Source organism: Triturus cristatus, chromosome 4_2 (genome assembly GCF_964204655.1).
Source record: "Triturus cristatus chromosome 4_2, aTriCri1.1, whole genome shotgun sequence".
Lineage (NCBI taxonomy): Eukaryota > Metazoa > Chordata > Amphibia > Caudata > Salamandridae > Triturus > Triturus cristatus.
In genome coordinates this window covers 296,585,204-296,657,292 of record NC_140586.1, presented here as the reverse complement: position 1 = coordinate 296,657,292, position 72,089 = coordinate 296,585,204, and positions in this window count along the sequence as shown.

The following is a 72,089-nucleotide window of genomic DNA, read 5'->3' as shown; positions in this document are numbered from 1 at the left end:
AGAGCGTGCAAATGTGCAGGTGTAGATCTAGAAATATATTTGTGACTCGGGCACAGTTTTCTTGAAAGTATGTCTTATGAAAGACCATTTTGATGCTGCTCAAGACGGATATGCGGGATTCCATTGTACATACGGCAAACGAGTATGACACCTTTGCTCAGTTGCAAAGTTGTCCAAAGACACTTGCGAGGGTTTGAAAGAAACATATTTGAAATTTAGCACAAACCTTTCTCGTACAGGGCAAAACACGTATGTGATTGTTTAACATGCTTGAGAGGGATCTCACTAGCTAGCTTTTAATTCAGGACCTTGTTTTGAGTTTCTACATGGAATATTCTGACCTTAAAAGTGTTTGTTCCCTAATAACACCTTTTACTCACCCAATTAGAATTAACAGGGAACTCTCGCACCAAGGGGCATATTATCAAGGTCGGCGTTAAAATTATCGCCGCTTTAGAGGCAGAAAACTGCCGCTAAAGCGGCGATAATGGGCTTGATAATATGCCGCAGAGAATTCCAATAGAAGCCCATGTTCTGGTGTTAACATGGGCTTCTATTGGAATTCTCCAGGGCATATTATCAAGCCTATTATCGCCGCTTTAGCGGCAGTTTTCTGCCGCGAAAGCAGCGATCATTTTAACGCAGTTCCTTGATAATATGCCCCTATGTGAGTTTACCTTACTTGGCTGTTTTATAAGCTAGCCTCGCTTTTCCTACGTTTTATGGCTTGAATATATTTACAGTGGTCTTGGCTTTGCCTCAACCCAGGGCCACTTCGAACGCAACCCCCTAAGGTTTGGTCTGCATTCCAGCCCAATGTAATGCCCCCTCGCCCCCCCCCCCTCCCTTTTACACAGACACACACAACTCTCCTGCTTCTCCGACGTCTTGGCATCTTGTCAATAAGTAGGCGTGGCTACAATTGGCGGGAGATGCCCTGTTTATCTGTGAAACAGTCTGAAAGGGGAGCGTGGGACCGGCCCGCCTCGGCTGCACCTCCCAGGAGGCTTCTATTAATGAGGAGAAATATCCAATATTTACAGAGCCGCAAAAACATTTACATACCTCACAGAGCTCTGACTAAAGATAGCGCGGCCTCGGATTAGAAGCAGGGAGACAAATCTGGAGTGAAGAACTCGGTGGTAGGGAGCAGGCACTGAATGACGCGAACAACAAACCGATTTACGAATGAATGAACGAATGAATAGGATGAAGAATGAACAAAACGAAAATTGAATACACAAACCAATAAATGTGTAATTGAACTAATAACCAAATAGATAAACGAATGTTCAAGGACCTCGCTCTGCCTTGTTCTGGGATGGGAGGCCGCGTATAGCCTTGGCAAAGTTGACGCTCCCGTGGTACGACGGAGGGATTGCCCTCCCGGATATTAAACGGTATTACTGGGCCTCCCAGTTAGCTGCAATTAATCAGGGCCTCTATGGGCCCGCCCTAAACCCGGCATTTGAAATGGACAAGATGCTCCTACCCGGTGGCGACTACAATCGAGCGCTCTACGCTAGTGTGCCCGATTCCCGCTTGACGGGACCCACGCGTGTCATGGTGCGAGTATGGCACGCGGCTAATGCAGCTATGGGCTGGAAGGACCGTTTGACCCGGGCGTCACCGCTGTATGCGTCTGAGAGGTTGGGCTCTCTGTGGACCTCGAAGGGCTTTGAGCAGTGGGACACTATAGGCATCAGTACAGTGGGGGATCTCTGGACGAGGGGAGGATTTAAAACATTCGAGACGTTGCAGGCGGAGTTTCAGCTGCGGGGCAGTGAATACTTTCGGTACCTGCAGGTCCGTCACGCGCTGGGCTCCGTCTTCCCAGACGTGGCCTCCATCCCGGAGTCCTCCCCCCTGGAGGATCGAGTGCTAGATGGCCATGTTCCGGACAGCACGATCTCCCTCATTTACAAGAAATTGATAAATGATCGTTTGGGCTTACTGACTGGCCTCCGCGAGGCCTGGGTTGCCGATGGGCTGGAGTTGGACGACGAGGACTGGATTTCCGCGGTGGCCTCTCCGAAGGAGGTGGCCATCCCGGCTCGCCTTCGTTTCGTCCAGCTTAAGATACTCCACCGGGTGTACATGACGGGGCCAAGGCTTCTGCGTATGGGCTATGCCGAGGACGGATTGTGTAAGCGTGGGTGTGGTGCTTCAGCGACCTTTTTGCACATTTTGTGGGAATGCCCGAGGGTGGAGCGATTCTGGCGTGGTGTGCATGAGGTCCTGCGAGCGGTTACGCATGTCGCGCTGTTGCCTGAAGCGAGGAGATGTTTGCTGAATGTGTGGGAACCGACCGATTACTCGGTTCCGCAGACGCGATGGGTGACTCTGGGCTATATGGTGGCTAAACGGGACGTTGCACAGCTGTGGGGATCCCAGAGGTCCCCGGCGGTGTCGGCCTGGAAAGAACACATGGATTGGTGCATGTTCCGAGAAAAGGTGGTGTATGTGGCGCGGGGTAAGCCTGGGGCATGGGTGAAGATATGGGGCCCCTGGAACGCCTACCGCGGGGATATCTGCGAGCCGCCGTTGTTGCCTCCCGCTTCACCAGCTCCATCCCCCTAGTTTGCTCCCTCCCTCAGTTCCGAGCACAGTATTCTCCCGGTCCCAGACCTGTTTCCCTTCCCCTCTCGGGGGTTTTCAGTGGATGGTTTGGGGTCCCCCATTTGAGGAGCACGTGCTGCCACTTTCGATCGTGGGTTGCCTTGCGGGTGTGTGTTTATTTATGTTGTTGTGTTGTATAAAATGAAACCGTATTGTGGGCTCAGAGCCATATGGCCCGCGTTGTGGATACCTCCTGCCTTAGTGTCTATGTAAAGCTAAGTGCCTCATTGTATGTATGTCATTTGTTATCGTCACTTTAGCGGCCGGCCAGAAGGTTGTAGGCCCCTACCTGTATATATTTGAGATTGCAATAAACGGTTTCAAAAAAAAAAAAAAAAAAAAAGGACCTCGCTCTGCCAGCGCATTGTACCTCAGCTGGCAGCACTTATTGCTGTTTTGGATTCATTCACTGCTCTGTCATTCCACCTCAATCCTTATGGCAACACTACCTCTTGCGGTAATGCCAAGGACCACAAAAGTTCAATGCTTTTCAATCCTGACTTCTGCATCCTCGGCCACTCAAGCACTATTCTGAGAATTACAAACATCTGTCAGTGCACCTCTATCGTCGCCTCAGTACTCGGGCTGAATCGCCTCAGCACTCGGGTTTACTACTGAACACAGACTTGCGCTCTCTAGAGACAGGAGTAGGCCTGGGTGGAGTTCGCTGAGTTTTACTCCGCAGAACTCTGAGAAGTGCCGGAAAAACTCCACTGCGCTCTGCGGAGTTCCACCAGCGACGGAGTCTGTTAAGTTACGCTGCTCGCGCTGATTTTAGCCCCAGTAAATCAGCGCGAACGGCACCACACGTTGAGCCAGAGGGCGCGACTGCTTTCTGCCACTAGACATTCTACTCGAGTGGCAGCTTCCTGAACTCGAGCAGCAGATTAATCAGCGTGATCGGTTGCTACCTGCCACGATTGCCCGCATTGAGAAATCTCTCCGGGAGAAGGTCTAGCGTGCAACTTTTTTTCCGCGCCTGCTCACCAACTTACGCTGGCGAGCCGCTTGAGAGAAAAAACTCCACTCCACATCACTTTGCAGAGTTTTCAGAACTGGGCAAAACTCTGTGAACTCCGCCAGCGCAACAGAATTGTTTGCCTACTGCTAAACAGGAGTCCTTGCATGGCAAGGAGTGCTGGGCCTAATTCCGGCTTTTTTCTGGGCTGCCTTTCGTTTTCTCCTTAGTGTGCTTGACAATTTTCCCCTCCACTGAGGAGTCTATATTTTCTTTCGAAGCTCTGCTAGCCGTGGGGCTCATCCGAATGCAACCCCACCCAAAGTGCAAGGTGGTCACTGTCCCCTCAAACCTGCTTATGGAGAGTCTGGCAATAGGCGGAAGATGAGTTTCTAATGAGAAGCACAGGCCTTTTTACCTGTAACCCTGGAAAAGATGCCTATGGGCCTTCGTCCAAATATCACTCAGCTCCCTATACACAGTGTCCTTTGGTCCCCAATGCATGTCTGTAACGTGTGTGTGTGTGTATTTGGGCTTACATGTGATGTTCACTGAGACCACATGCACAGTGAATGTGTCCTCAATAAGGATGTCTTGTTCAGCAGAGGATGGTAGTAGCTAGATTGGGATAGTGGGCCTCAAAGGCCCACAGGGTTTCATCCTTGTATGATTTTGCGCTGTGGTATTTATTCAATACTGATGCCTCCCTGAACACCAAGGGCTGTCCTAAGACTGCACCCCCATCTAGTTCACTCACACTCAGGGTGCCTGGCCTGTGTGATGCCCAATCTAAATGCCCCCCACCCTTGTGCTCTTCTGAGGACTGTTTGGAAATCACTCAAACGCACTCAGGAAGCCTGAACTGTCCCTCTATGAATGCACATTTCTGTAAACATTTAGTTGCTGCCCTTGTTTGCCTTCTTCAACTGAAGGAAAGCAAGATGCTCTCTACTTTGGTTTATTGGGGTAATGATTCTTGAGACCTAGCACTCCAACTTGATCAGGCCTTTTTCCATCCAATTCCAGTCTGAGAAGGGCAGTGGATATTTTACCTTTAGCCCAGGACATGTGACAATTGTAAGAAAATACCCCCTTTTGCATTGCCACCTGTAGTTTGGGCTGAATTGTATTGCTGTTTTTAAGACTCTGCACTTTGGGGTGCTACTGTTTGGTATCCAGTGGGTGTGCTCTCACCCTAAAACATGTAAACATTGTCTAATCCCTGATTGGCATATTTAAATCTCTGGTGAGATCACAGTATATGGTGCAGAAACTAAACCCATGGAATGGAAAGTTAAATATCACCTGTGGACTGCAGCGCTTACTGTTCCATCCACTAGTATGACAAGGAAAACGTGGCTTCATGCCTATCAATGTAGCCTGTTGCAAAAACAACAATTGATGGACAGAATGCAGAACAATGTCGCACATTCACCCCAGTACAGAGATCTGGGCCTAAATCCATCGTTTTTTTGCTCACCACTGTGGTGTAGCTAGGGCGGGGCGGTGGGGGCGGTACGCCCCAGGCGGCACTATTTTGGGGGAGGACAAAGGCATTCCGATAAGGCTCGCCTTGCTTTCGTGGACGTTCGGGCACGGGCAGAGAAGGAATAGGACTCGGGCAATGTCCTCTTCTTTTTCGTGCTGACAGCTGTCCCCCCTCTCTTCCTATTATTCCCTCTCTTTCTGTCTTGCTCCTCACTTACTGAAAACCGTGACTTGAAGAACGGTTCACAACCTCTCTTTCCTTCTTTCATTTAGTTGCTTCCCTGTGAAATGGATCTAAAAAAGAAAAACACTCCTGCGAGAAATGCTCTTTTTCAGACATTTTTCTATTCCAAAGTGCAGCGGGATGGAGAGAAATAGAAGGTTTTAAATATGAAAAATAAATACATAACTAAATAAAGCAAGACAGAGTGGTTGCAAAGTGTCCAGATTGGTTTTATTTACATCCAAATACATCAGCATCACTTTACAGAGTTTTCCAGTGAAGTGCTACTTTTGTTTTCTCGTCTTGCTTTGAACAGCATTGTTGTTCCCAGGTGGGAAAGTGTACCATTCGTGGAGGTACTGCAATACCTGGTTGATGGGTGGATTGGAAAACAAAATGTGTACCATGGCTCTGTGTTTATGGATGTGGTCTTTTTAAACCATACTGCTTACGTTTTGTAATGATATAAGCAATGAACATTGAAACGGTTCCCTTCAAGGCCCTCTAGTCATGTCCTTAACTTTTCAGGTAAAACCACTCGCTGATTTCTGAATAGTGAGTGAGAGATCGTTAAGGTAACCATGTTGTTTCTGCTTACATTTCACATGCTTTACTTAATCTTGCATTCCCTATGAGTGGCTGCTTTTACTTTTTTTATTAGGCAGCATATTACTTTTATCAAGTGCATAATATGAATTGAGCCACATCCAAGTGTTTATAGCGGGCACAATTAGGTTATAGCTGAAGGCAGTGCGAGTTTCTCTCAGTGGGGAGGTATGGTGTTCAGTGGGGGAGAGGATGTGGCACTATGGCCAGAGCTGTCGAATTTGGAACTGGGGAACTGGGTTCAGCCTTCATGGCCAGTCCACCAGACCACTCTACTGAGGGAGCACATTCCCATGCTAGACCTTAGAAGGCCCCACTAGACGTTAGAAGGCTTGATGTCTTAGCACAAGCAGGTGTACCCTAGTGGTGTCAATTGTGGGTTAACCTTGCGGGCTTGTCCACCACAATCCATACTGAAGTTCTTCTCCAGTCTTGCGGGCAGGCCTACGAAGCAGCACACCCTAGAGCAACAGTGATCCAGTCGCTGTGACTCTGTCACTGAGGTCACATGAACCTTGAGCAGGTTAGGGCCATGCGAACGGTGTGACCGCACCGGGCACCTATTTCGGGTGAGTGCGTAGTGTTTGCAAGTATATTATGTATTAAAAATAACTTGCTGCCTCCTTCCTGGCCTCCAGCAATTTTCAGAAACAATAAAAATGTCATGATAACTTCGGTGATTAATGTTCTTCCTAGAGAGAGATCGGAGTTTTGTCTAGTGGAAGGGTTGACTCCTGGAAAGGTAGCACAGAGGGTTAATGTGCCTGCTGCAAAGAACACGTACCATGCAGATCACAAAGTGTACTGCTTTAATGGGGGGACCATGATCAATGGTCATTTAATGTCAGCTGTAGATGATGGATCACTGAACAGTGTCATGTATGTGCATGTTTGCATTGTGCTGAGGGGATTACCAGGTAATTATTCACGCAGCTCTCTGATGGATGTCACATGCGGTTTTTCTGAGTCCCCATATAGATCATGCAGTCTGTGTGTTCTCTTTTGTACTGCCAGTCACGGCCAGTCACCGGTGTATTCAACTGTATAGCCTTGGACCGTGTCATGTATGTGCATGTAACTTGCATGATCGAGGTAACTATTAGCGGCGCTTCTACGTGTCTCTCGGACCTCTTTCAAGTGCTCGCCATCCTTTTTCCCCAGCAACCCCCCTCCCCAGGGGCGGCAATCTGAGGAATAGCCCCGGGCGCCACAAGCTCTAGCTACGCCTATGGCTCACCATGCAATTCCAGTTTGTGATTCAACCCAGATCTGTGACTGGGGGTGAGTGTCTGAAAAGTTTCAGCACTCCGTCCATTATCTTCTTGTGTTTGCTTTGTTTGCCGTAAGTTGGCAGGGTATGCCCAGACGTGGGTCCCTTGCTCACTTTGCTACTGGATTCAAGCTAGCCTGGCTGATGAAGGGTGTTACCCAGAAACCAGTCCCAGGATGCTTGTTTCTGATTCAGGGAAGACCTGGCTTGGCAGTTCGGCTGGACTGTTCCCATGAGGCACAGGGTCAAGATTGATTTGCATATAGCTATGTCTGAACTGGGGTGGCAAAGTGAGCTAAAGAATGATGATGGATTCAACCCAGATCTGTGACTGGGGGTGAGTGTCTGAAAAGTTTCAGCTCTCCGTCCATTATCTCCTTGTGTTTGCCTTATCAAGGTAGCCTGACAGCTGCATTTTAAGCCCGCAGCCGGATATGCAGAATGAACCTTTTGAAGAGGGGACAAAAAAACGTCTTTTTTTAAACATTAAAAAATCACCCCTAAGTAGGCTTTGTAGCCCAAGGTGTAGGGTATCCAGTATTTAAAAGTGTGACCTGTACACATTTATTGTTACCATGTTCCTACAGTGACAAGCACCCAAAAGCTATTTTCACTCTGGAAGGCCCTGGCAGTCCTATGAGGAAAACTAGAGTTCAGAATAATGTATTCATTGTGCTAACTCAGGCTTGGGACAAGTTCGAAAAATGGTTCAACCACTTATTTTAATATTTATCAAACAATTAATTCAATGGTGAAGTTAGACTTTTGATAAATATTTAGGAAAAAATAATTTTTAGAAAGTTACCTTTTCGCTACCTGATGCACAAGGTGCATAATTTATTTTAGCCTGCCAGCAGCAGTCCCTGCCAGTAATAGACATTTAAAAAGGTGGAAACATGTATCCCACTGCAGAGACAATAGCTTAGGGCTGGTGACAGGATGGGATGGGGGGTGAGGTATATGACACCTGCCAGTCCAGGAAGAGCAACTGGAAGGGTTCAGGATTTTAATTTACTTCAAAGGAACAATGGTGAGAGCTGTCCATTCACAGCCAAGTGTAAGAGGAAGCATGAGGAAGGAAATCCTTTGAACAAATGAGGAGATGATTTCCAATTTCCCCAAAAACACCCCTGCCCTTCAGTGAATTTCCCTTAGATTGGTGCAATGTGGGGTAGTTTTCAGTAAAGCAAACAGGATGTGCTGCAAAGTGGCTTTCCCGGGAACTTCTTCCTCACTGGTTAGAGAGTGTACAGGAGTCACCTCCACCCACTGGATAGTAACACTTACAAAAGCTGCATCTCACCCACAGCTCAGCCAAACACGCGAACCGTAGAGGGGGCAGTCAAGGGGACAGATGGATTCAAAACATCATTAATTCGCCAATCACCTGCCTCGCTGCTCTCGTCATCGTCTTCGGACCAAACCTTATCTGGCCCCTCGTCATCGGCAGAGGACCCCATATGATCTGACAATGAAAACAAATTATCCCCGTCAGTATCAGCATCGTTATTCAGAGACCCAAGGGGTAGGGAAGCTGATGGAATAGTTATTTGGGGGGAATGAACTGCATCTGCTGGCTGTATAATGGATACAGAGCCTAAAAGGACTACATCTCCCAGGATTCCCTTTGGTTGCACTTCAGGAGGCAACACAGATTTTGAGCGCTGGAAGCTGCCCGTCGTGCCCCCCAAAAAGAGCGCTGTCACATCGAGATCAGGATCCACAGTATTTCCAAGCACTACGGGAATGGAGGGAAGAGAGGAAGATTCGGTGATGACAGAACCCTGTAAGTTTTTATTTGCAATTCCGGCTGTCCGCATTTTGAACATTGCCGGCAGCGAGGGTGATGTGGGTTTCGGTGTTTTCCCAACTTTGCAGCCTGCCTGGCCTCGCTTGAGTGAGTGGACATGTATGTAGACCTAAAAATCAATGAGTTGGTGTGTAGTTATTGGTATTGGAGTATCTATGGTTGTCAAAATGGCCGTTTGAAATTTTGAGTCGTGTATCAAAGGTTATATTAGGGTGTGAGAAGATGCACTAATTATTTATCACATGGATGACGTCATCAGTGATGTCATCAGTGATGTCATTTGAGATGTCATCAGTGATGTCACAGACCATGTCATGAGTGATGTAATATGTGACGTCATCAGCAGTGCATTGCGGGGGCGCGAGTTATAGTTAGCTGAACTAACTATAACAGGAGAATTTCTAGGGTTTTGTACGAGGGAAATGTCCAGCTAACTATAACACCCCTGAAACCTATGGTTTTTTCAGTGAATTTCTAAGGTTTTTTAAATGCCAATTCCTAACTATAACGTGCATGAAACCTATGTTTTTTTCAGTGAATTTCAAAGGTTTTTTAAATGCTAATTCCTATCTATAACTTATCTCTAAAGATATCATGAAAAGCATTCTTTTTTAAAAGTAGGGTGCACATTAGTTTTGTGGAAAAGCATCTTTGTGATTGGTTAAGAAAAAGTAGTTTCAACGTGGAGTACATATCATAGGAGAAAATTTGCTAAGCTCAAACACACCTGCTACTTGCATTTGGAAGGCACTGTTCGAACTTAAAACAATCATCAACTTTTAACCTGCACATGTCGTTAAATGTTCAAGAAAATGTTACAAAAAAATATCGTAAAGTTTTAAAAAATTGATGAACGTTTAACCTGCACGTATTGTAGAATGTTCTAGAAAGTGTGTTGATAGAATACGTTGCACTTCTGACTTCTATGTGTTGTTGAATATAAAAAAAAACGGTTCATATAGAAAATTAAAAAGAAACCAATAGAGAAGTTATGAAACCTAAAAGAATCAAGGAACTATTCTAATTTATTCTTTACATGTATTTATGTGTGCAGCAACAAAATTATAGACACAACAGCACTAGGAAGAGGAAGAAGCAGGGAGTGGGGGGACAGGGGGAGATGGGCAGAATGGCACACATGCAAAATTAAGTACAGCACAAGTATAGACAAACAATGGCCAAAATGAAACACACTAACAAGGAGCACAAGTCACACAACCCGCCAACATCACACCACTGAACAAGCATAGAAGTGAAAACCACGCTGTATTCATACAGGATGTGTACAAAGGCCAGTCGTTGGTGTTATGGGATGTCTGCGACCGTGGTCATCATGGATGAGATGCCCAGCATGCGGCACATGGTCGAGTTCACTGTGTGTTATGCTGCCAAACGGCTGCTCCTGCCTCCCACGAGCCCCCACACTTTTGTACAGTGCGCTGCTGTATCTCGTGCACTCGTACGGCACACCATTGTAATGCCTATTTGCGCATGTCCTGCTACATTCCAACTACAACATCACAGTGCCGTTTGGAGGTGGTGCATGCCGCTTTACAACATCGACTTGAAACAGGCCACACCAGAACACAGAGACACACTTACCGCACTTCCTGTACATGGACATGTCCGAGACACCCCGTTCACCTTGCTGGATAGGCACACCCCTCCACTGACCTGTGAACCCCAGACCACCACACGCCAGTTGTGCATGCAGGAGGATGTGTGCGTAGCTACACATCCAGGCTCACTGCCAACGCTGAGGTGACAGCACACTGTGATGTTGCAGGGCTCGTGCCTATCATGCTAAGACAATGACCACAGGGACACACTTACTAAGATGTGGGTTTGGGGGGCATTGGCGGTCCTGGAGTTGTTGAGATAAGTCTTCTGGCCCTCATGGGTATCCCTGTATCATGCTCATTGACTCTATGGCACCTGTGGGTGTTCTGGTGTGGCTCTTGGCTGTGTTCGCTTGCATTGTGCAGGTAGTTGTCCTGCTTAGCACCAGCAGAAAGCAGGTGTAAAATCCCTGGTGCTAACGTGTCTTATCGCCGGAATTTGTTTTGCATTGCAATTGGTGTGAAAGTTGTGATGTGATTTTTTTCGTGTGCAGAACAATATACGAATTGAGCAGTGTATCTCGTTAAGATCCAGCACCTGACCCACTATTCCCAATCAATATAAATACAATGAGATTTCTTAATAGATTTTGTGTGTACACTGTAAGTGCAGCCAATACCTCAGTGCAATACAATACAGGATTTTAGTATTTAGAATAAATCGGAAAGGTGCACCTCGTGTCTTTTTGCATGGGAACGGCTACTCTCCATTTCATTATCAGCACTTTAACGGAAGTAAAGTTGAGATAAATCTAACACACTATTCAGAAGTTGGTGCAAACTGCAGATATCACCAGTATTCCAGCGATAAGTGCCCCAAAATTTAACACCATGGTGGACTCCATCAAATAACAGTAATAAGAACAAGAAAGAGTCACACAGCAGTTAAGAGAACAACCAAAAACATTATTACTTTTTTTTCAAACTTTATTTTTTATAATAATAAATATATAAACGATAAACTATTTTCAAACTTTATTTTTTTATTAACATAAATATAAGCAATAAACTAATAAACAAAATGTAACAACAATAATACAAAACAACAAGGCGGAACACTCCTGTAGGAACCACGGATGTCGACGACAGACCTGGAAAATCAGAAAGATTGTTAAAAAAACAACAACATGGTATTCTCAACAAAATACCACAAGAAACAAATCACAGATATATAAAATGCATACAGCTAACAAAATATTATAAGTTTAACTTACAAAAACTGTAAATGTTGCCGCTTTAAAATATTTACCGAATCTGAGGACATTTTTTTGCAGAAGGCACCATGCCCACAACGTTTTTCTTCAGTGGTGAGGAAATGTTTTACTTTTTCCAAGGGGCAAACAAAGACCAATGCCACCTTCGTCACTCGCAAGATTTGCCAAAGAGTTCTTTTACGAGGGGATCCGAACAAAAAATACTCGTGCGGCACAGCAAGTGTGATGAAACACCTAAGGACCCTTCATCCAAACAATCTTGCACGAGAAGAGTGCAAACAGATGAGAAACACTCCTGTTCTGTATCTGTAAAAAAGAATCACAAATAAATGTATATTAATAACTTTCAAATGTATACTATTCCATTACTGTACAAACACATTTTATATAAAAACTGACTAAGAAACTATAGCCCTGAACCACAAGTGTGACGATCGTTAAAACACTACATGCATAGTGCATACTACTTTGAAGCAGTTCATGCCCTAAAGCCTACCTCACTAAAAGACTACATGCTAACTGACTAAATGATTACAGTACTATAAGGAGACACACTGGGTGAGTGACAGGGTGTTTGCTAGAAGAGTATGAATACTAACTAGGGAACTGAAGGTGTGAAACACAACTGTGTAGGTGATTAGAGGACTGCATCCATACTGCATAGGCATTTAAAGCAGTCCATGTGCTAAGGCCTGGCTCACTGCATGACTGCTTGGGTACTGACTGAATGATTAGAGTACAGCAAGGAGAGTGCCTAGGTGAATTTATAAGTGCTAGGCTTTTTGCACAAGGAATGGATTAGTACTTGGTACTGAATGGGTCACTAGAGGAGTGCAAAGGCAGTGACAAGTGCTGGACTGTATGGATACTGACTAGGAAATTGAAAGTGTGAAAGACAAGTGTCTAGGTGGTTAGAAGACTGCATGCATAGTGCATAGGGGTTTGAAGCAGTCCATGTGCTAAGGCCTGGCTCAGTGTATGAATACTTAGACACTGACTGAATGATTAGAGTACTGCAAAGATAGTATCTTGGTGAATTTATAAGTGTTCGGGTTTTAGCACAGTGAATGGATTAGTACATGGTGCTGAATGGGTCACTAGAGGACTGCAAAGGGAGTGACAGGGTATTTCGTGGAAGTGTATGGATACTGACTAGGGAATTGAAGGTGAGAAAGACAATTGTGTAGGTGGTTAGAGGACTGCATGCATAGTGGATAAGGGTTTGAAGCAGTCCATATACTAAGGCCTGGGTCACTGGATGAGTACTTGGGGACTGACTGAATGATAGGGGTGGGCGGAATTTGCGAAATTCACTTTCGCAAATTATCGCAAAAATGTTAAAAATCTCCGCAAACACGCGGAAATATCGCAAAGATGCGGAAGTTTTTTTCCCGCCCGTTTGCGGTATTTTCTGTGTGGTCGCGGCTCGCCAACTTACCCATGCGGTTGCTTGCGGGCGCGGCCATCTTGTTTTCACTTGCCTCGCGGTGCATGATCGCGAGAAGAAAGACGAGATCGCGCGACGCATGACGTTACTGCGGGCGAGAACTGTCGCGAGACAGCGCAAATGGCTACCAACAATCCAACATCTCGTGGAGAACGCAACCTGATCGGGAAAACGTGTCGGCGAACGCGGGGATTCAGGCAAGGCGATGGCGCGCACGGGAGAATGTATTATTTTAGAGCGCGAGCAAGAAACAAATTATCGCTAAGCTGCGGAATGCGGAAATTTTGACATTTTCGCGCCTTCCGCGGAACGCGAAAATGCCAAATTATCGCAATTTCCGCGAACGGAACGGAATTTTGGCCCAGGCCTACTGAATGATTAGAGTACTGCAAGGAGAGTGCCTGGGTGAATTTATTAGGGTTTGGCGCAGTGAATGGATTAGTACATGATGCTGAATGGGTCACTAGAGGAGTGCAAGGGGAGTGGCAGGGTGTTTGCTGAAAGTGAACGGATACTGACTGGGGAATTGAAGGTGTGAAAGACAAGTGTGTAGATGTTTAGAGGACTGCATGCATAGTGGATAGGGGTTTGAAGAAGTCCATGTGCTAAGACCTGGCTCAGTGCATGAATACTTAGGCAGTGACTGAATCATTAGAGTAGTGGAAAGAGAGTGTCTTGGTGAATTTATAAGTGTTTGGCTTTTAGCACAGTGAATGGATTAGTACATGCTGTTGAATGGGTCTCTAGAGAACTGCAAAGGAAGTGACAGGATGTTTCCTGGAAGTGTATGGATACTGACTAGGGAATTGAAGGTGTAAAAGACAAGTGTATAGTATGTTAGAACACTACATGCATACTGCATAGACATTTGAAGCAATCTATTTGGTACTTAGAAACTAACTAAATAATCAGACTACTTCTAGGACAGTGCTTAGGTAAAACTTTTACATTTTCAGTTCTGCCACAGTGAACAGAATAGTACATGGTACTGCACCTTAGTGTCAAACCCTGACTCATTTTATTAATGCATAAGCAAAGACTAGCTTCTAATGCTACTAAAACTTGACCACATGAGAAGTTTTAAATTAGTTATCTGTCAGCAAATACACAATGTTACCAAATGCTTCTCTCACAGTGGTTCTCAAATGCACACAGACTCACAGTGTGATTCTAGACAACAACCACTATACCTAGGAGTTTACCAAAAATCATTCACTACTGTGGAAGTGGTAAAGGAACTGCACACAATCTTCATATTTCAGGACTGCACTTTTATGTCAAAGCCTGACTCATATAATCAAAGCATAAGCAAAGACTGTCTTCTAATGCTACTAAAACTTCACAACATGACCGGTTTTAAAACAGGTATCTGTCAGCAAATACACAATGTTACCAAATGCTTCTCTCACAATCCTTACCCAAATGCACACAGACTCACAGTGTGATTTTAGACAAGCAACACTATCCTAGGAGTTTACCAAAACTCATTCACTAGTCTGGAAGAGTTAATGGTACTGCACACAATCTACATATTTAAGTACACCACATCAGTGTCAAAGCATGACTCATTTAATCAACGCATAAGCAAAGACTGGATTCTAATCCTACTAAAACTTCACAACATGACAGGTTTTAAACAGTTTTCTGTCAGCAAATACATCATGTTACCAAATGCTTCTCTCACAGTGATCCCAAATACACACTAACTCACAGTGTGATTCTAGACAAGCACCACTATCCCTATGAGTTTACCAAAACTCATTCACTACAGTGCAAGTGGTAAGGGAAATGCACACAATCTACATATTTCACAACTGCAATTTACTGTCAATGCCTGACTCATATAATGAAAGCATAAGCCATAAATGTCTTCTAATACTACTAAAACTTGACAACATGACATGTTTTACAACACTTATCTGTCAGCAAATACACGATGTTACCAAACACTGCTCTCACAGTGGTTCCCAAATGCACACAGACTCACAGTGTGATTCTAGACAAACAACACTATCCCTAGGAGTTTACCAAAACTCATTCACTACAGTGGAAGTGGTAAAGGAACTGCACACAATCTACATATTTCACGACTACACTTTAATGTCAATGCCTGACTAGTTTAATCAACGCATGAGCAAAGACTGGCTTCTAATGCTACTAAAACTTTACAACACGACAGGTTTTAAAACAGTTATCTGTCAGTAAATACACAATGTTACCAAATACTTCTCTCACAATCCTTACCCAAATGCACACAGACTCACAGTGTGATTTTAGACAATCAACACTATCCTAGGACTTTACCAAAACTCATTCACTACTGTGGAAGGGGTAAGGGGACTGCACACGATCTACATATTTAAGTACAGCACATCAGTGTCAAAGCATGACTCATTTAATCAACATATAAGCAAAGACTGGATTCTAATGCTACTAAAACTTCACAACATGACAGGTTTTAAAACAGTTATCTGTCAGCAAATACATGATGTTACCAAATGATTCTCTCACACTGATCCCAAATACACACTAACTCACAGTGTGATTCTAGACAACCACCACTATCCCTATGAGTTTACCAAAACTCAATCACTACAGTGCAAGTGGTAAGGGAACTGCACACAATCTACATATTTCACGACTGCAATTTACTGTCAATGCCTGACTCATTTAATGAAAGCATAAGCCATAACTGTCTTCTAATGCTACTAAAACTTGACAACATGACTGGTTTTAAAACAGTTATCTGTCAGCATATACACGATGTTACCAAATGCTTCTCTCACAATCCTTACCCAAATTCACACAGACTCACAGTGTGATTTTAGACAATCAACACTATCCTAGGAGTTTACCAAAACTCATTCACTAGTCTGGAAGAGTTAATGGTACTGAACACAATCTACATATTTAAGTACAGCACATCAGTGTCAAAGCATGACTCATTTAATCAACGCATAAGCAAAGACTGGATTCTAATGCTACTAAAACTTCACAACATGACAGGTTTTAAAAAAGTTATCTGTAAGCAAATACATGATGTCACCAAATGCTTCTCTCACACTGATCCCAAATACACACTAACTCACACTGTGATTCTAGACATGTACCACTATCCCTAGGAGTTTACCCAAACTCATTCACTACAGTTAGGCTGTCCGGAATTCGGTTTTAACCGAATCTAACCGACAGTACCCTACCGGACGAAAATCAGCGGACTCGGTTTAAACCGAGTGTCACTGATTTTCGTTGCTGTTGCACCACTTGGCCACTTGATGGAGCCAAAGCGTTAGATACTGTAGCGTGTACTGTACACAGGGAGACAAGTAAGTGGCCTGCGGTTGCAACTCCTTGTAATAATGCAGTATTTCATGATTGCACTCTGAAGTGTAGAGAAATATTGTAAGAGTTTCATGGCAGCACTTCAGTGCATCGATGGCCGCAAAAAAACAGAAGAGAGAATTATTAGTGAAGGAAACTAGGGCTGTAGAAGAGAGTACATGACCGATCGTCTCACCACCATCCAGTGGTCCTGAACTCTGCAGGGTTCAGAGCTGGACGGGGAGGCAGTCGCCAACAGGACCTCTCCACAGTACACTAAATAGGTTCCAGCTTCCAGTGTGCGTGCCGTGAATGTTAGAAAAGTAAGCAAATAGAAAATGAAGGCGGCGGCCACCATGTTTAAAAGTATAGCCGACGTAAAATCTGCACAGCCGGCAATGAAGTAAAGGTGGCCGCCGCCTTTCTTTTCTATTTAATTGCATACACATATGCAAAGAAGGGGGGAGAAGGAAAAAAATACCTCTGGTCATTTTACAAGCTGCCGAACTGCTGACAATAGGCGCATGGGTGCCATTGTTAAAATTAAAGTGCGGCATCTTACCGATGTTGAAAAGAAGAAAAAAATGAATAAATAAATATTTAAAGTTAAAGCTCCCCTGTGTAGACTCGTGGGTGTACAACACCCAGCTCCTTTCTATTGACTCTGCTGTACAACACCCTATACCCCGCTCCCTCTGTAGACTCGGGGGCTTCTGCCCCGGGTGACGCTGTCGGGTTTTCCATCCAGCCCAGAGGTAGCAGAGGGGGTTGCGCCTTGCTGCGGAGCCCAGAGGATGAAAGTTGCCGTCTCGCTTTACATCATCCCCGCGCTTGGAGACCTAAAAAGGACATTATTATCAGCAGTTGCAAAACGTGGCTCGACCATGACATTTTTAAACAAATTTGAAGCCATTAAAAAATGAAAGATACTACTAAAGGGAAAAAGTTAAAAAGGAATGTTGAACTACATTAACAGGATACATGTGTAATGTATTAACTCTGATTATCTTCATTTTCAAATTATTTAATCCATTTTGCGGAGCGCAAAGGGGGGGAAGTCAAGCCCGAGGTACATCTTCTAAGAGTCTTAACGGGATTGGATCCTGGGCCAGCCATTGTGTCAAGGATCACACGGCTCGACTTAAATTCGCCGTACAAAGGTAGTGATAAGGTGGTGAGCTCGGAGCTGATAGGCGAGATTACAGGCCCTGGAGACGGCAGTATCAGCAGCAAAGCTCCCCGCGGTGTCCCAGTCACAGAGAAGGGCTGACGAGACAGCTAAGGGTCAAGAAAGGGAGGCCCATTGAATGGAATGGAGAGCAGAGCGGTGTGTGCTGAAGAACACAAGCAGAGCAGAGTGTGCCCCTGACGGTTCTGAGACAGTGACCGGCACGTCACTGAGGCCTGGAAAGTAACTTCAGTAACGGAGCAGAGAGGCGGAGAAAGCATGACGTAGACTCCTGGAAGAGAGAGCGGAGGCCCCTTCTAACACTAACATGACAGCAAAGAGAGGGGGGCTGCCCCGTGTCACTGAAGGAGGGGGCACCTCCGGAGCAGGATTCAACTACGTACACTGGGCATGGGCCCTGGAAGTAGCAGTATATTAACTAAATATTTAAAATTAAAGCGCGATGTGACGCTGGCATGGAAATACTAATCTCCAGCATGTGTACTGTACATAGGGAGACAAGTCAGCAGACATGCCAACCCTCCTGATTCAGGCGAGAGACTACCGATTTCAAGGTTAGTCTCCCGCCTCCCGATTCAAGCATCCAGAAACCCGATTCCCCGGGGTTTCAGCAGACAGGGCTTGGTATTGTGTAACTGCTAATCCTTCCAGCAACAGCCAGTGGCGATGCAGGGGCTCTAGATGAGGTGAAAAACCAACAAAGCCTCATTAACAAGCGAATGGTCTTTTAAAGACCTGTGAAGTACTCGGGGCGGCTGTGTGCGTGCCCCGGGGTGTATGCACTGCCAGCAACCTGCCAGGCCAGTTTACAATACTTGCATCACCCTCTCTCTGCCTGCCATTGCTCTCCATGAAGAAAAAAAACATGCATTTGCGTTTCAAATGTCCGATCCTGCAGCAGCACATTTCCAAAGCCCATACATGAGAGCAACCCGATTCAAGGCCCCATTCTCCCGATTTTTTCTAAAAAATCTCCCTCTTTGCTCTTCTGAAATGTTGGCATGTATGAGTCAGTGTTCCGCGGTCGTAATTCCCTAAATATACCTAGTGCAACTTCACCCTTATCTGACGAGCAATATGGAGAACACCAGTCCCTTGCACCAAAGACATTGATGTGGTCTATTATTGCTTTGGGAGAAAGGGTCAAGGGGCCAGCAGCTCATCTTTTCAGATTGGAACAGCAAAGAAAAGTGCAATGATCATAGGATTTTACTATAAAGGAAACAACTGAAAAGGTTTAAAATAGCTCAGCACTGCGCTGGAACTATAAAGACACATTTCCAATAATGCCTGTTAAAAGTTATTAGCATGAAAGTTGATCTTACCATAAACCCCACTTACTTGAAGATGACAGCTGTCGACACACATCGCAGGGTTTTAGCTTCAAGACTGTTGATCGAATAAATGGATTTTGCAAAAATCCCTGGGAGTGCAGCATCTCCTTTTGTGAAATAATTTGTAATGGGTTTGTGGTCTTATACCCCCAATGTTGCATCAGCATTAGAGCGTGTTGCTTTGGAGACCACATTGTGAAATAATGTTTTAAGGCGGCAGTGCCCGGTGTTGGGATTGACAATGCAAGAGACTGAAGTTAGTGTGGAGATACTAATCTCCAGTGTTTGTATTGTAAATATGGAGACAAGTCTCCCCCAGTCGCAACTCCCTGAATGCATGAGAAATGGCTAGCTATGATGCATAGAAATGTCCCTTCACCAACCATTGCGTTTGAAGCCAATGAAGCCTCACTTTGGTACTCTGCGCAAGTGTTAGATCCCTTCCGTAAAGGGAAATTTTCGCCAGACTTTGCGAAGTACAGCTTCATTTTTGACCGCTTTAACACCTCTGAGGGCATATGCACCCAGTTCAACTCATATGTTTCAGAACCTGGCCCAGACAATGTCAACCTTGAGGTGTACCAGTATTGGCATGGAAAGCTACGTCAGTGGCCAGAGTTGGCAAATTGTGTACTGTCTGTTTTGGCGTTGCCAGTCTCAAGTGCCAATGTCGAGAGGGCCTTTTCCCAAATAAAAGTGTACATGGGTAGGAAAGAGAGAGTGCGAATGACCAAAGATTCACTGAAGAAATATTGTATGGTGTACTACAATAAATTCGACTTGTAAAAATGTATTTTAACCTCATATACACTGTACATAGACTGTCTATATTCCATGCACCAATTAAGAAAGCAAACAATAATAAAAGCAAAGCGTCCCATAAACACCGGTAAAACACCGTTTCAGTTGTTTTTTATGGCGCGAAAATTAGTAACCACTGAAAAGCACTGTTTTTTCGAGGTATTGAAATCACTGGAAAACACTGAAAAAACACCACCAGAATTTACCCAAAATAGAAACTGAAAACAGGAAAGCCTAACTACAGTGCAACTGGTAAGGGAACTGCACACAATCTACATATTTCAGGACTGCACTTTTCTGTCAAAGCCTGACTCATTTAATCAAATCATAAGCCATAACTGTCTTCTAATGCTACTAAAACTTCACATCATGACAAGTTAAAACAGTTATCTGTCAGCAAATACACGATGTTACCAAATGCTTCTCTCACAGTGGTTCCCAAATGCACACAGACTCACTGTGTGATTCTAGACAAACAACACTACTCCTTGCACTATACCAAAACACATTTCTTCATCTAGAAGTAGTACTACATTTTAGTATAGAAACATAACATAACTCATTTCACAAATTCATAAACAATGACTGGTTTCTAATTCTACCAAAATATAAAAACAGCACAGTTATCTGTCTACAAACACATGAAAAACACAAATGCTTATCACAGAATGGTTTCTACATGCACACACATTGTAGAGAAAAAAAGTACACCGTACACTTTGGCAGGAAAAATACATAAGTCTGATTAAAATCAAAATAGTCTACATACATCCCCTCACAATTAAATAACTCATCTTTCAAGTTCTTTTGTAGATTAAGAAGTATATCAATCACTCACCATATTTTCTTTTACAGAATCTCTGCACTGTGCACCTCTCAGCAAAAGCAAAGAATGGAAAAGTTTCCCTTTCATTTTCCACACATATACATGTAAACATCAAATCACAATCCTTCGCACATAAACTCAAAAGCAAACACACATTTCTATTGGTTTAACATTTCAACCCTTTCCAACTGAAATACATTTCAACCCTTCCCCCAATCTGCCTTCTGCCTGTTACCATAGAAACAGGTCATGGAACACTGCACTGAGCTCACAGGTCACAAGTTCAGCACACAATGTTCCTACACAAGACAGGAAGTGTGCTTGACTTTTCAACATATCAGCTTATCATATATAATGTTCCTTACAATCTGTTTTTGTTAACCAATAACAATCATACCTTTAAAAAACAGTAATATACACCCTACCTTTCAGTGTAGAAAGTTGTCATATAACCAATGATTCCTTGTCATTTTTCAAAAAACGTTGCCGTGGATCCGCGCACCCACCGCGAGAGAATCCGTGCATCCAACGCGATAGGATGCGCGCACCCTGCGCGCATTTCCCCGTTTAAAAATAAAATAAAAAAGGGTGCCCCAGGGGGTGCTTCTGGGACCCCCTAAGCACCTCTAGAGGGTCAGAGTATTTCCACTCTGCCCCCTTTATATGTTTTACACACTTATTCCCCTTGCACCCTCAGCCTCGCTTCTACCGAGGCAGAAAATGGCCGCCAACAGTTCCTGGTTTCGAATGTAGAGAGACACTCGACAGCCAATTAGCTTTCAGCGTGTGATCGTGAGGGTGCGCGCTCGGTTCGGGGAGGGTGCGCTTACGGTGCGGGTACGGTCCGCAGATCCTCCGCGGCCATCGATATCACTAATTATTTTACCCTAATTTTCCCAGGAACTACTGAACAGATTCACACCATATATGCAAAAGTCATGAGTCCGAACTGAGGACTACCTCTTTGCCAAATTTGGTGTCATTCCGTTCAGCGGTTCGGGCTATAGCTGCGACAACAGATCCTATGGAAAATTGCATGGGGAAAACGTGTTTTGGGATCCCCCTTTTGTCTCGGCCCCCACTTAACGGATCACCACAAAACTTTCAGGGTAGGAGCGGAGCGGAGCTGGCCAAAAGTTTGGAAAATTTTGCAAGGATTCGTCAACCGGTGCCAACGTTATTCCAAATAGAATGTTGCGGATTTCCTATGGAAAATAGGTCCTAACTATAACTATCTACTGGCGACCGCCAGTAGATAATATATATATATATATATAAATATACATATATATACATATATATTACCTACTGGCGGTCGCCAGTAGGTAGTTATAGTTAGGACCCTGTTTCCATAGGAAAACCGCAACATTCTATTTTGAATAACTTTGGCGCCGGTCGACGAATCCTCGCGAAATTTTCAAAACTAATGGGGCGCTACGCTCCGCTCCTACCCTGAAAGTCTCGGGGGGATTCATCAAGCGGGGGCTGAGATAAAAGGGGGGTCCCAAAACGCGTTTTTCCCATGCATTTTTCCATAGGACCTTTAGACACAGCTACAGCCCGAACGGCTGAACAGAGTTCCTTGAAATTTGGCGGAGAGGTAGTCTACAGGTCAAGGAAGTGCCTTTTGTAGGTTTGGTGTAAATCTGTTCAGTAGATTCTGAGAAAATAGCCTTTAAATCAATATATATATCGGAGTCAGCTTACGGTGTGCTTACCGTACGCGTACGGTGACGTGCGCGAGCGCGATTCTGATTGGCTGTTAGATCTTAGTAAACATTCGAATCGGTCGAAACCAGGAAGCGGCGGCCGCCATTTTCTCTCTCGCACTCTGAGTGGGGATTAAAAAACAAAGGACAAAAACATGTAAAGGGGCTGTTTAGACAGCTCCTAAGCACCTAGCCATGTTGAGGGAGTCTCCAAAGATCCCCCAAGGCCAAAAACGGAATTTCAATTTTTTCGATAATTTCGCCGATTACGCTTACCGTACGCGTACGGTAAAAATTATTTTAAAAAAAAAATTATCCATACTCTCCACACCCCATGTGCAAATGGTTCCCGAAGGGCACCATTTGTGCATGGCATATCACACAAGTGAAAAATTAAAATATTACCTTTCACAACGAAGCGCATCATATGTCCTCCATGTGCGCACGGTGCGCGAAGCCCATCGTGCGTACATGGCCCATCTAGCGTAACGTGGGCACGCGGTGCACGTAGCGCACCGCGTGCCCACCGGCACTAACTGCGTAAAGTGGGCATGCGGTGCGTAAAGTGGGCGCGCGGTGCGCGAAGCGCACCGCGTGCTCACTGTGCACGCACGGTGCGCGAAGCGCACCGTGCGCGCACGGAACGAACTGCGTTAAGTGGGCGCGCACGCCACGAATGGCGTAAAGTAACTTAGCATTTAAAAAACCGTACAAATTCACTGAAAAAACCATAGGTTTCACACACGTTATTGTTAGGAATTAGCATTTAAAAAACCTTGCAAATTCACTGAAAAAACCATAGGTTTCACACATGTTATAGTTAGCGGAAATTTTACTGATAAAAAACCAATGAAATTCCCCCGTTATAGTTAGTGCAGGCAACTATAACTCACGCGACCGCAATCTTCTGCTGATCACATATGTGTCTTTATGAAAAAAAAATATTTGTAATATATGTATAGCTAAAAATTTATGGAAGAAGACATTGGCAAATAAGTGTCTAAATACAGTATTAGCATCAGCAGAAGATTGCGGTCGCGTGAGTTATAGTTGCCTGCACTAACTATAACGGGGGAATTTCATTGGTTTTTTATCAGTAAAATTTCCGCTAACTATAACATGTGTGAAACCTATGGTTTTTTCAGTGAATATATATATATATATATACACACATACAAACACCATAGGTTTTACAGACGTTATAGTTAGGAATTAGCATTTAAGAAACCTTAGAAATTCACTGAAAAAACCATAGGTTTCAGGGACGTTTTAGTTAGTTGGACATTTGACTTATATAAAACCAGAGAAATTCGCCTGTTATAGTTAGTTGAGCTAACTATAACTCGCGCGCCCGCAATGCACTGGTGATGACATCACATATTACATCACTCATGACATGGTCAGTGACATCACTGATGACATCTAAGGTTTTTTAAATGTTAATTTAATATTTTAATATTTATAAAACCTATATTTTTTCTATTTTTTTGTAATCTTTTTGAACTCTATTATCCTTTTTTTGTTAAATTTGAAAAATTATGTAATTTTTTATATCTTCAAAAAAAAGTATGTATATATATTTTTTGGGGGGGGGAAACTAGATTCCCTGACCGGTAGTGTACCAAGCTCCATCACCACGTGAATCCTATCCGCCGTATTGCGAAACTCGTTAAGGATGCGCATTTCGTATCCGACGGCTTCGTAGCACCGTGTCCCGCCTAACATCATATACATATAAGGTCACGCCAGCTCCTAGTTTGGTATTTGATGGGTACGCGGTACCAATACTCGTGTTACGTCATATACATATAGGGTCGCGCTGGCTGCGTGTTCCGAATGCGACGAGTGCATGCTGCCAGGCCCTATGTTGCGTCATAGACGTATGGTATCGCGCCAGGTATGCCATTCCCTCATTTATTTTTTTGTCTCAAAACTATATCTAAATAAGATGTATATGAGAGCAAGCGATAATCTAAAATATTTACCACATTTATATATTTCTAACTGTAATACATAGTGTTATATTATGGTAAATATATTTTCTCAAAAACACGTTGGGTGCGGCCTCCATGCGCGCTCTGTGCGCGATTGCCATGTGACCTTAAGAAAAAGCTTTTGATTGGTTCATAATATTTCCCATTGTAACATTTGGGGGATCCCACCCATTTTAGTCATTCTCTCTACACCGTTTGATGAGAGACACCTCTTCTGCTTACAGAGCTTTTTTGAAAAGTTTTTTGCTGTGTACACATATCTTATAGTACACACAACATGCAACGATCATCTTGATCAATAATCATGCTCTGTACAGTAGCCTTCCACGTGTGATAGCTATGCATCTGAAACGTTACATCAAAAAACAAATGTGTGTTACACGATGCCCCTGGTGTGTGTGTGCGCGTGCATTATTATGCTGCCTTTCGGCCTGGGTATTGGTGGCTCGAAGGGGTATCATCAGCCACGGGCAGAGTGCACATCCTAGATCACATGTAACAAACAGTAAAGAGTAATGTGTAGATTTGTGTTGCAGTATGCTCTGTTGTCAGACTTTACCAGTATTGTAGTGTGTCATATGTCAGACTTTCAGCTTCACGTTTGACATGCATTGCTTGACTGTAATGAGCGTTATCACTGTGTATGACATAACCTCACTGCTGATCCTCCCTCCATCCGAGCACATTCACATGTGTGCACTTCGCAATAGCAACACTTTCAATAATACCGCACACCATTGACCTGCGTGTCTGCGCATATCCACCAGCTTGACAACGACATGTGATGTTGTCCATTCAATGTTTTCGGACAGCATCTCATTAGCAATAGTTGCCGCCCTCCCGGTACATACTACATTAATGTAAATTGCGGATTGTATGACGTCAAAACGGCAACAGCGCCACACACATAAGTACACTTCATGCCCAGGACTCCGGAATAATTATTCACCCCTAAGCTGGCCTGGCGTACACAAGCCCAGCCCACTTTGTGCACGTATAAATAGGATAACGATGACGCCACATGTCCCAATTCTTCCACACTGCTTCAGGTGATATGACCGCATCCACCTCGCATATCACAATGCGCAATAAAAAGAAGGGATCCATGAGGTGTACACCATCCCTGCAATCGAAACTCTATCTGAATTGTGAACCCTGCTGGCCGTCGTGTTTGGACACACACCAATGACAGCAGGTGAGCAGTGGGGCCTAGGTGCACAGGGGCTGCAATTGAGTGCGTTGCGGCGGGAGGGATGGGGTGCATCAGCCTGGGTGCACAGGTGCAAACAAGCGATGTTGCCGTGCGTAATGATGTGATCTCTGACCTCATTCAGTCACATCTCTGTCTCATTTTAAGGACCTGCTGGACCATACTGTAGGCCTGAGCCAACGGGCAGCGCTGCCCTACAGCCATGTGGCGATGGCTTTTGGGGCACCGTAGTGAGCTGACTACTAAGTGTACATGCACACAGGCTTGCGCCACTGCATTGCACATGCACATTATGCTTCTAGCATGTGCTCTGTTCCTTTGTATGTGAACGTTGGCATAACATATTATTATTAAACCTTATGTATTCTCGTACACTCCAACTCCTCTTTGAACCACGATTACCGCTAACAGTTGGTAGATCGTACTTCAAGAAGGAAGGATGCACTCAACTGGTGTTCTCTCTTAAGCTTGAAATAAACCTTCATTTACCTTAAGACATTTCACCCATTATATTATTTCTCCCTTTTCAGACACTGAGTTAGTTGCACGAAAAGCACGCAGCAGGTGCTCAACCGGTAATGATGCGCTGGCCTTTCTGATGCCTTCCATCGTGGTATCAAGACACCGTCCCACACCTGAGACCTGCTGTGCTGACCTGAGAGGCACCCCAAAGTCAGAGCTCGCACCGGCACATCGTTGGACACACCGGTTGTGGCAGGTGAGCAGTGAAGCCTTGGTGCGCAGGAGCTGCATTTGAGCACAGTGCGGGGGAAGGTGCTGGGGTGCAGCACCCTGGGTGCACAGGTGCAGACAAGCGATGTTGCTGTAGATAATAATATAATCTCTGGCCTCATTCACATCTCTATTTCATTTTAAAGACTTGCTGGACCGCACTGTTTCTCGCGGACCCCAGCGTCCCACACACACGGGTGACGGGAGGAGAACAGTGAGGGCTGGGTGCAGTAGGCCGACGCTCTGTCTCCTCCTCCCTCTGTTCTTTCGACTCTCCCTCCCCTTCTCCCTTCCACCCACTCGCTCTCTGCCCCATTCTCACTTTCTTCCTTTCATTCTGACTACCTTTCTTTTTCTCTTGGACATGGCACACATACTTAGGTTTCTTTTTTCTCTTGCAGGTTTTGTACACTGCTTCCGGAGGAGTCCCACCCACTTCTTTTATGTTTTACTGTTGTTTGTTTGAATAAAGTTACGTTTCCATTTATTTGTGTTGTTTTAATAAAAGTTATTTTTTTTTACCAATAAATAAGTGAGTGTATGGGTCTTCTTTTTCTGACAACACTTGTCTGTAGTTTATCGTGAAAATCGGCGGTTAATAGGAGGTTATGAGGGAAAACATTTGTAATTTTGCAGTGCACCTACCAAATATAAACCAACAGACTATTATATAAATTAAGCCTGGGTAATTCTACAACAGCAAGGGTTCTATGAGTGTATCACTTTATAACACCATGACTACTGCCCATGTGATTACAGAACCAATAAGGCACTGCCTAGGGCCACCGAGGATTCAAGGACTGGCGAGGCCCACCCTGCATATTTAAGTAAAGCCCCGGTCTTGAGTTGGCCTCGAAGCCCCCCGAACAATTCGTAAACAATACCCGGGGAGGTGTCGATCCCCTAGGCTGCGAAACGTCTCTGTGCCCTCCCGCGCCTAATTTACATGTGAGATTAAGGTCCCCAGTGCTGCAGAGACCCCACAATTTAATAATAGGATTGCCCCGGAACATTACCCACCAGTGGGCGCATTTAAATGAACGGGTGAGACCGTGCTTCATTTTTATTTCTCCATTTTTACCATCCGGATCCGCTTTTTTGAAGCGATACGAGGTTTTCCTCCTCTCGCTTCAACGAGGCAAACAACAATTTACTATCACAGGGTGGAAGCCATCCTCCCGTCCTGTAATCGCAAACGTAAATGTCCCGCGGATGCACACCCCGGGACATTGTATGAGCTGCGCCTGGGAGGTGGCACTCCATAGGGCCATGATGCATTGGTTACTGCATAACTGCAGAATTAGTATAAACGCATACTAACACTACTTGCACACGTGTAGTACAGCAACCAGAGTGTAGTGAAGAGGCAGAGGAAGCCCAAAATAAAAAAATATAAATCCTACCAGAGATAGGATCACATAGTTCGATGAGCCGATGACCCTGGGATGAGTAGAATCAGCTTCATCAAGAAAACGGGTCTTCAGCAGAACGCAAGCAAGCTCAAAATCTTGGTGAGTGCTTCCTTCTTTTTACCTTCTCTCGCTCATCGCCAAATTTATGTATTGAAGAGGAAGACAGCAGTGGATCCGATAAGTAGATTTATTGCAGGAAAAGAAGACAGCTTAAACAGCCACCAACAGGACCAGACAGCAAGGCAACCGTCTTCTCCAGCACCGTGTACAAACTCCCCAAGATTCCCCTCATGACAGCCCTACATTCTAACATTACATACTTACATTATAGTAGCATTACATACTAACATTCTACTATGACTTACATTCACTACACAGAGCACATGACTTTACAGCAATGAGCTCATGGTTTCATCCACGAGTCTTGAGACCGGTAGGGGTGAGTAGTTCGCTTCCCACTCCCTGTATTGTATAAACGCAAACTAACACTACTTCCACAGGTATGCTACAGCGCCCATAGCACATCACTTTACAGCAATGAGCTCACTGTTTAATCCCCGAGTCTTCAGACCAGTAGGGGTGAGTAGTTTGCTTCCTACTCCCTGTATAGTATAAACGTATACTAACACTACTTACACTGTAATACTACAGCGGCCAGTATGCTACAGCGCCCAGAGCCCATCACTTTACAGCAATCAGCTCGGTTTGATCCCCAAGTCTTCACACCAGTAGGCGTGAGCACTTCGCTTCCCACTTCCAGTATAGTATAAATGCACGGTAGAGGTCAGTAGTTTGCTTCCCACTCCCTGTATGGTATAAACGCCTACTAACACTACTTCCACAGGTGTGCTACAAAGACCAGAGCACATCACTTTACAGCAATGACCTCACGGTTTAGGCTCTCGGTTTCATACCCGAGTGTAGCAGCATCTCATCTCAGCTGAGCAACAACACACTTTCAGTCCGGTAGGAGTGACTACTTAGGTTACAGTGCTCCTATCCTCCTGGTTCCTACTCTTTTTGCCCTTTTTCCCCCTTACTCGTTTCAACGGAATCACAAAATGGCTGCCAACACTTCCTAGTTGCAACAGCTCGCAGCCAATAAGCATCAAGCTCGTGCTCATAACACCTCAGCCAATCAGATGGCAGAATTTCCAAATATCGATATCTGCAAATTTCGATGTTTCTTCCAAACTACTGAACGGATTTACACCAAAATAAACAAAAGCGTGCTTTCTAGACCAAGACCCTTCTCCCTGCCAAATTTGGGGTAATTCCGTTCACCCGCTCGACCTGTAGACTGGTCTAAAGTTTCCATTGGAAATTAACATGGAGAAAACATGTTTTGGGACCCTCCTTTTTTCTCGACCCCCCCCCTTAACGGATCACCCCCAAACTCTCAACATAGGAGCTGATATGAACAGAGAATTAGTTTGGAAAATTTCATGAAGATTCATCAAACGACGCCAAAGTAATAAGCAAAACAAGAAATGTTCTTCCTATGGAAACTTGGTCCTAACTATAACTACATACTGGCGACCACCAGTAAGTAATATATGTACATATATATATATATATATATATATATATATATATATATATATATATATATATATATATATATATATATATATATATATATATATATATATATATATATATATATATATATATATGTATATATATATATATATATATAATATATATATATATATATATACATATAAACACAAGTGATCCCTGAGCCCAGGGGTCGATTGAAGATGCTCTCACACGGAATCTGCTGCCTTTCAAGTTGCTTTTTATTGCATGTTAGCCAACATCGCTATGCCCAACGCATTTCGGTTCTTCACTCGAACCTTGATCACGGGTAGATTGTAACAACCGAGCAGGACCAGGCATTTTTTATTTCTACTACCATAACTACTTCCTGTTTGTGTGGTAGCAAAGCACTCTGGTCCTCGTAGTGCACAAAGTATTATTACTTGTCATGTGATTTTTGTCAAAATCCAAAAGGTGCTATATATAAAAAGTGCTATTTACAAAGACATTTGTGAGACACGGTGCTTGGTGATATGATTGTTAAAACAATAACATTTGATACTACAAATCAGCCAAACAAATGTTTCTATTGCTTGCCTGGCAGGCATTTCAGCACTTTCTTCCCTTCAGTGGGTATTAGAATTTGTGGCCATATTTACATTCAAAAACACAGTAAATCAAAATTTTAATTGTTACCCCAGATTATAGTTGCCTCCTGTCTAGTCAGAGATGCAGATTCTAGTCTTCAGAGTTATCAGTGATACAATCACGACTAATACATTAAAGCTCTATTTTCCCTCTACTGGGTGTATATGCTTATACCTGTTTTTACTCCTATTTCCTGCATATGGACAAGAAAGTACACAATTTTTACCACATTGTTATTATGTTCTGTCCAATCACAAATAAACCATAAAACCTCGAATTTTTTTCCCTTTTGATAGGATCATGATTGAAATATTATTAGTCAGGGTAACTTTTCTTAAAATGCAACACTACCATATTGATGTCCAAGCAAAACATCCATTCAAAATTTGAAGATGTACAAATAGTTCTTCATCCTGATTTAACCCCAAAAGTCCTGAACGACACAATATGCTTTGATTCCTTCTGACTTAGATGTTTCTCACAATTTCCACCTCGTTCTGGATTTGGTATTTGTTCCATTGCGTAGAATCTCAGCAATTCCCATTTACTGTCATGCATTTTTTCCATGTGTTTTGCGATAGCGTTCGAACGGTCCTTGTTGACACTAACTCTTAGATGCTCGAGGACACGTTCTTTAATCTCACAAATAGTACTCCCTATGTATTTTAATTTACATGGGCATTCCACTATATATACAACGTATTTGCTCTTTCAAGTGATATGTTGTTTTATCTTCCACTTGACGCCCTTTTTGATCTCCACCTCTTTTTTTGGGATTGCTATTTTGCACGCTTTGCAATTTTTGCAAGGCCAGAAGCCTTCGATTTCAGTCCAGGTCTTCTGTTGTTTTAGCTTGAAGTGGCTATGGGTCAGTTTTTCACCCAAATTCGGGGCTCTCTTATACGTGACATTGGGATGATCCCCTATAAGTCCAGCAAGTGTTGCGTCTAGTTTCAAAATGCCCCAATGTTTTTTGAGTATGCGGGTCAAGTCAGTTGTTTCAGTTGAATACGTTGTTATTAATCTTATTTTTGTGAGGTCCTCTTTATTGAATTTCTCTTGTTTCTTGAGCATGTCAGTTCTGTTTTTTGGTTTCGCCTTCTTTAAGCTTGTCTTGACCACTTGGCTAGGGTAGTTTATTTTTTCAAACCTTGCTTCCATTGCTATGCTGTGAGTTTCGAATTCATTATCCGCCGAGCAATTCCTGCGTACCCTTAGGAATTCTCCATATGCTATATTCCATTTTTGGTTAGTGGGGTGGAAACTATTTGCATGAAGAACTGCATTGGTGGCTGTTTTTTTTCCTGAAGAGTGTGGTTTGCAAAGTGTTGTCTTTCACATATATTTCAATGTCCAAAAATGATATTTTTTTTAATTGATCTCATATGTGAATTGCAATTTTCCCTCGTTGTTATTTAAAATTTGAAAATATTCAGCAAAATCCTCTTCTGATCCATCCCATATAACGAATAAAACCATCAATGAAACGCCACCAAGCAACGATTTTTTGCACATGTTTATCATTTTCACAGTTCCAAGCTATTTTTTGCTCGTACCAACCCATCACAAGATTTGCAAAGTTCGGAGAAATGAAAAGCCCATGGCTGTACCTTTCATTTGTCGAAAATGTTTTTTATTGAAGGTGAAGATGTTGTTGTGTAGACACAGAGATATAATTTCAAGCAACATGGTATTGTGTTGTTTATAGTGGATATTCCTTTTACCTAAGAAGAAACTGCATGCTTTTAGACCTATTTGATGTTCTATGTTCGTATATAGCGAGACTACATCCATTGATATCAATTTGTATCTTTGATGCCATTGTATTCCTTCTAGTTTTTGAAGTAGGTCTGTTGTATCTCGCAAATAAGATGTAAGGTCCTTTTCCATTGGTGCTAGGAAATGATCAATATAATTTGACATCGTTTCCATTATTGATCCACTTGCAGATATGATTGGTCTGCCCGGTGGTTTACCATAGACGTTTGTGCACTTTCGGTAGAAAATAGATTGTTGCTTCTACTGGGTTTGCAACTGTTAGATATTTCTTCTCATCATCGTCTAACAGAACTTTTCAGGCCATTCATTTAGATGTTTATTTATAGTTGTCTCTATTTCCTTTGTTGAGTTGTATTCCATTACCATGTGTACTACGCAGTTCGTGAACTGCTATGCATAGTGCGAAGTGCACTTTGCGTAGCTACGCGTAGCGCTACTTCGCGAACTACACTCAGGGTTAGTTTTATTTGGATTAAAGGGTCTTGCTGTAGATGTTTTAATGCCATTCTTTCCAGAACAGATAGATTTTCTTTAACTTTTCTTTGGTTAAGTTGATATAGGTCATGTATTACAACTTTGTGGAACACATTGATCTTATTTCCTGGCGGTAGTGTTGAATAGAAGTAAGATTTTGGTTTTTTACCACTTACCCCCGCCCCCAATGGAGGCAGTAATTTCTCCAAGCTGTCTGTGTGATCTACTGGTTCCACATTTCCCATTGTCAGCAAGGTTGCCAAGGCTTGTTCATCTTCTGCAAATAGTTCACTATTTAAAGGTGTTATAGGTTTACCTTTTGGTAACGATGTTTTTTCTGCAAAGATTTTTGCCATTTTATTTTGCGAATGTACGGATAGAGATCTATGCGTGTTTGCGCGATGTCCAAATGTATGTTGGGGCAAAAATTAAGACCTTTCTTTAATAGTTGTTCTTCCGAAACTGTAAGTTGTCTGTCTGAGAGGTTGATGACATTAAGTTCTTGAGTGTCATCTTTGTTTCCTTCTTCTTTATGGTCTATTGTTTCTTGTTCTGTTTCATCTTGCCCCTGGTCTCTATTGCTGAGTTGCCTCCATCATTGCCCTCTTTGGCCTCTCCTTGTTTTCCTGAACCTCCTTTGCCCCGTTCTCTTCCCCTTCCTCTTCCACGGGCTGCTGGTTTTAGCTTCTCCCAATTCTGGCGCTGCAGGGCCAGGTGCATTTCCATTGAAAAAGTAATTTTCTTGTTAGTTGTGGGGAATTGTAGCACACTGGCACCTTCATTTTCGCTTACGTCAGTGCTTGTCATGGATTCATAGCTGGAAAACTGGCTACTGGTAGTTTCCAGCTGTTCTTTGCTCCTTTGTTGCTCAAACTTTCTCGCAAAGGTGAAAATGCGCCCTTCTTCAAAATCTAACTTATCCCTTTGGAATTTAAATTGTATATGCTGTTTAACACGTTCCTCGTGCTTTTTCAGATTTTTAATAATTTCCTCTTTAAGTTTTTGATATTCTTCAGATAAAGTTAGTTTGTCTAGGGTCTCCTCTAGCTCACTTAATTCCTTCTGTATGTTCATGAGAGCTTTTTCTGTGTGTTTAATTAGGATTGTTATTAGTCCCATTGAAGAGCCTAGCAGATGTTCACCCCATTCCTGGAGTAACTCTCCACTTGTATCCTGATGGCTAGGCATGAGTGTCATACGTAAATCTCGGGGGATTCTTTTTACTTCAACATATTTCTTTTGAGTGATCAGTTCCCACCATTTATTGATTTCTTTTCTAGACAGTCTCTTCCAGTACCTGAGAGTTTCTCTGTTGTCATTGAGGGATTTGAAATTAGGTTTGCCTCTAGAATGAAATAAACTGGGAATGGTTTCAAATACTTATGCCACTTCTCATTTCGTTTGGCTTCTCTTCTTTCCATAGCTAATATGTTGCTCTTTCCTTTTTATGTTTCTAGGAATACTGCTTCTTTTTCAATTCCGTTTGCATACTTAAAAACAGATTCCGAGTTCTCTTTCACAAAGCACTGGGTAATAGAATTAAGGCTGAAGTCTGCGAATATTTCCTTTGTTAAATATCTTTTGCTCGCAAGCCTGCAAGTCGAGACGTGTTTTCTACTATTTTTCTACTATTCATCTCAGTCCTTAATGAATCACACTGACAAAGTCGCACATTTCAAGTTGCGCTGCTTAATTACATCCACTGCTTAATTTTGGCGATGTAAATGTCACACGGAAATGGATTTGAGAGCTCCGTAACCCGCTATGAGCACAAATCCCAGAGACAGCTTTGTAAAGATACAATGTTGCCATGTTCTCTTACTCCGTTCCGAAGGCTTCCACTGTCTCCTACGTCCCTCCGGTCGCAGGATAGAGTTTCCTCCTTCTCGTACGAAGACAAACCGCGGTCAAGTTTCTCTCTTTCACATTTCTTTGTACTCCATTTCACGGTGGCAGCCGACGTTCCAATTAACACGAATCCTGTAACGCCCTCAGTTTGAACGCCGGCGCTCCTCTTATAGCGCGGTGTGAGTTTCCTCCGGCAGGGCAGCCAGTAAACATAAACACCAGTGATCCCCGAGCCCAGGGGTCGATTGAAGACGCACTCACACGGAATCTGCTGCTTTTCAAGTTGCTTTTTATTGCATGTTAGCCAACATCGCTATGCCCAACTCGTTTCGGTTCTTCACTCGAACCTTGATCAAGGGTAGATTGTAACACTTTGTAGCACTTTCTTCCCCCTCCAGTGGGTATTAGAATTTTGTGCCATATTTACATTCAAAAACACGGTAAATCAAAATTTCAATTGTTACCCCAGATTGTAGTTGCTGAAATGCCTGCCAGGCAAGCAATAGAAAGATTTGTTTGGCTGATTTGTAGTATCAAATGTTATTGCTTTAACAATCATATCACCAAGCACCGTGTCTCACAAATGTCTTTGTAAATAGCACTTTTTATATATAGAACCTTTTATAAGAAATCATATGGATTTTGAGAAAAATCACATGAGACGTAATAATACTTTGTGCACTACTAGGACCAGAATGCTTTGCTACCACACAAACAGGAAGTAGTTATGGTAGTAGAAATAAATAATGCCTGGTTTGTGTGGTAGCAACTTGGTGTTCTATTTACAAAGACAAATTTATTCGTGGGCTGGTGGGAGAAGCACGTGGCCTGGGCAGGAGAAAATGAAAAATGGCTGGAGAACGTTGTGTTATGGGTCCGCTACATAGACAACCTCTTCATTATTTGGAAGGGGTCGAGAGATGAGGTTGATGTCTATGTGGCGGCCCTGAACAACAACGAGTGCAACCTGACATTTACGGAATGTATTAGTGAAGTACAGGTACCCTATCTGGACCTACTTGTCTACATCGAGGACAATAAGATTCAAACAACCTTATATTGAAAATCCACAGCTGGGATCAGCACGCTACATGCGGGAAGTTTCCATCCAGATAGTGTAATCAGGGGGGTTCCGTATGGGGAGCTTGTCAGAATAAAAAGGAACTGTACAAATGATAAGGAATTCTTAAAATCAAAAGAGGAAATGTTTGACAGGTTTAGAGAGAGAGGATACAAAGAGAGAATACTGAAAGGAGCAGAAACAAAAGGAGAACATCTAATAAGACAAAACCTGATTGTAGGAGAGAGAGAATCTCGAGATGGAAAAAAGGAGAAGAAAAATGAAGTCAGAATGATAACAGATTATTCAGCCCAATCTTCGGAGATTGTACAAATCTTCTGAAGAAATTGGAAGGTTCTGAAAATGGATCTAGTTGTAGGACCACATATCTAAAAAAAAAACCCTAATAACTTATAGAAGGGGTTTGGCCCTAAAAGATCATCTTGTAAGGAGTCATTTCACGAAAAATCCTAAAAGAAAATATGCAGTTATAGGATTTTACCCATGCATGAACTGCAACGCCTGTAAAAATGGGAAGAAGGTTAAAGAATTTTCTATTCCAGGCAGAACAACAAAAATAAAAATCAACAAGTTGATGAATTGTAATACAGACTTTGCAGTATACTGTCTATCCTGTCTGTGTGAACTCAACTATGTAGGAAGTACAATCCATCCTACGAAAAAGAGAGTTCTGGAGCACATGCGTGCTATTAAAAATCGAGATGTAACCTATCCAGTGGCACACCACTTTCAAGAGTACCATAAATCTAATCAAAACCTTCTAAAGTTCTTCTGCCTGGATCACACCCCGAAGGATGAAAGAGGTGGAGACAGGGTAAAAAAACTAAGGAGGTTGGAATCAAAATATATAATCGAGATGCAAACCAAGAGCCCCTCTGGATTGAACAACGAGGAGGAGCTCTGGGTGCATATTACGTAATAATACTGGAAAAGAGTAATTGATAGTCTGTTATGTTATGTTATGTTATGTTAGATGATATTTGTATAGCGCACTGACACCAAAGGTTTCCTGGCGCTTAACCCAAAAAGAGTGATAACAGCAACGGAACAGAAGGTAACAGTGAGCAGGCTAACAAGGGGGAGGGAAAAGAGAAGTTTTTAGCAATTTCCTAAAATTGAGTAAAGAGGGACTTGACTTGATAGAGGGAGACAAAGAGTTCCAGAGGGACGGGGCCAGAGAGGCAAAGCAGCGGCCTCCGAACCTCTTGGTTCTTACTCTGGGAACAGTCAAGAGATGGAGATGAGCAGAGCGTAAGTTACGCGAAGGTCGATGGACCGTGACTAGAGATTGCAAAAAAGCAGGGCTAGTGCAGTGGAGGGCTTTATAGGTGATACACGCCACCTTAAAGGCTGCCCTTTGTCCAATTGGCAGCCAATGAAGTTGCTGTAAAAGCGATTTAGCTGACTGCCACCTGGGGAGTTTGTAAATGAGACGGGCCGCCTGGTTCTGAACGACCTGAAGGCGATACAGAAGACAATGAGGGAGTCCATGATAAATAGAGTTAGAGAAATCCAGGCGAGATAGAACCAGGGAGATAACAACCTGAGTTAAAGCAGATGATGAAAGTAGATGGCTAACCTTACGGATCTTCCTGAGCTGGTACATGGAGGAGGAGATGACAGCCCCCACTTGGGCTTTCAGTGAGAGTTCTGCATCGATTATCACGCCGAGACTCTTCACTGAATTAAGCGGGACTGGGAGGGGGCCCAGTTCAGAGGGCCAGAACTGCGGGCCCCAGTAAGAAGAGCTGGAGCCAGGAAGGAGCAGTTCTGTCTGCACTATCCCTGGCCGTTTAATGTCAGTGTTTTTAGAGGTTTGCGATAAAGGACAGTAGGAAGTGCATTGATAGATGAAGGGACATCCCTTTTGCCCATTCAGGGCGAGATATTGTACAAAAACGTAATTTCTGTACATATATATGTACGAAAAGATGTTAAATGTATATAGATTGTGTCCACATTGCTACAGATAATCGCAACAAAAAGTGTATTTAACACATGAATTAAGTATGAGTATGAATGTGAATGAATTCATAATATATGATTTAACAGCACATTATAAGATGGCCACCGCTTAAGGAATGAATGTGGCATTGTAAATACTTCCTCACTTTCCATGATAACTATGAATTTGCCTCCTCTTTCTATGTCAATGAACTTTATTGTTTTTTTTTAAAATGCGCAAAAATATGAACCCTGCTGACATTGACAAAGGCGTGTAGCCGAAACGCGTCTGTCGGGTGTTTTTTGTTTGTGGCAAATAAATGTATGAAGAATTATACCTCCTGGTGTGCGCCTCAACTGTGATCCATGAGAAGGGATCGTCGAAAGGGAATATATATATATATATATATATATATATATATATATGAAAATCCAAACAGCTATCTCCCACCTCCGACCGGCGAGGAAGAAGCACACGGACACCAACTCGTGCTTCAAAGGTATTTAATGTTAATCAGCACCCACACAGCACGCCATTACGCGTTTCGGCCACCAGATGGCCTTGATCACATGAAGTAACTGCTGAAACATTATGCTTTTATAATTCAAGAGCACTCTGTAATCTCGTGATGCTTGTGTCCATGGACATGGAAAAAATACATTGGTTTCTAAGTTTGTTATTTGGTGATGGAAAACATGTAACAAATACATATACATTGGCAAATGTACCAGCATGGGTCTGAGATGTTAAATGGTTGTACTAATCGGTAAACCTGCTTCAAAATACTCTTCCATGTTAACAATGATATCACAACCTTGTGACTACAAGTTATTCTGCATAGGTTTAAGGTACAGTACTACGTTGTGCAAATACGCAATAACAGGTGCAAATTCTGATATCTAAAGTGCAAAATAGTGCTGTCAGTGTGCAACAAGATATATATATATATATTATGCCTGGAGGCCATGCAAAGCCATGCAAAGTGGCTTTGCGTGGCCTCATAGATATGGCTGAGAGATTTACGCCACTGGAGCGCCAGAAAAAGTGACCCTCTAGCTGCGCAACCTCTCATAAATAAGCCCCTGTGTTACTTTCTGAGAACCAGGACGTCTCCTTGAGGCAGCTGTTGCGCTATATAATTATTATTTCATCAATTTGATTAATTCATTTACTGCCGTAACACATCTGTGATACTTAACATGTTAGTGCCATCCAAAACAATAAAACTAAGGATGTATATCAAATCTACCAACAGCTGGCCCAAAGAGGAAGTAGCTAAAATGAAACGAGCCACCAAATCCTCCCCCACTGCAGCCTGCAAAGAAAAAGAGGTGCTGGCCACTCCCACTGTCCCAGTCTTTTTTGCATTTTTTATTACACCCTTGAGGGGGAGAGGGATTCAGATGGGTTGACAGTCAAGATTCAGTACAATGACGTAAAAGTGCTCAGAGAGGGATGTTGTGCAAATGATTTTTCAACTAGTTTATTGTATAATTGGACAGTTTCGAAAATCACTTGCTATTATGTCCCTCTCTGGGCACTTTCCCATCACTGCACAGCTTCTTCATGGTTAGCCCATCTGAACGGCTGCACCCCAGTAGGTACTCACATTGTATGAAAAAAAAAACTGTGGTCAAATGTGTGACAATGTGAGATGTGTGTTAAAGTCTGCAGCTCTCTTCATTTGTGCTTTAGTGAAGTACTAGTAACTCTTTGGGATCTCAAACACCTCTTTGTTTTGTTAATACTTGTAACTGCCTTCACAGAAGTATTGAGCCTATACTGAAAGCAGTCCCTTCAGGGGAAGCCAGTTATAGCAAGATAACAATGGAGTGCCCTGTTTTCCATTAACTACTGGACAGGTGCTACTGGGCACAAACCATAGTGGTTGAGGTTATTGATGTCCTTGGGTCATCCTACTTTGACTGGACCATGTACAACCCTCTCCTCTACACGTAACGCTAAGGGTAGTGGGGGCAAGAATTTACAAGCTTCTCAGGGAGGTAGTTTTGGGGCAACAGCTCAGAACTAAACAGCTAATCAACAGACACGATGAACTACTGTCCATCTCAGTGCTGTTTTTAATTCAAAGAATGTACTTTAATCAAACACCATTACTAAATACTACACATTCCAAAGGTGATTAATTTGCAGGGTTATACGTCAACAGTTTACAGCTGTATGATACAACCACACATGTCTAAACCCCGCATGCCTAAACAACGTGGCCTGAACCACGATTGCGTCTTTACCATGCATGCCTCTACAACGAATTTTGTTGTAAAGTCAAGATTGCTAAAGGGATATGTGTGGTAAAGTGCACACCCCAGCACCCCCCCCCCCCGCCCTGAGCCCTAAAACTGCCCCCCCCCCCGCCCTGAGCGGTAAAACCGAGCCTTAGCCCTTGAAAGCACCCCGTCTACTTCCCTGCCCTGAGCCCTAAAACCCTGCCCCCAGCCAAAAAACTACACTGCACCCCCCCACCCTGGGCCCTAAAAAAGACCACTAGCTCTAAAAATAATCCCCCTAACCCAACGGCAGCCCCACTCATGAAGCAGCGTATCACAGAACTTCCTCTCCCGATCCTTCCGGTTCCTCTCCCCACACATCTAGAACGCTGACTGCCTTAACCAAACATATGCGTGGTTAAGGCATATGCCTGGTTTAGGCATATGAGTGTTTTAGGCAAGCAGTGTTACGCTTGCGTGGAGACGGCACGCATGGCTCAGCCCGCGTTGCAAAGGCAGTTTCCCACAGTTTACCTCTTCTTATGTCCAGCCACTTTATCTCAATTCTTGCTGACATAGTCTCCCATTTTTTGCTCCCTAATGGTGGTGAGTCTCAGGCGTGGGCAGGTGCAATCAGCATCTTCACACTCTTGCCCTTTGGCGCTGGGGCAGGAGACCAGGCGGATACTCTTCTTCATCAGTTTCAGCTCTGAAGGCTGGTGCAGGTGGGTGCTTGTCATCCACAGTTGCGACGCTGGAGGGTGATGCAGGCAGATGCTCCTTATCTCAGGCCCTAGGGGCTGGTGCAAGTGGAGCAGGGGCAGTTGCAGCCATAAGGCGTTGGGGCCCCTATTATGTGAATGACTATACACTGCACAGTGACAGTATTATGGACACTAAGTACACTTGCAATCAGCAGTATTCCAAGTAGTGCAACCTTGAGTCAACAGTTGAGCTGCAGGTGCCATGACGGCTGTGAAGGGAGTGGGGGGGCTTCAGTTTGAGAGACAGAGGACACACATGGGTAGCAACACATGGCACCTTTGCCACAAAGTGCGTATGTCGGGTTGCATGGCTGTCTTTCTCCGGCCAGCCCGACATGCGCACTAGAGGCTTCTCTGTACTGCATATTAGTGAGTGGGGGTTGCTCGAAGCTGCAGACCCCCAGTCTCCTAATGAGCAGTGGGCTTCACCTCATGGAGCAGCGTCTGGATTGACTGAGCATTGCTGGGCTGCTCGTCCAGTCTGTCTCTCCCTCTCAGCAAGCCGGAGCCAAGCGGAGTCAGACCACACCTATGACCAAGAGGTGCAGCATCAAGAAAGTGAGCGAGTCGGGGGCAAGAGACAGGTAAACAGACAATGTGGTGTTCCAGAAATCCTTATTTGGTAAATGTTTAAAGTTTGACTTCCAGAAGCACTTGTATTTCGTCCTCCCCAAAGATAAATCATGCTTATACCCCCAACCCCGCCGCCTTCAAGCCTCACATAAAGGTGTGCGCCCGTTAAGCACACGGAGCGCAAGGCCCCTTTAGCTCTTGGCTCGTTGGCATGGGGAGCGGATCCCTCCCAGCACAACTGGCACCACCCTTAAGCAGACCCCACAGATCAGGGGCTCTTATTGTAATAAATTGCAGGCTGGGGTAAGCATGAGCACAAGCTCAGCTGGGGTGTGGGGTACGGTGTCTGAAAGGAACCATACAAAACCCAAGAACTTCATCTGTTAAAAGAATTACAGGGACCCAAAAGAGTTTTAGGAGCCTGTTGCTGCTGAAAGGTAGAACTGCCAAATACCAAGGGTGCCTAATCTTGAGTCCACCTCTTGGCTCTTTTTAGGTCTCGCTGAGACAGTGAAAGCTGTCTCTTTGAGACATTTTGTAAGTGGGCTTTCAAAAGTGCTACCCACATGGTTTTGCTGGCCTAGGGCTTGAGTGCACGATGGCGTGCACGTGCACAGCTGCTCCTTGCATTCCCCCCTCCCTTCTCACCCAGCCCTTTGATGCTCTGCTCGATTACTTTCACTTTAGCCGCTTTGACCCTTGCATTCCCCCCTCCCTTCTCACCCAGCCCTTTGATGCTCTGCTCGATTACTTTCACTTTCGCCACTTTGATGTTTGATCGCAAACGCGATCACTTCCGCTTGGCATAGCCTGTACTTGTTCTCTTTGTCCTCACATATGCTCTTCCCTCTATGTTTTTCTCTCTGGTCTCACATGTGCTATTCCCTCTGTATTTTCACTCTGCCCTCACATGTGCTTTTCCCTCTCTATTTTTCTCTCTTTCCTCATACATGCTATTCCCTCTGTATTTGTCTCTCTTCCCTCACATGTACTCTTCCCTCTGCATTTTTTCTCTATGCTCTCACATGTGCTCTTCGCTCTGTATTTTTTTCTCTGCCCTCGCATGTGCTCTTCTCTCTATATTTTTCTCTCTGCTCTCACTTGCTCTCTTCCCTCTATGTTTTTATCTCCGGTCTAACATGCGCCCTACCCTCTGTATTTTTCGCTTTGCTCTCACATGAGCTCTTCCCTCTCTATTTTTCTCTCCTCCCTCACATGGACTCTTCCCTCTGTATTTTTCTCTCTGCCCTCACATGCTTTTCCCTCTGTATTTTTCTCTCTGCCCTCACATACTCTTCCCTGTATGTTTTCCTCTTTGCCCTCAGGTGCACTCTTCCCTCTGATCACATGCATACACAACAATGCACACATACAAACACACACATGCATTTACACACACATATGAACATATACAAACACACACAGACATGCATAAACATATGCATATACATGCACACCAACACACCAACCCCACATACACATATAAACAAGCACGCACACCAACATACTCAAACACATGTACATACACACAAACATGTATACACAGACATAAGTATACACACAAACATATGTGTACACATCCATGAAGACAAATGAACACAATGACACACCCATACTTGCACACCAACACACACATGCATACACAAACATATACACATACAAACACACACACATGCATACACACACATATATACATATAGACACACACACTATGCACACACACGCATCTCCCGTACTGTCTCAGGGGAAGAGTCAGTGTCAGCTGTCTCCTAGAGGGAGATCTCACATGAGACAGTAAGACTCAGAGACATGTGGCGGTGGGGAGAGACAGACATGCCTCCCTTTAATTGTGTTGTTGCAAGATGGTGACTATCTTCTGCCACTGGTGCATTCAGATAAGCGGCAGGAAGTTCGTCGGACACATGCACTGGTTTCAATTTCGAGAAAGTGGGGTGAACGTTTCACAGATCGGGAGTGTGTGTCAACACGTGTTTCTCCTTCAAGGCAAGGCCAATCAGTACGTTTTGTTTAACCGTGTGGTTATGAATCCTTTAATTGCATAAGTGAGCGGGTATGGATGTAAACAAAAATGTAACACTAATACCACATTTTCTGTCACTCTTGTGAACAGGTTTGCTGTTAATGTATGAATGAGAATGGCGTTTTAGAATATGTTGCATGGAAAAGGGTCAACATGGTGTATACGTGTTTTTTGGTGTTTTTTTATTTTTTTTAAATTTATTTTTTATTGCATGGTTAACCTCATGATATACCGGATTCGGATGCTTCTTTGCAGATCAGTTGTTTGGCCCGTGGTTATTTACGAGTTTGGAAAATACTTTTGTATTGTTTCGATTCTTTTTGCCTCTGCCCTATCTCTTGGCTGCGTCCTTACTCTCTCCCATCTTCTCTCTTTACCTCTTTGCTACATGTTCTCTCGTAATGTTTTCATTTTCCCCAACTCTCCTCTTTACTCTCTCTAATTCTTTTTTTGCTCCTTTTCTGTCTCTGTCCCTTCTCTCCTCTTTCTCTCCCCACCTGTCCCTTCTCGAACCCCACTCCTCTTCCTCTGCCCGCCCCCCCATCCCTCTCTCTCGCAGTACTGCAGCATAGGCAGCACCAGGTCTCTGATGCCTTCTCAGTGTTGGCCCTGGGGGTGGAGGAGGTAAGTCAGCCCCCCAAGTGAATCCCATTATCAACAGATAGTGAACCTCTATTTACCAACAAGTACGGAGCGGTCTCGGGTGACGGCTGATGCGAACAGTGATCTGCTCTCGGCCCCGGCAGGGCCTGTGGGGTGGGGGCGTTACCTTACACTAGGAGATGAAGTAAAAGTGATATCCTCCCCCCACTCCACTACTGTCTCTCCTCACCCTCCACCTCTCTCTCTCCTCCACTTCTGATTCCCTTCCAACTCGGTCTCTCCTTACCCTCCACCTCGGTCTCTCCTTACCCTCCACCTCGGTCTCTCCTCACCCTCCACCTCGGTCTCTCCTCACTCTCCACCTCGGTCTCTCCTCACCCTCCACCTCCGTCTCTCCTCACCCTCCACCTCCGTCTCTCCTCACCCTCCACCTCCGTCTCTCCGTCTCTCCTCACCCTCCACCTCTGTCTCTCCTCACCCTCCACCTCCGTCTCTCCTCACCCTCCAACTCCGTCTCTCCTCACCCTCCAACTCTGTTTCTCCTCACCCTCCACGTGTCTCTCCTCACCCTCCACCTCACCCTCCTCACCCTCCACATGTCTCTCCTCACCCTCCACGTCTCTCCTCACCCTCCACGTGTCTCTCCTCACCCTCCACGTGTCTCTCCTCACCCTCCACACGTGTCTCTCCTCACCCTCCACGTGTCTCTCCTCACCCTCCACACGTCTCTCCTCACCCTCCACACGTCTCTCCTCACCCTCCACACGTCTCTCCTCACCCTCCACACGTGTCTCTCCTCACCCTCCACATGTGTCTTTCCTCACCCTCCACACGTCTCTCCTCACCCTCCACACATGTGTCTCCTCACCCACCACACGTGTCTCTCCTCACCCTCCACACGTGTCTCTGCTCACCCTCCACACGTGTCTCTGCTCACCCTCCACATGTGTCTCTGCTCACCCTCCACGTGTCTCTCCTCACCCTCCACACGTCTCTCCTCACCCTCCACACGTCTCTCCTCACCCTCCACATGTCTCTCCTCACCCTCCACACGTCTCTCCTCACCCTCCACCTCACCCTCCACACGTGTCTCTCCTCACCCTCCACGTGTCTCTCCTCACCCTCCACGTGTCTCTCCTCACCCTCCATGTCTCTCCTCACCCTCCACGTGTCTCTCCTCACCCTCCACGTGTCTCTCCTCACCCTCCACACGTGTCTCTCCTCACCCTCCACACGTGTCTCTCCTCACCCTCCACACATGTCGCTCCTCACCCTCCACGTCTCTCCTCACCCTCCACACGTGTCTCTCCTCACCCTTCACATGTGTCTCTCCTCACCCTCCACACGTGTCTCCTCACCCTCCGCCTCACCCTCCACATGTGTCTCCTCCTCACCCTCCACATGTGTCTCCTCCTCACCCTCCACAGGTGTCTCCTCCTCACGCTCCACATGTGTCTCTCCTCACCCTCCACACGTGTCTCTCCTCACCCTCCACACGTGTCTCTCCTCACCCTCCACACGTGTCTCTCCTCACCCTACACGTGTCTCTGCTCACCCTCCACGTGTCTCTCCTCACCCTCCACGTGTCTCTCCTCACCCTCCACGTGTCTCTCCTCACCCTCCACGTGTCTCTGCTGCACGCCTCACACTGCTGCACGCCACACACTGCTGCACGCCTCACACTGCTGCATGCCTCACACTGCTGCACGCCTCACACTGCTGCACCCTCACACTGCTGCATGCCGCTGCACGCCACACACTGCTGCACGCCTCACACTGCTGCACGCCACACACTGCCACACACTGCTGCATGCCGCGGCACACTGCTGCACGCCGCGGCACACTGCTGCACGCCGCACACTGCTGCACGCCGCACACTGCTGCACGCCACACACTGCTACACGAAACATTGCTGCACGCCACACACTGCTGCACGGCACACACTGATGCAACCGGCACACTGCTGCACGCCACACACTGCTGCACACTGCTGCATTACTCACTGCTGCATGCTGCATGACACTGCTGCACGCAGCACACTGCTGCACGCAGCACACTGCTGCACACCGCACACTGCTGCATGCCGCTGCACGCCACAGTGCTGCATGCCTCACACTGCTACACGAAACACTGCTGCACGCCGCACACTGCTGCACGCAGCACACTGCTGCACGCTGCTGCACGTCACAGTGCTGCATGCCTCATACTGCTACACGAAACACTGCTGCACGCCCCACACTGCTGCACGCCGCACACTGCTGCACGCCGCACACTGCTGCACTCCACACACTGCTTTTATGCGAGTTTATGCTACTGACATTGTAAATGACAATGCCTTTTATTTGTTTTAAAACCAAAACATAAATAAAAGGCATTGTAATTTTACAATGCCAATAGCTCAAACTCTTATAAATGCGAGATCTATTGCATTGCAAATGCTTGTTTTTTGTTGCCATCAGCCTTTGCTTCCTATCTCTTTATCGCACTAGTCTTAACAGGTTCTTTTTCATCTCTGATTTCTCCTGTTTTCACAGTTGTTCTATCTTTCACTTCTTCCATTCTTCCTCTCCTGCCTTTCGCTCCCTTTCTCTGGATCGAAGTTAGGGGCATATCAGCAAGCTGGCAATGAAAAATTATCGCTGCTTTAGCGTCCGTTTTCGACGAAAAGCGGCAATAATTTTATCGCTTAATCAGCAAGGTCACACTAACGCGCGATTCCTTGCTATAGCTCCCTTTCCCATAACGCCCACCTTTGCATCTCTAATGAGATGCAAAGTGGGCGTTCCGTCCCAAAATAACTGGAGAAATGTCGCTAACTGACATTTCTCCAATTATCAAGGGAATCGCTAACAGGCATAGCGATAAGAAAAGTAGCGCTAACTACAGTTAACGCTACTTTCCTTACGCCTGCTTTCACCCTGACTTAGTCATTATATCCAATGTAAGGTGGATATAATGGCTAAGTATGCCCTGCCTTATCAGCTTGTTAACGCCAAAATGTGTGAGATTATTGCTGAATTTCCAGCGATAATCTCATTTTTGGCTGTTAGCGCGAGGAATTTTATCGCTTTTGAGATAAGCGTTGCTGATAGCACGCTATCTCAGTGATAATATTCCATGATAGCCGTCGATAATTATCCTAGCGCTAAGTGCGCTTAGCGATAATTATCGCCGGCCCTTGCTAGATATGCCCCTAGGTCTGACATAAAATAACCCCAAGTCCTTGAAAAATAAGTGCCGGGCAAACCATCCGGAACCACCAGCACAAATTAAGTACAGTCAGCATCCTTACAGCCATCAGGCTTTTTGAGGGGCTGGTGTTTTATTTGGGAAGCCATGGATTATTTAACTCACTTACAGGGCGCAGATATTGTCTGAAAGGAAAAGTGGCTAAATGGGTCAGGATTAGAAATCGCGAGCCGCAGCCGATGCATGTGAAATTTAAGGCTGTTGCCATTGGTCTAGTGGCTGCAGGAAGGTGCCTTTCTGGTCATTTGTGAGGGGACGTCGGTGTATTTCCCAGAGGCCCCAATGAAGCAGCCAATCCAACGTAGCACATGCATTCTACAGTGGTCGGAAAATACACACACTCATGGAGATAGGGAAATTGATAAAGGGAAGCTTGGCAATGGATGAAACAACAATGTCTAATTTTGAGCAATTTACATTTCAGAAGTGAGTTTATCTTCTTTACGATCATAAGTATTCACCACGCTGCCTGATTTACCACCAAAGAACCATGGGGCATATTATCAAGCCAGGCGATAAAATTATCGCCGCTTTAGCGGCAGAAAACTGCCGCTAAAACGGCGATAAAGGGCTTTATAATATGCTCTATGGAATTCCAATTGAAGCCCATGTTAGATGTCCTTCACATCTAACATGGGCTTCAATTGGAATTCCATAGAGCATATTATCAAGCTCATTATCGACGTTTTAGCGGCAGTTTTCTGCCGCTAAAGCGGCGATAATTGTATCGCCTGGCTTGATAATATGCCCCCATATAGGTCATTGCAATCAGACGGATCGCGACAAAACATGCGAAAACTTGTTAATATAAAGAAATAGGGGGCATATTAACAAGCTAGGCAATAAAATTATCGCCGCGTTACCGGCAGAAAACTGCCGCTAAAACGGCGATAATAGGCTTGATAATATGCTTTATGGAATTCCAATTGAAACCCATGTTAGATGTGAAGGGCATCTAACATGGGCTTCAATTGGAATTCCATAGAGCATATTATCAAGCCCATTATCGCCGTTTTAGCGGCAGTTTTCTGCCGCTAACTCGGCGATAATTTTATCGCCTGGCTTGTTAATATGCCCCCTGGACTCCTTCCCCATCCCCTTCCTTTCCTTCCCCCATTTCTCGTAGAGGTCCCTTCTTCCTCCATTTGTCTATTGCTCTCACAGATACACTCGACCATACAATAAATGAAAGAAGAGCAACAACTCAGCGAATGTTTTAACTAGGAATAGCTGGTACTGAGGATGCTCTCGCTGTGCAGATGTCTCCTTCCCATCAGCCAATCAGAGCCCGGCCTCCAGACCACAGTCATACAATTTTAATGGCATCCTAGAGGAAGTGGGCCCCTCCCTTACTCCTGACTGACATCTTAGGGTGGTAAGTTCGGGAGGGTAGTATTCCGGAGAAACCAGTCCACTGTGTCTGCTGAGTGCAGATCAACCTTATCATAGAGGTGTTCAAACTAGTGAAAGAAGACCTGATTGGTTTCTGTCTGGGAGTGGACCAAGCTGCATCGGGGTGTAGGAATTTCCAGTAAAAGCACAGTCGACAGCTCTGGCCTTTTCACCACATCCTTTCCTACCACTGGTTCGGTCCCTCAGGAAGGAAAAACATTGAAAACCACGGGACATATTAGCAACGCTTTGCGATAACTATTGCAAAGCGTGCTTAGCGCTCCTTTTCCTAACGCCCGCTATCGCAGGTTTTTATCGCAGAAATATCGCGTTATTAGCAACGCGTATCTCCAAGGCGATAAAAATTCCTGCGATAGCGGGGAAATCGCAGTTTTGCAGGGAACATCGCTGGTTTTCCAGCGATGTTTCCTGCAAAATGGCGATAACCTTGCTGATACGACCCTGTGGTCGTATCAGCAGAATCCACCCCCTATGTAAGGGGTGGCTAAGTCAGGATTTTAGCAGACGTTAGTTTTTGGAGAAAACAGCAGTTTTCTCCAAAAACTAACGTCTGCTAAAATGCTAGGCCATCCTTGCTGATAGCGCGAAGCCGCGTTATGGATGTTCTGAGATGTAGTGAATGTCAGGAAGCCCACTTTGCATCTAATTAGAGATGCAAAGGTAGGCGTAGTGAAAAAGGGTGCTAACATGCAAATATGCATGTTAGCAACCTCTTGCTAATAGGGCGATGGTTTTATCTCCGCTTTTGTGGCTTTAAAAGCCAAAAAAGCAGAGATAATGCCCCCATGTTCTTTCTCGCCTTGCTGGCTGCAAGGGAGAGGATGTGGCCTAGGGCCAGGACATCTGACTTTTGAGCTAGGGAACCAAGCGCGAATCTCAACGTTGGCTCAACAACAAGTAATTGTGGACAAATCACGTAATCTCCCAGTGCCTAGAAAAAAATGTATGGGCCATATTAGCAAGGGTAGTATCGCCACTTTAGCTGCATTTTTTGCCGCTAAAGCGGTGATATTTATATCGCCCTATCAGCAAGCTATCGCTAACGGCTGTTAGCGACAGCTTTATGGCAAAAGCGACCGTTTTGGGTGCCGCTTTGCATGTCAGCGATATTTATCACTAATGACCTGAAAGAAGGCGTTCTCAACTTGAAAGCGACTGAAACACACCTTCCGCCTATTACCAGGGCCCACGAAGCGATAAAAAAACGCACGCTAACCGCGTTTATCGCTTAGATTTTTCACCTGGTAGAAACCTGACTTACCCATTATAGTCAATGAGAGGTGGATTATAGGGCTGAATCCTCACCTGCCTATTAGCGACCTTTTCCTTAGCGATGGGAATTCATCGCTGGAATGCCCGCGTTATTGCTGGAGAATTGCTGCTATCGCTGGTTTATTATCACCTTGGAGATAAACGTTGATAATAACGCGTTATCTCCGTGATGTAAACCAGTGATAGCCGGCGCTAAAAAATACAGCGCTAAGCGCGCTTTGCGATAATTATCGCAAGTCCTTGCTAATATGGCGGCATATTAGCAACAGGCGGCGATAAATATCGCAAAGCGCGCTTAGCGCTTTCATATTTATCGCCGTCTATCGCTGCTATTTATCGCCTGGTTAGCGCGTTATTTACAACGTGTATAACCTAGGTGATAAATATTCCAGCGTTAGTGCAAAAATGGGCAAACATTGCTGGAAAACCAGGGATGTTCACCCAAAAACAGCTAAAACATTGCTGATACGAGCATGTGGTCGTAACCACATAATCCACATCCCATGTAAAGTATACCCCAGTCTGAATTTTAACAGACGCTAAAATCCAAAGTTAAGGGCGCGTTAGCGCGATTAAAGATTATCGCTACGCCGGATTTGGGGTCCTTGTAAATATCGCGAAGCTGGTTTAGCGATATCTTCCCATGCAGTATTGTCAGGCACGCCTCCTTTGCATCTCATTAACGATGCAATGCGAGGCGTGCTGACAACGGGCGCTAATACAAGGAAACACGCGTTAGCGTTTCCTTGTAAATAAAGCGATAATATTATCGCCGCTTTTCACCCGAAAACAGACGCAAAAGCGGCGATAATATTATCGCCAGCCCTTGATAATATGCCCCATGGCCCGATGTTTCTTGTGTAAGGTACCTGGTACTCCTGTAAAGCGCTCTAATACCTTCGGGTCAAGTTTGGGCAATGTAAAACTAAAATAATTAAATAAAGTGCACCAAAGATTTGCTTTCTTGCACCAGAAAGGGGCATGCTCTGTGTACCAAACTGTGAAAATCTTCCAGTGACGGAATGATTAAGGCCACTTGTCTGCCTACACAATAATCCTAACATTACATGAAAGCTGCTAGTTTATGATCTGCTCAGTTGTTCCTCATCTCTTGTAAAGATAGTGGAGACACTGAAATCACTGGTGTATGCCTGACATCTGTCTAATGTTGACCGTATGTTCGGTTGCTCTCAATCAGATGTACAGTGCCTTGTATGGTGCCCTACTACCTTTTAATGTTTATTCCTTGCTGTCTCACTGTGTCCAGTCCCAAAAATCACAATAGCTTTTATTTTCTCAGTAGATTTAATTTCTAAAGGTATATCAATAAGAAATCTGTGAGGTACTCAGCATTATTATTTCAAAGTCTGATATGAAGTTCTTTGGTTAAACTGAATAAGCAGCTACCTACGTCATTATCATATGAAATATCTTTTTTTTATGTCATAACTACACTTTCACAATTGCTTTATTAACGTTTGCTTTCTCAAATTTGCTTAAAAATACACAATTTCCCCACTCTTTTAAAAAAAATCTCAGGTTAGAACCCCCGAGCCCCCCTTATGCCAGTCGGGCTCGCTTCTTACTCTCACTCGCTACACTGCACTCAGTCGTAACTATTACACCCTCCACTTTCAAATGTCACCAGCCACCACTGAGGTGGATACTCGCTCGTCCTTGGAAGATGCAGCCTTGGAGGCCCAGGCAATAGCTCCTCGATTGGCCGTGGCAACTCTATGTCCTCAAGTTTGATGGAAGAAATGCATGGTGATAACTTGGTCAGTACCTCTTTATGCAACCAATGGTGGAAACTGCAACAGGAAATAACAGAACCTTCAGACTTCGGGCCAGGACCAGCTTTGATCCACCTTAGCAGTCCTCTACTTCGAGATGCCCAACCCCAAAGCCAGCCTTCTCCTCTTGGATAGTCTCTTCTCCTGCAAGGCTGAAAACTCTCTTTACCTCTCTGAGCAAGAAGTCAAGCTTCTAGGCATTTAGGCAGAACCTAAGCTTCTCAAACACGCTGCAGATTTCAGGCAATGCCCCATCACACTGGGAGATTGGCTGCCATTCAGTGACCAGGCCCGGTCATACAGTAGTCCTACGAGAAATCTGGGGAGTACTCTGTTCTTTGGTCATGAAGCAGCAGCAAACTAGGGTGATTTGGATACCACTTTTATATACATTTACAGGGAGAGAAAATGGATCCAATGTGTCAGGCTTCAGAACCGGCCAGTTCAAGGCATCGCTCCAGACACAGCCTTTGTGCAAAGTGATGGTTCTCACAGCAGATAGCAATTGGTCGGGCTCTAAGCAGGAGTACCCAAAACATGGGCACAATAAAGCACACGTTCTCTGCACCTGGCTTCCATTGTATTCCTGAAGCAGTAAACAAGGCAAGACAAAAGGGCAGGCTGTGCCTAGAAACTTCTTCACCTTGAACAACAGAAATTGTAGACTGACCCCTCATCACTTCCATCATCTGGAGAAAGGGTGTGTGGCCTCCGAAGACCTCTAAGCAATTGCGCTGTGTGTGACTTACTGGAGGTAACAGGAGGAGTTGTTGGCCCTCAAGGACGTCCTTGTGGGCCAACTACCCCTCCTGTTACCTTACGTAAGTCCCACACTGCGGGATTCCTGAGAGGTCTTCGTGGCATCAAGCCCCTTTCTCTACCACTCTGCAAACACACCTCCTGGTGTACTACTAGTTGGGGAATGAAGTTGACTTGGCTGCTGAAGGTCCATGGGAGTAAACAACCCCTCCTATGACCTCCAGAAAGTCCCACACAGCGGGTTTGCTAAGAGGTCTTCGGAGGCCACACTCCTTCTCTCCAGCACTCTGCAAACGCATCTCCTGGCACACTACTGGTTGGGGAATAAAGTCTTCTTGGATGCTGAGGGACCTTAGGTGCCAAGAAGCCCTCCTGGTACTTTCTGTAAGTCCTACACAGCGGAATACCTGACAGCTGGTCAGAGGTCCCACCCTCTTTCTCCACCTCTCTGCAAACTACTTAAAAAACTATACATATTCACTGAAAAATCCAAAGGTTACTGGGACGATATAGTTAAATTCACTGAAAAAACCAAAGGTTACATGGCCGTTATAGTTAGAAAATGGAATTTTAAAAAACTTAGAAATTCACTGGAAAAAAACAAAGGTTACAAGGAGTTATAGTTAGACACGAGTTTCACTCTTACAAATCCAGTGAAATTCAGCAGTTATAGTTAGCTGAGCTAAATATAACTAGCACCCCCGCAATGCACTGCTTATGACCTCACATATTACATCACTCATAACATGGTCAGTGACATCACTGATGACATCTCAAATGACATCACTGATGACATCATCAACAAAACCACTATTGCATCCACTCACACCCTCATAGAACCTTTCACATACCCACTCCCACACAACCATTCACAAACCCATTCACTGAGTCATTCCAGTACTTACACACCCACTCACTGATTCATAGATCTATACATATATCCACTCACTCACCCATCCAGACACTCATACACCCACTCACTCACTAATACAGACACTGACATATCCATTCATACACCCATGTAGCCACTCACACCCTGAGTCCATCACCCATAGAACTACTCACATACCTACTCACTCACCCATGCAGTCAATCACACAGTCACTTACTCACCCATACAGTTACACACACACCCACTTACTTACACATACAGATACTAACACATACCCACTCACCTTTATAGTCACTGACACAAGCACACACTCACCCATACAGCCACGCTCACATTCATGCACTCACCCATACTGTCACTCATATACGCCATCATTCATTTATACTGCCTTTCACATACCAAGTTACTCACCCATATAAAACTGACACATCCACTCATCCACTCACCCACACAGCCATACGCACACTCACTCATCCATACAGCCCCTCACACACACACTCATTAACCCATACAGCCACTGATTCACCCATTTACTCACCCATACAGGCAGTCAACACTCCTCACCCATCCACAGAGATACTCAGACACCCATACAGGTATTCAGAAAACCAATCAATCAATCACCCATACAGCCACTCACATACCCACTCATACAACCACTTAGACACCAACTGACAGACTGATACATTCACACAACCAATCACTCACCCATACATTCACTGAGACACCTAATCACTCAGTTGTATAGTCAGTCACGCACCCACTGAATCGTCCAAACAGGCACTCATACACCCACTAATTTACCAATACACCTTGGTATGTATATTTAACACTCATAAACCTTTTGAAAACACTCACAGTCACTGGGTGATGTCATCACTGATGTCATTTGGGATGTCCTCAGTGATGTCATCAGTGATGTCACTGACCATGTCATGAGTGATGTAATATAATATATGAGGTCATAAGCAGTGCATTGCAGGGGCATAGGTTATAGTTAGCTCAGCTAACTATAACTGCTGAATTTCACTGGTTTTGTATGAGTGAAACCTGAGCCTAACTATAGCGTCCCCGTAACCTTTGTTTTTTTCAGTGAATTTCTAAGTTTTTTTTAAATTCCATTTCCTAACTATCACATTTCTGTAACCTTCGCTTTTTCCGTATATATATATATATTCACTGAAAAAACCATAGGTTTCATGCACGTTATAGTCAGGAATTAGCATTTAAAAAACCTTAGAAATTCACTGAAAAAAACCATAGGTTTCAGGGGAGTTATAGTTAGCTGCACATTTCCCCCGTACAAAACCCTAGATATTCCCCTGTTATAGTTAGTTCAGCTAACTATAACTCGCGCCCCCGCAATGCACTGCTGATGACGTCACATATTACATCACTCATGACATGGTCAGTGACATCACTGATGACATCACTGATGGGCTAGATCCCGGGGTCATTTCTTAAAAGTAATAGTGGGGGCTCGCTGTGGCTGCGGAGGCCCGCTGAGGTCCCCGCAGTCTCGGGGCTTCACTCATGTTGGGAGGGGGGTTGCGCAGCCCCTCTCCTGTAGCCCTCCATCTGCTTATAACTTTGGCATCATTTGACGATTCTTTACAAAAGTTTCCAAAAAGTTTCTCTTTTTTGATCAGCTCCTATCTTGAAAGTTTAGGGGTGATTGGTCAAGGGGGGGCTGAGAAAAAAGGGGAGTCCCAAAATGTGTTTTCTCAATGCATTTTCCATAGGAAACTTTAGACAAGGCTACAGGTCAAACTGCCGAACGGAATTATGCCAAATTTGGCAGGGAGAAAGGTTGTTGTCCAGAAAGCGCGCTTTTGTTGAAATTGTGTAAATCCGTTCAGTAGTTTTTGAGAAATATCACATTTTACAGATATCGATATTTGAGAATTCTGACATCTGATTGGCTGAGGGGTTACGAGCATGAGCTTGCTGCTCATTGTCAGTGAATGGTTGAAACTAGGAAGTGTTGGCAGGCATTTTGTGACTTAGCCAGTCAGCTCATATGTCTCCGAGTAGAAGCCATTGGGTCTGTAGTTTTACCTCTGTGAGGCAACACTGGCATCTGTGTCTGTGTGAGATACCCCTTTCACACTACCTCTACCCACATCACCAGGTCGCGACTATGCCTTTTGAAGCCAGTACGTGGGCTCAGAACACTGTGAGTCAGTCCGTCGGCATGATCCCCTACACTTCCCAAACACCACTGCACTACCCTAAACACTAAAACTACTCCCAGCATCACCTCCTACACCACTGCACTATCCTAAAACACTACTTCCAGCACAACCTCCTACACTACCCAAACACCTCTGCACTGCCGTAAACCCTAAAACACTACCCCAGCACGATCTACTACACTACACAAACACCACTGCACTACCCTGAACCATAAAACGCAATCCCCAGCACTACCCCATACACTACCCAAACACCACTGCACCATCCTAAACCCTAAAACAGTAACCACAGGACGATCCCCTACTCTACAGAAACACCACTGCACTGCTGTAAACCCTAAATTTACCCCCAGCTCGACCCCCTAAACTACTCGAACACCACTGCACCACCCTAAACCATAAAACACTAGCAGTCCGTCGGCTCACAGCTTTGCGTTTGGGAGCCAATGGCCCGTAGCTGTCTGTGTGCGAGCCAAGCCTACGGGCCACAGGTGTCCGTCTGCGAGGCTGCGAGGCGGCCCGCATGTCTCCCTGTGGTAGAAAAAACATAGGTTTCAGGTACGGTATAGTTACAAATTAGCATTTAAAAAACCTTTGAAATTCACTGAAAAAAACATTGGTTTCAGGGACGTTATAGTTAGTTGAACATTTCACTCATACAAAACCATAGAAATTCCACCGGTATAGTTAGTTGAGCTAACTATAACTCGCGCCCCCGCAATGCACTGCTGATGACATCACATATTACATCATTCATGACATGGTCAGTGACACCACTGATGACATCTCAATGACATCACTGATGACATCACTGATAACATCATCCACGTGACAATCTGATGCACCTCCTCACACCCTAATATAACCTCTGATACACCCCCTGTAAAATACAGACTACCATTTTCAAAACCATCGACACATCAATACCAGATACTACCAACACACTCACTAATTCCTGGGTCTACAGACACATGCACTCATTCATCCATACAACCATTCATACATGTAGTCACTGATCAATACAACACTATCATATGCACTCATACACCCATACAGACACTCACACACCACCACTCATCCTAGTCAGTCATGCACTTCTCCTAGTCAGTCATGCAAAGAATCAATCACAGTTCCATTTACTCACCTAAACAGTTATACACACACCACCTCATTTATTCATACAGATCCTAACGCATACTTACTCTCTTATATAATCACTAATACAAGTATACACTCATCCATACAGCCACTCCCACAATCACTGACTCTCACATATAGCCATTTATATACTCCAACTCTCACATACACTACCTTTTACTTTTGTACTTACTTGGACATCTACCACTGAGACATCCATTCACTCACCAACACATCCATACACACACTCGCTCACCCATAGAACTGTTTCCACATGCATTCTTAAAGTCATACACCCAGTCAATCAACCACTCACACATCTATGCACAGAGTCACACACCCCCACCCAACCACACACACACTCAGTCTCCCATACAATTACTCATCCAACTGATCAATAAGCCATATAGACACCCGTGGAGCTACTGACCAACTGATGCACCAGGTTATACAATAACAGACAGACTGATACAGACATTCACACAGATTAGTCACTAACCCATGTATTCAGTAAGGCACATTTAATCACTCACTTAAACAGTGAGTCACACACCTACTACATCCTCCATCCGGACACTTATACATCCACTCATTCTCCAATACAGCTTGGTATTTACATAATACATATTTAAATTTTAAAGAAAAACACATTCACTGGATGATGTCATCAGTGATGTCATCAGTGATGTCACTTGAGATGTCATCAGTGATATCATCAGGGATGTCACTGACCATGTCATGAATGATGTAATATGTGACATCATCAGCAGTTCCTTGCGGGGGCGCGAGTTATAGTTAGCTCAACTAACTATAATGGCGGAATTTCTATGGTTTTGTATGAGTGAAATGTCCAACTAACTATAACGTCCCTGAAACCTATGGTTTTTCAGTGAATATATATATATATATATATATATTACCTACTGGCGGTCGCCAGTAGGTAGTTATAGTTAGGACCCTGTTTCCATAGGAAATCCGCAACATTCTATTTGGAATAACTTTGGCGCCGGTCGACGAATACTCGCGAAATTTTCAAAATAGGTGGCGCGCTACGCTCCGCTCCTACCCTGAAAGTCTCGGGGGGATTCGTCAAGCAGGGGCCGAGAAAAAAGGGGGGTCCCAAAACACGTTTTCCCCATGCATTTTTCCATAGGACCTTTAGACACAGCTACAGCCCGAACGGCTGAACAGAATTACTTGAAATTTGGCAGAGAGGTAGCCATAAGGTCAAGGAAGTGCCTTTTGCAGGTCTGGTGTAAATCTGTTCAGTATTTCCTGAGAAAATAGCATTTAAAAGCATATATATATGTGGGCGGAGCCTAACCACACATCTCATCCTGAGATCTGATTGGCTGTCAGCACTTCATCCAAGAAGTGTTGGCAGCCATCTTGGGACCAATATACATGATAGCACCTCATTAAAAAGCATTGCAGTTAATAGAAGGTTTTAAGACTTTAGTTACATTATAAATCATTTGTTGATGGTACCATACTCATTTTAGGAATTGTGGTATGTTCTAAGGTGATTTCACCATGTGAAAAAGCCTTCTGCTGGGATATCATGATTGAGAGAAAAATATTTTCTCATGCTTTTACCACAGAGGTTTGGAAGGTGATCTATAGGCTAAACTGAGAGCTTATTTTCTGTAAATTCACATTATCTTTCTCAGTCATGTGAGAATGAAGTCTGACATTCTCAGTAAAACATGTACATCCAACAAGGGCAGAGACTGTCAGTTGATTCCTTTGTGTTCTACTGCAGCTTCCCAGAGTGTTCCAAAGAACTACTAGAGCGCTAACAGTCCTACTTATGATAAACGTATGGCACACCTGAAGCCATCTTGCTTGGATTAAAGTGGTAACTCTTAAAACATTTAATTTAAAAAGGAACAAAATGAGGGGGTTCATTTTTCCATAAAAAGTATGATTAGTGCTGCAGAAAGAAAAATTAGGGCACATTTTGAGTGACTTCTCAAATCCTCTTCTATTTCATTAAAAAATTCTGACATGCAGACTGAAACATGCACTTTCAATACCAGCAGCAGTTTTCCCTGGTGAGCAGTAGCTTTACTACAGTGATCTAATGAGCAAAAAGAGTGCTAACATTCTGAATTTATGGCAAATGTGTGACACATCTGAATGCCTTCTTGATGGAATCAAAGTAAAAAACTGAAAGTATTTCCTACTGAGGAGACTGCAGTAAATGAGGAAATTAGGAAACTTCATAACAAATAAGTCTCCCAAGATGGCCACCAGAGACAAAAGAGCCCAAATGTAGCCCAAATATCACCCAGATGTAGCCCAAGTATAGCCCAATGACAGAATGTCCCAGAATGTTCTTAAAAACAACTAGAGCGCTTACTGTCTTCATTATGACAAATGTAAGGCACACCTGAAGCCATCTTGATTGGAATAAACTGGTAACACTTAAAACATTTAATTTAAAAAGGAACACAACGAGGAGGTTCATTTTGCCATAGAAATTATGATTAATGCTGAAGAAAGAAAATGAGGGCACATTTTGAGTGACTTCTCAAATCCTCTTCTATTTCATTAAAAAATTCTGACATGCAGACTGAAACATGCACTTTTAATACCAGGAGCAGACTTCCATGGTGCAGTAGTTTTACTACAGTGATCTAATGAGCAACTAGAGTGCTAACATTCAGAATTTATGGCAAATGTGTAACATATCTGAATACCTTCATGATGGAATCAAAGTAAAAAACTGAAAGCATTTCCTACTGAGGAGACTGCAGTACATGAGGAAATTAGGAAACTTCATAACAAATAAATCTCCCAAGATGGCCACCGGAGACAAAAGAGCCCAAATGTAGCCCAAAATCACCCAGATGTAGCCCAAATATAGCCCAATGACAGAAGTGTGCAAAACACTTATTATTTTGTGTTTTTGCAGTGTTATATAGTGCAGACTTGTCAGGTATTGGAGTGCTTTACATGAGCATTGGTTACATCACACAAGAACAAATTCATTTTGGTTGTAGACATGGGGAGACTAAGTGATTTGACCAGAATCACAGAATGTCGAGCTGAAGCAGAAACTTCAACCTGGTTCCCCAGTTGCAAAGTCTGCAGTTCTGGAAGTAACACCACATCCTCTCCACTAAGTGCAACATTTAATCAAGTGGTCAACTGGATAAAAAAACATAAAGATAACAAATAATTTAAAAGTGCTTTGTCGCTATTTGAAAACTCAGAAAATATGTCCTTATTTTAGTCTTTTAGAGCACTAACCATAATTTTGATGCCAATAAGACCCTCTCATATATGTAATTTCTAAAGGAAATGCTCTAGGTATTACAGTTTTGATTAAATCAAGATGATGTCAGGCGTTCCACACTTTTGTAATAAATATAGAATGTTAGCAATCTAGTTGTTCATTAGGATACTGTTGAGAGGCAGAGGCCAGGGGCAGGGACTCTGAAAATTGAAGGCAGGTAGGAGGGTGCAAAGGCAACAATTTAACCACACTGAGCAGGCAGGAAGGGCCGTGGAAGCACAACAGACTATGCAGGGCAGTGGAAAGGGGGGCAGGGGCAACAAACCAACAATACAGGACTTGCAAGAGAGGCTGTTGGAGGGAAGATCTATTACGGGTCAAGGAAGCTAGGGGCGGTCCCCAGATCCCCGGGAGCCACCACAGAACTGAGCAGGAGAGTGAGTCAGGGACAAAAGGGGCACCTTAATTTGAGCCGGGGTGCCTAGGAACGCTTGCTCCAAAAATGAAGAAAACAGACATATGAGACATGGAATTGGAGGCAGAATACAATGGCAGTTTAATGAGAAGATGCAACTTCAAAGAAACCGCAGAATAGAGACATAAAGTACAAAATACAGAATCCAGATAATCATACAGCTGTCATAATATTCTCTGTATCTCAATTAATGTACTGACAGAGAGAGAGAGAAAACACATCTATAAATGCATCATGAGAAACAAGTTACACCAAGGAAAATGTTACCTAGGAACACTCACGTTTACTCTTAGAGCAAGCATTCCTGCAATTACAATACAAAATCTTTTAAATGCAAAAGTAAAGAGAACAATGGTTAAACATAACATGACATTTCATATAGGTAAAATAGAATAAGATACTTCAAGCAAAGCAGAGCAAGACATTTTAAGCAAAGGAAGACAAGAGCTCCCAGCTCTTGGGGAAAACCTGCACTGCCTGTTAACCTACATACAGACGGCGAGGTAGTCCGTCGATATCTGTGGGTGCTCCCTTTTTATATCATTTTGTGGGCTCCTTTGCACGCTACATCTACCTACGTATGCTACCCAAAAGCTTCGTCTGCAGATTTTACCAGACATTTCGTCATTTACCCACTTAATGCTGACAATGGACTGGGTGAAAAGGTCAGTCTCTCAGGCCAATCGCTTATCGTAAGTTCCATAGAGCAAGCAGAAAATAATGGGTATTGTACGGGAATTCAATATATTCATGTATAAAATCTCCTCAGTTCTCCTAACTTGACGCTCTGCGGTTGACACTTCCTTAAAAGCGGGAAACCTGCCCAGGAAGCAAGTACCAGTCCAGGATGCAGCCTACTGTATGTCGACAGCTTCAGGGGGATGTTGAACTTTGATACCGAGCACGGAGCACTCGGGTAGGGTGGGGGCTACTAGTTTGGATCAGAAGGCCTCGCAGACCTGCCTTCAGACTGCTATACACTAAAATTGCAGAGCTATGGTCAATTTAACAAAGAGGCCTACATATTGAACAGAAGGGCCTACACAGGGGTTTTATGCTGGCTGAGTGGTAAGGATGTCTCAGGATAATTATATAGCAACACAGGACCCGCTGGTCAATTTAATACGGCCTACAAATGCAGCTGGCAGGGCAAGGACAAGGGTCTCATACTTCAGGTGTGGACAGAACGGGCCAGGGGCCCCCTGTGATACAAAATCTACCCTCCTTCAAGGCTGTGGCAATGTAATAGACCAATGTGGGGAGAAGGAAGAGGCAATGGTAGTACAACCATACATGCCAACAGACCCGATTCAGCCAGGAAACGTCCAATGTTTTTAAGCTCAAATGGGCTTTATTTGATCTGTCTCCTGTCTACAATCTCCTCTTTTTCAATGTAACTCAAAGGGGAAAATCAATACCCCAGTTTTTTTTCAAAATCTCCCTCTTACCAAGTTCAAAATGTTCGCAAGTATGGTACATTGGATCATGGAAGGAAATGGGATAGGGACATGGACTTGGATAACAAAGGACAGGAGGGACATGGAGAGGTGCACCAAACTGACCCTGCAGGGCAGGCATCAGGGTTTGCAGCAGCACAATACACCACACAGGGCATGCAGGACGGGAGTGCAGCACAACAATCCATAGAAAGCAAGAGGGAGGGGACAGGACCATGCACATGGACAACAGAGAACAGAGGGGCAAGAGGCAATGGTAGCTAGCTGACCATAATGGACAGACAGGAGAGAAAGCTGCAGTATAACAGACCATAAAGGGCAGGAGGGACGGATCAGGGGCATTACAATGGAACAGACAAGCCAGGAGGGAGGGAGTAGGGCTGCGGGCAAGGGGGCAGGGCAGGAGCAGCAAGATAGCCATGGAGGTCAGGCAGGATGGGCACTAGAAGCAAGACACACCATGAAGAGTAACAGTGAGACTGTGATGGCATACACACAGACCATGGAGGGAAGGTGGGAGGGGGTCAGGGGCAGCTAACTGACCACACAGGGAAGGTGGGAGGGGCCATGGCAGCACAGAAGACCATGCATGGCAAGTGGGAGGGTTAGTGGCAGCACAATGGCTATGATGGGCAAGAAGGAGGGTGGAGGGGCATGCACAAAGGACGATGGAGGATAGAAGGAAGGGTCAGGACCTGTGCACAGACAAGAAAGTTCAGGGGAAGGGACCTCACAACAGACCACAAGGGGCAGGCAGGAGGAGCAGTTGCAGCACAACAGACCAGGGAGGGCAGAAGGGTGTGGCAGTACAATGGACCATGTAGGACAGGAGGAAGAGGATAGGGGCATGGCATGTGGACAGGCAGGGTGGAGGTGGCAGGGACAGGTTACAGTCATCTGACAATGCTAGGCAGGTGGGAGGGGAGTGGCAGCTCAACAGAACACTCAGAGTAGATAGGAGTGGCAGGTCCATGGGACATGGTGGGCAAAAAGGATGGAGCAGGGGCATGCACAAAGACATCGGAGGGCAGGGGGAAGGAGAATAGGGGCAGCAAGCTAAGCACAGAGTTTAAGCAGGAGGTCAATGATGGGGCATAGAATTGGGCAATGGAGGGCAGGAGGAGTGGACTGGTACATCATACTAAATTGAGGGCAGTGGCAGCACATCAGACCATGCATAGCAGGAGGGAGGAGGCTAGTCCATGGATTCACACAACAGAGGATAGGGAGGAAGGGGATGGGGCAGCAAGCTAACTGTTCAGAGAAGGCGGGTATTAGGAACTTTATTGTTTTTAAAACATTGTGTCTGTGCGAACTACTTAAAATATGAACAAGTATGCAGCATAATCTCACTTTTATTCAGGAAGAAGAGGACGTTTGTGACTGTGACTCCGGGCTCACTTGGCAGAAACACCCCCTGACCCTCCACCCCCTATCGCAAAATGTAATGCCCGTGAAAAGGGTAGGTGAACACAGTGTTATATAGAACATAGTCCTGAGAGCACGATTGAAAATGAAAACTAGATATAGTGTATGGTATAAACTATGCACCAAAAAGTGTGATATAAGATGAACCGGGCGTGAAATATAATATGCAATACATTGTGCGCAATGACAGATTCATTGGAGAGCGCGAGATAGCACAGGCACTAGCGCGTGCTATGCCATATGCGCCTTGGAGTGTAATATGCACAGGGCAGTGTTGTGTAACCCAACTAGTCTCTAAAGTTGTAATATAAAATATGTGCTGGGGAGTGTAACGTTGCATATGCACTGTGACAAAGATATGGATCCCAGATTGTAATATGTATGGCATAGCACTGTGCGTTATAACATAGGCATCGAGAAAGGCACGTTAGATGGGGCAATATAACCCGTGCGAAGACAAGTGTGGCATGACATATTCACGGGGTGGTGTTACAGTGCACATGGGCTAGAGAGTGTCATAGCATATGCACTAGCTAGTGGAATACAACACAGAGGTGTGTGGCACTCGGCAGGCAATGGTGGGTGTAACACAGCATTGGGCTCTGTCAGGAGCACGCTGTGACTCTCAAGTGATGTTCGTCCCCTTTCCAGAGAGTAAAATAAAAAGTATTACACATCCGGCAGTGGATGTGTGTTTTATTAACCGTGAGGGGGGTTTCTTGCATAGTTTTGGTCGAATTTTTGTCGAATCCCCTTTGAATGGCTTGGTGTGCATGTGTATTAAATGTGCCCGTCAATAGCTACCCATGTTTGTATAAATAAACGACAAGGGTGTCTACCAGGATTAGGCACGGTAGGGCATCAGACATGTTAGAGCTTCACTAGTGGTGTAAATACATTCCACGTGGATTCATTGCATGCATAGTCGCCTTTTAATGAATATCACGCAAATCGTCATGGTGATAGGTACGTACGGTTTGTCCAGCATGTCCTAGATGTGTCTATAAATATATATTTTTTAAAAATAATAAAAAACAGTGGCCGGCCCTGGGGATTGGGGTCAAAAAAATATAATTAGGAGACTGGCCCTGGGGGATGGGGTCATCAGGGCCAATAAATTAGAATAAGAAGGGGAACCAAACAGCCCCCCTTCTTAAAAAACTAAAATAAATAAAAGACTGGCATCGTGCCGGAGGCCATGCCCCCTCCGTGCAGCACTCTGCAAACGCGCCCCCAACAGGCATCTCCAGTATGCGCCAGGGAGCTGCGCTGCAGCCAGGTGTTCTGAGGCCAAGCCCCTTTTTACACCTCTCTGCAACGCAGCTCTGTGGCGCTTACTGGAGGTACCTAGTGGTCTAGTTTGACCCTAGGGACCCTTAGGATTCAGGGGGACTTAATCTCTCAACTTAGAACAGCCACAGGGCGCGTTTACACAGTGGTGAAGGGAGGGGACGGGGCCTGAGGTGACGTGTGCAAACACGCACTATGGCACGTTTTAAATTGGGGATATAATTTCCCTTCAATACTGAGGGCCCCTGGGGGCTAACTAGCCCACCAAGTGCTTCCAGTAAGCGCCACTGAGCTGCATTGCAGAGAGGTGGTCCAGGCCGTGCCACTTTTTACACCTCTCTGCAACGCAGCTCTGTGGCACTTACTGGAGGTACCTAGTGGGCTAGTTGGACCCTAGGGACCCTCAGGATTCAAATGAACTTAATCTCCCAACTAAAAATGGACACAGGGCGTGTTTACACAGTGGTGAAGGGAGGGGACGGGGCCTGAGTTAACGTGTGCAAAAACGCCCTGTGGCCTGTTTTAAGAGGTAGTTTTAATCCCCATGCCCTATTATACACTAGGGGCTTACAGAGGAGGTCATGCTAATCACAGGGGGACCCCAACGCATAATGTTCCCTAGTGTATGTAGGTGTTTTCACTGTATTCTAAGTGTCTTTTAACATAGCACTGGCTCTAGGACTGGTTAGTCAGACTCAGTTACCACCAGTATCCGTCTGAAAAAGTTGAGGGTACAGGATGATTTTGCAACAAGGCTTCTTTCTGCTCTTCTTTTTGTTCTTTCTGCACGTTATCCTTCTTCCTGCACTTATCTTCGTATTTGAGGACTTCTGTTGCTTCTTTCTGCACTTCTTTTGTTTCTTTCTGTGCATTTTTTCTTCTTTCTTCACATGTCCTATCTCTGTAGGCATAGTTAGAAATTAGCATTTAAAAAACCTTTGAAATTCACAGAAAAAACCATAGATTTCAGGCACGTTATAGTTAGGAATTAGCATTTAAAAAACCTCAGAAATTCACTGAAAAAAACATAGGTTTCAGGGGTGTTATAGTTAGCTGGACTTTTCACTTGTACAAAACCATTGAAATTCCCCCGTTATAGTTAGTTCAGCTAACTATAACTCGCGCGCCCGCAATGCACTGCTGATGACGTCACATATTACATCACTCATGACATGGTCAGTGACATCACTCATGACATCACTGATGACATCTCAAATGACATCACTGATGACATCACTGATGACATCATCCTTGTGATAGAGTGGCAGACCTCCTCTCACCCTAATATAACCTTTGATACACACATTCAAAAATAGAGACTAAAATTTTCAAAACAATGGACATACCAATACCAGTTACAACAACCTCTTCAGTAATTCTAAGACCCACATACACATCCACTCATTCACCAACAGTCCTATACAGTCACTCATACATGTACTCACTCATCATATGTACTCATACACCTATACATCCTGTTACACAATGCCACTCATCCATAGAGTTACTCACACACATAGTCACTCATGCTAATAAAGAATCAAACATACATTTACTTGCATATACAGTTATACACACACCACCATACTTACTTCTACGGAAACTTACACATACTTAGTCTTTTAAACAATCACTTATAGAAACACATACTTATTCATACAGGAACTCTTTCAATCTCTCACTCTCACATATACTCACATATATACACCAATAGTCACATATACTAGTTTAAAACATATGTAGTTACTCATAAAGACACTATTGAGACAGTCATTCACTCACTAACACACCCATACACACACTCATCCACCCATACAGTCCTGCACACATGCTGTGTTCAACACATACAAACAGTGAGTCACTCATTCATGCACCTATGCACTACGTAATACCCCCCACCGAACCATGCAGACACTCAGACTGATACTCAAAAAACCAACTAATAACCTATATAGACACCCATGTAGCTACTCACCAACCCATGCAGCCACTTATACACAAAGTGAGAGACTGATACAGATATTTACATATTTAAACATTACTCACTAAGCCATGTATTCACTATGATACACTTAATCAGTCAGTTACACAATCAATTTTTCAAAAACAAATCATCCATTTAGACACTTATATACCCATTTATTCTTCCATCGACCTTGAGATATACATATATAAAACATATTTAATTTTCAGAAAAACACACATTCACTGGATGATGTCATCAGTGATGTCATCAGTGATGTCATTTGAGATGTCATCAGTGATGTCATGAGTGATGTCACTGACCATGTCATGAGTGATGTAATATGTGACGTCATCAGCAGTGCATTGCGGGCGCGCGAGTTATAGTTAGCTGAACTAACTATAACGGGGGAATTTCAATGGTTTTGTACAAGTGAAAAGTCCAGCTAACTATAACACCCCTGAAACCTATGGTTTTTTCAGTGAATATATATATATATATATATATATATTCACTTAAAAAACCATAGGTTTCACATATATATATATATATATATTCACTGAAAAACCATAGGTTTCACACATGTTATAGTTAGATGGACATTTCACTCGTAAAAAACCAATGAAATTCCCCCATTATACTTAGTTCAGCTAACTATAACTCGCGCGCCCGCAATCCACTGCTGATGACGTCACATATTACATCACTCATGACATGGTCAGTGACATCACTCATGACATCACTGATGACATCTCAAATGACATCACTGAATGACATCACTGATGACATCATCCATTGAGTATGTGTTTCTGAACAATTTTAATATGTTTAATATATATAGGGAAAGGCCTGTTGAAGAATAAGTGGGTGTACAAGTGTGTAAATGGATGATTTTCTGTGGTGCGTAACTGACTCTATAAGTGAGTCATTAAATGTATCTTACTGCAGACTAGTGACTAAACTGTGTAAATGTCTGTATGTGTGTGTATGTTGGTGTATAAGTGGCTGCATGGTTTTGTGAATACCTATATAAGTGTCTATATGAGTTATTGATTGCTTGTCTCAGTATCTGTATGGGTTCCTGAGTGTTTGTGAGGGTAGGGTGTGTGTGACTCTATGCATAGATGTGTGAGTGGGTGATTCTATGGGTGCATGGTTTTAAGAGTGCTTCTGTGATGGACTGTATGGTTGAGTGACTGTATGTATGGGTGTGTTAGGGATTGAATGTATATCTCAGTGGTACTTTTGTGACTAACTACATATGTGAAAGGCAGTATATATGCGTGTAAGAGTATATAAGTGGGAGATGTGAGAGTGTGTGATTGTGAGAGTGACTGTATGGATGAGTGTGTGCTTGTATCAATGATTCTATAAGAGCGTAAGAATGTGATACTATTTTTATGAGTAAGTGAACTTGAGTGTGTATAACCGCATAGGTGAGTAAATGGGAGTGTGATTATTTGCATGACTGAGTAGGTGTGAGAGTACCTCTATGGATGATTGGTAGTGTGTGAGTGTCTATATAGGTGTATAAATACATATGATAGTTTTGTATGGAGTGACTGTAAGTATGAGTGACTACAGGTGAATGAGTGGAGGTGTATGTAGACCTAAGAGTTAACCCGTTCCCCGCTCATGACGGAACCACTCCGTCATGAGCCATGGGCGCCGTGTGCTCATGACGGAGTGGTTCCGTCATGCTGCGGACGTTGGCGGCCACTCCTCCCACGCGGCGCTAATTCCCCACCTGTGCGGGCGATTAGCGCAGTGGGTGGAGTCATGACGGAACCACGCCGTCATGAGCACAGCTCGCCCGTGACTCATGACGGCGTGGTTCCGTCATGAGCATGGCGGCGCCGCAAAGCCCCGAAACCCCCCCAGCGCTGCGGCGGAATTCGCGCTGCAGCGAAGGGGTTAACAAGTGGGTATGTAGTTATTGGTATTGCAGTATGTATGGTTTTGAGAATGGAACTCTGAAATTTTGAGTCGGTGTATCAAAGGTTATATCAGGGTGTGAGAAGATGTGGTAATTTATCACATGGATGACGTCATCAGTGATGTCATTTGAGATGTCATCAGTGATGTCATGAGTGATGTCACTGACCATGTCATGAGGGATGTAATATGTGATGTCATCAGCAGTGGATTGCGGGCGCGCGAGTTATAGATAGCTGAAGTAACTATAACGGGGGAATTTCATTGGTTTTTTACGAGTGACATGTCCAGCTAACTATAACATGTGTGAAACCTATGGTTTTTTCAGTGAATTTGCAAGGTTTTTTAAATGCTAATTCCTAACTATAACGTGTGTGAAACCTATGGTTTTTTCAGTAAATTTGCAAGGTTTTTTAAATGCTAATTCCTAACTATAACGTGTGTGAAACCTATGTATTTTTTAGTGATTTTGCAAGGTTTTTTAAATGCTAATTCCTAACTATAACGTGTGTGAAACCTATGGTTTTTTAAGTGAATTTGCAAGGTTTTTTAAAAGCTAATTTATGAATGTATTATTATATTTTTTAAATATTTATTTTACAATAAGCTACCTATATAGATTGTTATAGATTAACTTTATCCTGTAATATGGAATGGCTCATTTTTTTTTTTTTTTAATTTGGATAGAGTTGAACAGCATAGTTAATATCTTCTATAAACTTATAAACACTTTTAATTTTTTTTTTTTCTTTTTAAGTGTTTTTGACCGTGCACGCACCGTGCGCGCACTGTGCTCACATGCGTACATGCTCCGTGTGCGCATGCGTACGTGCTCCACGTGCGCATGTGTACGTCGTGCGTGCTACGTACGCGCGTGCTCCGTACGCGCATGCGAGCGTGCTCCGTACGCGCATGCGTGCATGCTACGTGCGCGCACGGTGCGCGCACAGCAAGTCATGTGATTTAGAAACAACACTTTTTATTGGTTTATAGTAGTTTCAGGTCATGTGATTAAGAAACAACACTTTTCATTGGTTTATAGTAGTTTCAGTTCCAGAAACTTCCAACACCACACCCACTCCCCTCATTATTACTTCTGATTCCCTGGGAGAAGGAGCTGAGCAGATTTTCCAGTACTCCAGTACTTGAGAATGGCAGAGCAGCAGTCATCTTCTGGGAGTGAGCAGGAGACCCTTGTGCCACAGAGACAGAGGAAACAGAAAAACTCTTTTATATGGCAATTTTTCACTTTTCCAGAGGGTCAGAAGAAGGTGAATGCTCCAAAAGTCACCTGCACTATTTGTGGTGGTGTCTTATCAAGGGGAGATCCTAAAATGAAATACTCTTTTAGTATCTTCACTATGATCAGGCACGTTAGAGATGTACATCCTGTGGCTTATGCTCGAGCTGCTAGAGAAAACCCTCCATCAGCTCAGCCGAGCACATCCGCAGCAGCTCAGCCGAGCACATCATCGGCAGCTCAGCCGAGCACTTCATCTGCGGTGGCAGCTTCACCTGCTTCTGTTCCTCTGGATATACACCCTCTGTTTAAGAGGGTGCATATACGGTGCAATGCGTGCAATGCTCTTCTCTCTTATGGGGACACCAGCATTCCCCTAATAGAGAGCAAGATACAGCAGCACACATGCGGCACCTTATCATTTTTGTCATTTTTTTGTTCCTCTGTTCCTCAATTAACACAACGGCTCTTTTTAGAGCCACCTAACATCTAAACACTTAAATTTGATTTTTAATTCTAATTTTTTAATGATTTTCTTTCCGCCGTGCGCGTACCGCGCGCGCACCTCGCGACAGTGCGCGCACCGCGCGCGCACCTCGCGACAGTGCGCGCACCGCGCGCGCACCGTACGCGCACCCCGCGATTTAAAAAAAAAAAAAATTTCACCCTTCATGGTCCTTCAGGGACCCCCTGACAAAACCTAGGGGGTCAGGAACTCTGCACCCTGCCCCCTTTTCACGGTCTCCATCTTTCTTTTTCACTGTCACACACAAAATGGTGGACAACACTTCCTGATTGCGACCGATTCGAATGTTGACTGACATGTAACCACCAATCAGAATTATGCTCGCGCAGGGCACACATATAGATATTTATGTACTTTTAACTGCAATTTTCTCAGCAACTACTGAACAGATTGACACCATATATGCAAAAGGCACATCCCTGACCTGAGGACTACCTCTTTGCCAAATTTCAAGTAATTCTGTTCAGCCGTTCGGGCTGTACCTTCGACTAAATGTCCTATGGGAAAATGCATGGGGAAAACGTGTTTTGGGACCCCCCCCTTTTTTCTCAGCCCCCGCTTGACGAATCACCCCGAGACTTCCAGGGTAGGAGCTGAGCGGAGCGCCCCATTAGTTTTGAAAATTTCGCGAGGATCCGTCAACCGGCGCCAAAGTTATTCAAAATAGAATTTTCAGATTTCCTATGGAAACACGGTCCTAACTATAACTATCTACTGGCGACTGCCAGTAGATAATATATATATATATATCTATATTCACTGAAAAAACCATAGGTTTCACACCTGTTATAGTTAGCTGGGCATTTCACTCGTGAAAAACCAATGAAATTCCCCCGTTATAGTTAGTGCAGGCAACTATAACTCACGCAACCGCAATCCGCTGCTGATGACCTATGTGTCTTTATGAAAAAAAATATTTGTAATATATGTATAGCTAAAAATGATGGAAGAAGACATTGGTAAATAAGTGTCTAAATACAGTATTAGCATCAGCAGAGGATTGCGGTCGCGTGAGTTATAGTTGCCTGCACTAACTATAACGGGGGAATTTCATTGGTTTTTCACAAGTGAAATGCCCAGCTAACTATAACAGGTGTGAAACCTATGGTTTTTTCAGTGAATTTGCAAGGTTTTTTAAATGCTAATTCCTAACTATAACGTGTGTGAAACCCATGGTTTTTTCAGTGAATTTGTATGTTTTTTTAATTGCTAATTCTTTTATTTAACGTGTGTAAATTTTTTTTTTTTTTCTTGCAAGGTTTTTACATCTTTTTATTTTTACTTTATATTCTCTTTAAACACTATGGTAAAATTAAAAAAATTCTGCAATATATATTTTTTTCTCCTTTTTTTTTAACCAAACAGGTAAGATATAGTAGTATAACATAGTGAATCTTTTTTTCCAATTTTTTTTTTTTAATTAATTTTTTTACGTGCGCGTACGGTAAACTTACCGTAAGCGCACGTTTTGCTTTATGTACGTAAGATTTCTACGCTTTTTGCGTATGGTTATGCAATTTGCGTAGACGTGCGTACCGCGTACGCGGCGCGTAAACGCATACGTTGCACGCGCACGTTACGCGGAAGTGTCGGGCGTGCCTGTTATGCGCATGCGCGCGTGCGCGTGTCTTTTATACGCGCATGCATACTTTTACCGTAAGCGCTCCGTAAGCGCACCGTAAGCGTAACGTACGCGTAACGTAAGCGCACGGTGGGTCATGTGATCAAGAAACAACACTTTTGATTGGTTTAACCTACTTTCAGTTCTAGAACTCTCCTACACCACACCCATTCCCCTCATTTCTGCTTGTGATCCCTTAGGAGAAGGAGCTGAGTTGTCTTTGGGATACAATGGCAGACCAGCAGACCTCTTCTGAGAGTGAGGCTAGCAGCACCACCATCAGGCAGAGAAAGAGGAAACAAAAGAGCTCTTTTATATGGGAGTATTTTACGTTTCCAGAGGGCCAAAAAAAGGTAAATGCTCCTTTAGTTACCTGCACCCTTTGCCAGCGTGTACTTTCTAGAGGTAATCCTAACAAGAAGTATTCCTTCGGGAATCATACTATGTTACGACACCTTGAGGATGTACACCCTAGGACAAATGCTCGACATACTGGAGCAAACCCTTCAGTAAGTCGACCGAGCACATCCACAGCAGCTCAGCCGAGTCCATCTGCGGCAGGGCCGAGTCCATCTTCGGCAGGTCAGCTGAGCCCTTCATCTGTGGGGGGAGAATCACCTTTTTCTGGTCCTCTGGAAACTAACCATCGATTTGCGAGGGTTACAATGCGGTGCTCAAATTGTCATGGTCTAATTGTTCATAGGGAGACCAGTGTTCCCCTAATTAACAACAAAATAGACCAGCACATTTGTCCTACCGACTAATATTCCCATTCTTTCTTTCCTCTGTCCCTGTATGAACACAACGGCTCTTTTAAGAGCCAACCTTACCTTTCAACTTTTTTTTATTTAATTTTTAAAACCTTTTTAACTTTTTTTTTACCGTACGCGTACGG